This window comes from Amphiura filiformis, chromosome 14, assembly GCF_039555335.1.
Source record: "Amphiura filiformis chromosome 14, Afil_fr2py, whole genome shotgun sequence".
Taxonomy (NCBI): Eukaryota; Metazoa; Echinodermata; class Ophiuroidea; order Amphilepidida; family Amphiuridae; genus Amphiura; species Amphiura filiformis.
This window is the reverse complement of record NC_092641.1, coordinates 5,050,905-5,103,318: the sequence shown is the minus strand read 5'-3', so window position 1 is coordinate 5,103,318 and position 52,414 is coordinate 5,050,905. Positions and strand designations below refer to the sequence as shown.

Below are 52,414 nucleotides of genomic sequence, written 5' to 3'. Positions count from 1 at the left end.
AAGCAATAGACACAGAGGATGAATTTGAGTTGTTCTTTTATACATATGACAGGCCTATGTATAGCGACACTTTCCCATGCTTAAATCAATTTGGCCAATGTATGGACTTGGGTGGGTTTTGTATTCATATATTCAATTGCAAGTATGGCAAGAGAAGTCCTATCCTATATCCATTTTGCCCACAAGTTAATGACACTTAACACAATCCAAAGCTCATCGGTAAAGCCCATTCCCTAATCAAGTTCGTTATTTTGTAAGTAATCATTGTGGAATCCATAATATTCATCCATGGTACGTGTACTCCTTTTCAATCGTTGAATTGCCAAACCTCCTCCGTGGGCAAAGTGAAAAACGGGTACATTTCTTCAAAAGTTTTGAGCTGATTGTGAAATATTTCTTTTGGTTTATTAAAGCTAACAAATAAAGGTTTCTTTACATACCAAAATATATTTGATTAACTGTTCAAAAATAGGAGAAAAAGAGGTTGCCATGAGGGTTCTGTTTTTATTGGGACACCCTGTCTACGCACCTGACTCACGAGCACGACATATCAAGAGCAACAAGCGTGACCAAATCCTCACACCATTGAAAATGATAGTAAGTATTAAAGCCATATTATAACATTTGCTGAGGAGGACGCCCTGAATACTTTTCAAAATTCTGTTCTTTTACACGATTATATTGTACTTTATTAAATCAACATATCCTGAAATAAATCAAGCCCCTAGGTGCTGAAGTTTTATCCAAATCCGAGATGTTGAATAAAAGGCAGGAACCGTCGTTGTTACGATGGAAATATTAGTCTAACGCATACGCGATGTTCATAACACTGTTAGTGCATGGCGTGCGGGACGGTGATCTACACAACAAAAGATCGTACCGTAACATAACGGAAGGAGTGATACGTATTGGCGCCATTGGCGCTGGTAGTAAATTCATTTTTTTTGTTTTTTTGCTTTGCCTTAGTTGTTCGGTTCAAACTTAAAAGGTGATATATCTGACAGAAAAAGCAAACATTTTATGGCTAAGAAATACTAATCTATTTTGTATGAAAATGTTATAATTATGGCTTTAATTGAATAGTAAAATTATTACACATGGAGGAACAAATTGTGAAAGTATTTGACGACGGAACAAATATTTTTCGACGGAAACGTTAACAATATAATCACAAAGTTGAACAAAATATATAATTTTGTTGCACAATCTCGTGTTGTTTACCGCCTTTGCATTCAAATGTAAAATACCAGCCGCTGTGTCAATAGTCACTTCGAGACTTACTGTTTACAAGCTGTTAGGTGATCAAGTGCAAATGTGATCAAGTACGTATTTATATATTATAGTCGAAGCATACTGTTCACGGAATATGTTATATCGTAACATGATAACATAAAACGGCTGCTCTAACCGGAAGCAGCCGTCAAGGTGCAGGAATTGGTCCGTCAATTTGAGAAAGTCTTAGCACACAACTGTCATTGAGGTATGTAACATCAACCAAAAATATTATATTTGTTCACAAGAATCTTTCAATTATCCATTTATAGTTATATTACGCTTTAGTAACATGTCAAAATTACTTTTATAATATAAAATTTAGATGACATTATACAGTCAATATAATGATCTATTGATTTAAAAGGAAGATAATCATAATATCAACAAGTATCAACAAAGCGAATGATTTTACAACTTTTCGTTATCAAGAGCTTTTTCAGTCGCCTCGTACAACGATTCTTCTGGAGCCTGCATCGCTGCGTGCATCTGTAAAAAGACAAGAATGATTGTTTAAGATATATTTATATTCTTTTTATTTTTCAAATGCATGAAAACGGAAGCAGATACGGGACACACATAACGGGTGCAAATGCTGCTAATTACAGACAGCTGTGCTTTGAATAGACTCCTCGGGACAATGAACAGCGATAAAGAAACGAGGAGGAGAGTGGGAGGTTTAAGCAAAATACGGAGAAAGAGGACCGAGATTATCGAGTGTATAACGAGAAAAAAAGGCGAAACACGAGTCAGAGTATTGTCAGATCTTGTTATGTGAGATTTACTTATAGAAAGTCTCCGGTAATCACAACATTATGCCTTATATGTTACAAAAATAATAATCTTTCTAACGTAATTTGATAATTATGTTTTCTTACATATAAGACATAATGTTGTGATTGTCGGACACTATTCATTCAACTTAATACAGAGGTGTAGCAAGTAAGTGGATAGGGTAGACAAAGTGCAGGGCCCCCAGGGTTCAGCCGCGTTCAGGCCCAAGCAAAAGCGAATATTAAATGGACAAGGGTTATGGTTGATAAAGAAAATTAAAAGGGCCCTGCACTGCACTGCTCCTTGTCCATGGATCCCCGAAGCTCTTGCATTGACTTCGCATTTTGTTTATAAGGCTACGGATGACTGTTAATGCTTGACAGTATCTTACCGATTCCATTTCTAGAAGATCATGCAACATGTTAACGATGCTTGTGAAGGATGGTCTTTCACTTGGATCAGCTTTCCAACAAGACTCCATGATAGTGTATCTGTTTCGCAATATTAATATAAAATACACATTATATACAATTGCGTAAGCTCAAACGTACAGTTAACAAACAATAAATAGAAAGATTTAAGCTGCCAGGAGAGAATTTCAGAGGCTCCTATTGGCTCCCTCCTCAGGGGGTAGTGGTGTGTGAGATACTGAGATCAGTGTTTCTACTCGAATTGCCATTTGATTGATTTGATTTGAGCAAACTGTTATGTAATATCTCCATATAATAGTTATATTCTTCTGTCGCACATACATAATATAACAGAGTGACGTCACTTGTATTTACATACTGCATTTACATTTGGCAGTGTCTATACGGTATTTACATAACTATTTGGTGTTAAATGTCATTAAGGGGCTATTTCTACTTGATAGCAGCTGGCCGTGTTCATGCTCTGTGAGCACAAAGTTCCTTCTAGTTACAATAAGTATTAATATAATAATGAGCATTGCGGTCATTAAAATAAGGTGAAGTAAAACTCGCCCCGAACAGTGTCTACATGCCGAATTATTACCCTTCTCCTTTTTTCATTGCCGTTTGGGCCTGCATTCACTTGTTACATACATACATACATACATACATTTAATTCTTATAAGGCGCAATATCCAGTATGATCAAGGCGCCATACAAAATACAACAAATAATACCACATGAAATATAATACAAAGCAAAAATACAAATTCAGATTAAAACAAATGAGTTTTCAGGAGTTTTTTGAAAACTGCAATTGAACCGGCATTTCTTACATGCTGCGGAAGTGAGTTCCAAAGTGATGGGCCTGCAACAGAGAAGGCTTGTTCACCTATACATTTCTTACTATACGGTATTGCAAGAAGAGTCTTGTCTGTTGCAGACCGTGTAACCGGAGCCGTTGAAGGACGAATTATGTGAGCAAGTAAGTTGGCAAGATATTCAGGACCACAGTCATTGAGACATTTGTAAACATGAAGACATATCTTAAATTGAATACGTTTTGTGACCGGTAACCACGATATCTATTATAGATATTGGTGGATAGAGACAGAAGACGTTAAGAGAACCACTGGGGTTTGAACCCACGAGCTAGAGCAAGAGTACAGCGTATTAGATGTGTTTTACTACTCACATTTCTAGTGGGCAATGCGTCGGACACGGCATACGCATTCCAAGTTTTAACCCACTTACAACGTCCTTGGTATCTGTACCTGGATATGGTCTTGCACCTGTTTAAAAACATAATGATTATATTGGTATAAAACAGTACACATACATTATACGTAAGTATAACAATAATTATATAAGAAAAAACAATTATATAAGTTTAGTAAATGTATTATACTAACACGAATGTATTAAAATGAAATCTAGGGTAACTTTGATTTTTCATTTCTTACGTAATGGACAATTAATATGCCTATCAGCATGCATCTCGGTGAAATTAGAGTATCAATCAACATTATCTTAAACATTCAAATCTAAAAAAAATCCCGAATACTTTATGGCTGCGCTGATTTTTCGTTGATCCGACTAATACCCGAGAAATGAGAAATAACGGATAATCGAAGACGGATAATCGAAGTCGCCCGACCTGGATGACGAAACTGTCTAAACAGTGAGTAGAAATTTGATTTGTCTTCATAAATGTTGAACTTTATGACTTTTTACACTCCTGATGAATCTGTTCACAGAAGTATTTGACTATAGCAAGAAAAATCAACATACAAATAACACCTTCCTACGTATTTCGGTGGCCTCATGCCAGAATTTGTTAAAGAAAGTCTCAGCAATCACAAAATTATGCCTTTAAATGTTAGAACAAATAATTACCAAGCGCGAATCAAACTCATATTACCATAAAAAGGAATAAATATAGCTGTCTCTCAACACGCGATATTCAAAATTCCCTGGCATCGAAATTGTCTGGTGCAATGACGTCACAGTAATGGCGACAAATGAGCACAAATGACGTCATTGCCCTAGACAATTTCGCCGCGGGAATTTTGAATATCGCGTGTTGTGAGCCGGCTGGTGTTATTCGTTTTTATGGTGAAAATGAGTTTGTTGTAAATAAAACTATGTGATTCGTATTATGATAATTATTTTTCCAACATATAAGGCATAATGTAGTGATTGCCGGAGTCTTCCTATAAATATATTTTAGAAATCTGAATATGTGACGTGTCATGTCAAAAGGAGACACTTTGGGCAGGTTATCAATTTTGAGGTTTTTACATAATCTTAAATATATAGAGATATTTTACTCTACAACGCCGTTTTCCCCAATGAAATCGGAAATTCCCAAGTGAAGATATTGGGTTCGTAAGTTATGTTATTATAAAATTGGAAATTGAGATATCGGCCTTTAAAAATATTATTGACAATGTTGAGAGTAGGAATTACCTTGAAAAATGTCTCAAAAAATACAAGATGCCAGTTATATTCCGGTGTGAAACTATCAGACTATATTTTTAACATTAATAACATCACAAATTCGCAACAAATCCAAATTGTGAACAAATCACCCAGGGCAGATTTGTGGCTATTTCTCCATTTACGATCCTGTCCAAAAGTATCTCCTTTTGACATGACACGTCACATATGTTCATTTGTCAGCATACCTAAAGTGATAATCTCCCATAGAAGTATACCAAACGACCATACGTCACTTTCTGTTGTGAATGCACTCTCAACTAAAGATTCCAAAGCCATCCAACGAATGGGAAGTCGTAACTAACAAGGAACACACAGACAAACAAACAAACAAACAAACAAACAAACAAACAAACAAAAATCAAGTGTAATTAGTTATTGGAACACATAATTGTGATCATGTTTGTTTTTATGAATGTGAAGACACTAAAAGTCTAAAATAAATATATATCATTGAACCATAACTATAATCCTGTCCAGTCATTGAAGAATTAAATAACAAAATTAAACTACAGTGTGTATATTAAATATTAAGATTTTTTGAACACTATACCCAGCAAACATTACTTAACTGGGCCAATATTGGGCCTCGTAATTGGGCCAATAAATGTGGGCACAACGGCATTGAACTCTTTTGACTCTCACGTTCTTACCCACACACTGGCATTTTCAGCCAGAATATAAAATTGTCTAGCTTAGCACCAGTACTGGCCCAGTTTTGGACTTTATTGGCCCATACTGGCCAGTACTGCAATGTTTGCTGTAAATTACCTCTTCACGTTGGCGCTGGTAAACCCTTACATTGATGACGTCACGAGCTAACCCAAAATCAGAGACTTTACAAACAAGCTCATCATTGACGAGTACGTTACGAGCGGCCAGGTCACGATGTATACACTGCAAGAAACAATATCAAAATATGTGTACTTCAACCAATGAACACCATCACTATCGTTATCATCATCATCATCATCATCATCATCATCATCATCATCATCATCATCATCATCATCATCATCATCATCATCGTTATCATCATCATCATCATCATCATCATCATCATCAGCATCATCATCATCATCATCATAATCATCATCATCATTATCATCATCAATATCATCATCATCATCATCATCACCATCACCATCATCATCATCATCATCATCATCATCATCATCATCATCATCACAATCATCATCATCAATATCATCAGCATCATCAGCATCATCAAAGAATACATCATAGTCATCATTATCATTATTATCTCACAGGTAATTACAGACCTTACCTTTTGTGAGCTAAGGTACTCCATTCCCGTTGCAGTTTGCCTTGCAAAGGTGATCAACTGCATCAACGATAAAGATGCGCTAATGCTGTGAAGATTGTCATATATATTATCTTTCTTCGTACTTCGACTTTGTCTCAAGAATGTCTTCAAGTCACCGTTGCCCATATATTCGACTATGACATAAATAGGGTCTGTAATGAATGACAGAGATAAAAAGAATTTATCGCGTCTGATGTCACTGTAGTCAATTACGATCCTTGATTGGTTTACACAGGTTAATAGCGTGTAAAAGGAAGACCGATTTATATGGTGCCAATCGGAGAAAAGGAATAGCAGAGAATGGTGAAAAAATCACGTACATTTACAAGGCAAAAAGCAAATTTTCTAGGCATTGTTGACATGGTGCCTTCGCGAGAAAAACTTTCCTACTATAAAGACCGAACTTTTGAGATGGTTTGTATGTTTGAAGGTGCAACATTAACAATACGCCCCCGGTTATACCGCCGCGATCATAAATTCGTTTTAGAACAATTAGAGCAATTTGTGGTTGCCCGTTTGATAGGTGAACATGATGAAACAAACACGCATATTCAACACAGATGTTTTTTATAAAATAAAAAAAAAGACACCCTCTATAATCAAATGACTGAACAAATTTGGAAAGTCTTCTTAGTCCTCGGTGTGTTGTCTGTGAACAACTCTTCTAATATTCCAATAACTACTGCATTGTTGCAGGCTTTCGTGTCTTTTTACTATTTGCCCTAGTGGGTGTATAATTTGCCACTGGGTTAATTTCAAATTCCAATTACCAGTATTATAATGCACATTTTTTGCTATTTGCCCTAGGGTCAAGTTTTTCATTCAAATCAATACATACCTTTTTCTGTGCAGTATCCTAAGAGGCGAACGACATTAGGGTGTGGTTCTAGAATTTTCATCAGATCGACCTCTTGAAGCAATTCTTCCCGATCAGAAGATGACGCATCTTCTACAGAGGAAATTTAAGATTGACTGTAGGGTACGAAGTTACCATGACAGAGTACAATCCTCTCCTCCATGTGGTCTCCATGGGGAATTTCACATAATAATAGAATAAGACTTGTGGTAGGAATGAATGGTTGAGAATCGATTCAGAGACCTGTCCCTTTAGCATTTGAGAATTATCCTCCAACGTGGCTGTCATTTCAATTGTTATACCTTTCCAGTTGGTTTATAGATCGTCTAAGATAGCAGGTCCTTCACAACCATTCATACGTATCACCTGTTTATAGTATTATCATGCGAATCCGTGGAGGACTCCTGGTGGACCGAATTTTATTTAAATGAGGATGAGAGACGTCGTATTAGATAGGGTCTATTGCATAGGGTCTAGACTACGGTTGTTTGATGGTATCTAGGACTGTTTTCATTTTTAAACAAAGTTGAACACTGATGGCGCTATTTATCTTAAATATTACATCTTTACAAGGGTAGACACTTGTATAATGACAATAAAACATCAGAATAATGGGAAACAATTACCAAAGAAATTTTCTAAAAAAATATCTATCATGAAATTAAAGGAATAATTCTTATTATTGGGCTACATAGAATTTAAAATATAGGTAAATAGCGCCCTCAATTTGCACACAAAAACACAATTTATAGAATAAGAATTACCACAAAAAGGCAGAAAAAGATGAAAATTTTGATAAAGAAACAGAAAAAATCTATGTTAAAAAAAGCTACAAAATATATACTAAGCCAAATAGCCAAAATTACACACACGATTGCTTCAATACTCTACTCTAAATACATGTCAGTAACCAAGCAGTTGTGCAACTGACACAACAGCAAAATACACTGACATTGAACAGCTTCCTGGACAACATCCGCAAGGTTACAAAAAACAAATATTGCTCCAAAACAATAGTTATCAAGCTTAATCTATAATACACTTAATAACAACAGATGGCGCTATCAATGCAATAAAATGATTTGATCATTTTAAGACCAGTTGTAGAATTATTCATATGATCATTTTAGTGAGGTGACTAGGTTGTGACAACGTACCTTTTAATGTTTTCACAGCCACGTCCGTTTCTCCATTAATTCCCATGATTCCTTTGGCTTTTGCTAGTAGCACCTTTCCAAATGCTCCATGCCCAAGTTCTCTCATTATTTCTAGTTTACTTCTTGGAAAAGCAAGACTAGCTGTAACATTTGCGTAAGTTGTTGAGTCGTCATACGTCTTTTGCACTTGTTCAGATTTGACCATACCTTTAAGGATACATGCAATAATAATAATATACATTCTGTTTTATTTACCATATAATAAGTTCCTTTTATTACTAATGAATATACTTTTTATATGTTTAAAAACCTTCGTGGAAAGCAAAACAGCTCATGCAGTACATTTTGTACCATAAAGCTGTATGCATATGTGTACTTCCTCAAGACTGAGGACATGCAGTAAAGTTAAAGGGATCAGTCGGTCGTGTTATGTTTTGTCCTATTATCATTGTTTATGAACAATAAACATAACTAGTTCGTTTAAAGTACAAAAAAATCTCCTTTATAAAGATTAAAATATCTTTAATTTTCCTGGTATCGGGGGGGGGGGCAATCATTTTCGATCATTTCTTGACGTCACTAAAGCTCAAGTATCGATACAGCCGAGTGGGCAATGCTAGTTTTCCGTATGGAGGTTATCCACTTCACTCATGTGTGACTTCTAACAAAAGGAGCTGATTCCCGTAGTATTCCTCATTCAAAACAATTCAATGCATGACCTCGAATCTACCTGCATGACATTGGCGGGCTATTTTGAAACAGTCATGGCTGTTTTCAATTTTCTTGTTCCGTTTCGCGCTGATTTCCGTGTGTGCAATGTGACATCACTACAGCCTAAGTATCGAAACATAGCGACCTCCACTGATGACTTTAATTAAAAAATTACACTTATTAGCAAAAGTGTTTGATTCTAACAATACCGTCAATGTAACTAGAAAGGCAAGTCCTTTCTAAAAAATCGTCCGGCTGTTTTCTTAAATCCTGGTGGTGTTGATAATTACAGCCCGAACACAAACATGATCATCAAATTTTAAGCAATCATGTTAACCGAATTTTAAATATAATTTGTATACTATCCTGCCTTATTTTTACCTGAATGCCTCGAGGGAATATTGTCGTTGGAATTCGTTACTCTATCATTTGATGTGTGCCTGTCATCTAGCTCTGTAACGACGCTGTAATAACAAGGTTAGAAAAAATTCTACCAATTTTAAATTTCTGATCAAATATTTCAATACGAATGTATCAAAGTTGAACGTCTTACCAGCCTATCTATAATAAACGTCAAGCAGCATTTGAAGCTCATGAAACCTCAAAATGGCGCCAGTTGCGTAATGAGGTGAAGAGAGAAATTGAGAAAGCTAAAGTGAATTATAATGCAAACAGAGTGAGAAAGTTGCAAAAGACTGAACCTCGTAAATGGTATCAACAAATCAAGTGTATGCTTAATTCCAGCAATTCTGATCTTGACATGCACATCCCAGGAGTGGATAGGGCTAACCACAAGGCAATGGCTAATGCCATTAATTCCAAGTTTGTGAGCGTGTCCTCCCATGTTAATCCCTTGGATCATTCTGAGCTTCCAACCTTCTTGCCCGCTGTGAAACCTGCCCCGTTCTTTATCCATGGGATGTGTATAGCGAGCTTAAGAGAGTTAAAACTTCTAAATCAAGTGGCCCGGATGGAATTCCTCCCAAAATCATAAAGGAATTTGCTTATGAACTGAGTGGCCCTTTAACAGATGTGTTGAATTGTTCTTTTGAGGAGGGAATTGTGCCACACCAGTGGAAATCTGCCATTGTTGTCCCCATTCCAAAGCAACACCCGCCCAGCATTGATAAAATGAGGCCTATATCACTTACTGATATTTTTGCCAAGGTTGCCGAAGGGTTTGTGGCAAAATGGATTGTGTATGATATTGAACCATACATAGATATTAATCAATTTGGGAATGTCAGTGGTATATCAACATCCCATTACCTGATCAATCTTGTGCACACACTTTTCCAAGGTTCAGACAAACGCAACAATGTAGGAACGGTAGTCCTCACGGATTTCTCCAAGGCATTTGACCTGGTAAACCACAATATAGCTGTTGAAAAGTTGATTGCTTTGGGGGTCCGGGGGGCTATCGTTCCTTGGGTTTGCAGTTTCCTCAATAATCGTACTCAGTGTGTGAGATATAACCAAACCTTATCTGAGTATGCCCCCTTGTGTGCTGGTGTCCCGCAAGGTACCAAACTTGGTCCCATCATTTTCCAGGCTGTCATCAACGACGCTGCTGAAGGTTGCAGTTCTCACTACTGGAAATATGTCGACGATCTCACATTCGTTGAGAACCGTGCGTGTAGTGAGAAAGGCAACCTTCAGTCTGATCTTGATGACTTCCTGGACTGGTCTGTAAGTAACCACCTGAAACTCAACCCTGACAAATGTCAAGCCATTCAAATCTGTTTCATGAGAAACCCACCTTCTCATCCCATTCTGAAGATAGGCCATTCATTGCTTTCTTTTGTTTCATCTGCCAAAGTCCTGGGCATCTTCATACAGCAAGATCTTAAATGGGATGCCCAGGTGGATCACATGTGCAAGTGTGCTAACAAACGCCTCTTCATGCTCCGTTCTCTGAAACGTTTTGGTTTCAACGTTTCGGAGCTGACCACAGTTTACGTTGGTTACATACGTCCCCTGTTGGAATACTCTGATGCCATTTGGCATTCATCGCTCACTGTGAAACAATCAAATACACTTGAGCGGGTCCAAAAAAGGGCATGTAGAATCATTTTGGGTGTTAATTATATTTCGTATGATAATGCAGTTAGTGTTTGTAAGCTAGACTCTCTCTCTGCCAGGAGGGAACAACACTCGCTTAAGTTCGTGCAATCGCTTGCTAAATCAGAGCGTACCAACATGTTGCTCCCTCCAAGTAGAAGTGAAGTCCATGGAAGACAGCTGAGAAATGCAGCCCATATCTCCAAATTGCGTGCACGCACAAGCAGATTTGCTGAAAGCCCCATTCCCTACTACATTAATCTGTTGAATAAGCAGTAGTAGCTTGTGTGCTGGTGGCTTCCCATTGTGCCCTTTTGCATCTCTCTGCTGTTTTTCCATGCCAAGTTGCTTTTTTTTGCTTTATAATTATGTGTATTTGATTTCTTTCATAATATTTGTTTATTGTCTCTTGTATAATGCAATTCGGCCGTTTGGCCGCGATGTTGTGCAGGTTAATAAAATCATATCATATCATATCATAATACAACTCATTTAATTAACCATACCTCATGTAGTGAGAGTGCCAACATCTGTACGAAAGTCACTTGTTATGGAAATAATTTACATATAATGCGCACAATTATTATCTTTAATGTCAATCATTGACTCAACTGCGTCATTGAATATCTCTGATTATAACGACAATCATGCATGCGTGGTCACAGACAGATATAGGGATATGTGATGTGAAAATGCAACTGCAATTTAGGCAGATGTAGGGTAATTTGCCGTAGAAGTGACGTAATAATCGGATGAACTACCATAGCAATAGATGAATACAATTTTTGAGTAGATCGACCTGTACTAGAAGCAGATTGCACTAAGCACCTGTGTATGTCAACAAACATAGATTGAATACAATACCGCTCTTTTCAATGATGCTAATCTTACTTATTATGAATAATTGTCATACAGTCTTTCTTTTCCAACCGCCATCAGCTAATTATTTCTTTAGTATTACGTTATTTTATTTACCTATTACGTATATCTTCACACAGCGGAGAAATTCCTGAAATGGAAACAATAACAATATCAGTCCTAATTTAGGAATGAATAGTTATGTAATGCTACCGTATATGAAATATTATTAACAAAACTATGAGGATTATATTACGGCACAACATCTTTTTGGTCCTATAGCGCTATCGGTGCCCGAAGCGGTACCGATGGCACTTTTTATCGTACCCTGAATATTTGTACAGTGCATTTGTTTTTTATTTAAATGAAAAACAATAACATTATGCAACTGTTAACTATTATGCTTGATACAATTACTATATTTCCACGGAGTGATGTTAAGAGTCATCGGTACCTAACCGGGCACCGATAGTTCTATTGGACCAAATTGGACGTGGTGCCTAAAGGTAAACGTAGTAATGTTGGTCGAAGCAGCCAAAATATCGATTTTCATTATCTAAATCAATAAGTTATTGAAAATTACACGTTGATGTTACAGTGTTGTTGTTTCACCCCTCTTAACAACATAACTCAAGAACCACAGGACCAACAAAAGAATAACTGAATTCTTCTACACACTTGCTATGAACTGAGCAATGCAATATTTGCCAAACCTCATCACCATTCGCAAGATGCTGCGAACTACCAAATCGCAATAATTTAAAATAAAAAAAGCGCAGTGATTTATAGTGCGCTACGCACAGGCACAACGCCTAGACGTTGATCCACAAGCCTCAGCACACTTTACAACTAAATAGTTGCTATCCTCAATACACATTTTGTTTTACTTTTTGGCCCGTGTATGGTTGTGTACAGATGATTCAATCGTGCACTTTTTTTCGTTTATTTGTATTATTTTGATTAAATGTTAATTATATCTAAATTATAATATGATACATACCTACTTGGTACATACCACTCGGGTAATATTGTCCATGCCACCTTTTCACGAAGATGATTGCAACAATTACCAATACAATAACTACTACTAAAATTAAGACAGCTACTAACGCTTTAAGTCCTCCAGATAAACCACCTCGTTCCCTCGAAGGCACTAAGGTGAGAATAAAAAGTAAAAAATACCATTTTGTTTCAGTTGATAGAAAATTGGCTTAGCATAGGTTTTACATTTAATCACTCAACATTTCATGAATAACATTTGTTCGTAAAAAGTAATTTTATTATATATGGAAATACGGTATTGCAAACTTGGAAGACAATGTCATGTGAACGTTATAATTTCCTTGAACAAAGTTAAATACACAAGATACACTCTTAAAACAGCGTGGTTCAATTAAGCCCGTAAGTAGTCAACTATATGCACCTTACCGCTTGATTTTAGTCAAATTTTAACCACAATAAGTTGAAATTTGACCACACTTTAAGGGTAAGGTGCATAGTTGACTACTAACGGGGTCAATTGAACCACGCTGTTTTAACAGTGTATACGATTACTTTGGGTGCCGTCCATCTAACGTCATGTAAATACTTCAGGTACTCTTTGCTAGTATTATTGTTGTTGTTGGGTGTTTTTTTTTTTTTTAGCAAGAACTCTTTTCTTATATAGCTTTACCTCTGTCAACTTTCAAAGACATTACTGTTTACATCGTATCTTACCAGTGGAGGACTGTGTAGTATAAATGGTCGTCTCGGCGAACGGGGTTCCCGTCTGGGTGACAGACGTTTGGACCGTAGAAGCAGTAGCAGTTTCGTTACGGCTAGATGAGTTTGAAGTTGATTGCAATGTCGAAGGTAATGAAGATGTAACCATCAACCTGCCAGATGTTGTCGTGTGTATTTCTGTAAGAAAGAAAGAGTATTTAAAGTGGTACACATTGGGAGCTATTGGGCGGAGACAGTTCGTCAAGGACGGATTCTGTGACGAAGACTCTGTAAACAGTTTGAAACTCTAAACTTTTGATTATATGGATTATATGCTAAATACAGTTTTGGAATAGTTTGTCGTTTCTCGAATAAACTGTCCACTGTTTACAACATATTGAAAATAAGATGGTAGAATATCTATTGCACTATGCTGATGGAAAACAATAATAATCTGGAAGGTTGCGGGTCGATTCCAAAAATAATCAATAAATGAACACTAATTCTTACCCTATCCATAACTTTAAACTTCGTTGTAACCCCAACCTATTATGATTATTATTAGAACACATTTATAAAGACCATAAACATAAAAAAGATCTCAATGCGCTAAAAAACATATTAAAAAAGCAGCAATAAAGAGTACTCGTTACAATGCAAGATCAAGTAAATAATGTGGAAAGAAAACATGGCAAAAGTTTCACAAGGAATGCAATTCAGTACAGGTGTGTTTTAGCTGCGATTTGAATTGAGTAAAAGTGGGTAATTTGCGGATCTGTTCCGGAAGTGAGTTCCACAGTATTGGGGCGGCAACAACATAGGTCTTTGTTCGGGAACGGACAATTTGGAGATGATCATTGTTACCTGCCCTAAGACCACGAGGTGGAATATAAGGACTAATCAGTTGAGACAGGTATAAAGGAGCATGCCGTGGAACGCCATGTACTTGAGGAGGGGCATTTTGAAGTAAATTCTTTCCTCAATTGAAAACATATGAAAACATTTGCACTTTGGGGGTTAAAATGACCAAATATGAGGTTAATTTGGTCAGAAATCCACATATAGCCGTCAACATTGGGAGAAGGATTGTATGGACCATCCCCGCTGGCAAAATATTGGGGGGGGGGGGGTATCATCCCTCCCCCCGGATCTACGCCTATGGACTACTGGGGTCTCTGGAACAATATTCCAATACCCGTACATTAATATAATAACACGGTTATTATTTACTTCTTCGTTATCCATGTTTATTTATATTGATATTAAGCAATAACGAAGGAAAGCAAAATCAAGTTAATGGAAATGTCGTCATTTTAGTCTAACTATCTCTGTTCGTCTTGTTTGTCTGTCTCTTTTTCTGTCTGTCTGTCTCTAGCTAACTATCTAGATCTGAGGTATCGTACATGGATTAACGAATTACGAAACATCAGATGTGTCTAATGTAGGGCATATTTCCTTTACATGCGGTTTTGATAATGGTCAGCGAAATAAATATGTATATAGTTATTTCATAATAACGACATCTATGTGACCTGTCACTATGGACCACAATGGCTTCATCTCAATGGTATAGTTCAGTAACCTCAATTAAACAATAATAGGGCAAAGTTTCGCCTCAAGTTGCAGAGTATGAGTTTTTGTACCCAAATTTTCAAAGGCATTCAATGTATTGGGGTTAAAGAACTATGCCCTGATAGATGAACATGTTGTGGATCCTAGTGTGTCTTTCTATATAGGTTATTCACCTTGGCTTTCGGAAAACAGTGCAAGAAGTAGAAGGCATACCAGTAGCCGGAGTATGTTAGGCATATCCATGTTGATGTGATGAAAGAGTTTGCTTTCGTATTTATAAAAGTGGCTTCCTGTTATCTGTAACGAATATGAACAAGAATATGTTTATTCGCAAATGGTAGATTATGTTGTGTAATGTACATTAATTCCAAGTTTTGACAAAACATCCTATTTTGAAATTCTGTACAGTTAGTAACCGTTCAGCTCAAAGTTGTGTGCAAACAGTTATGACGCAGATATTCTTGTTGCGCCCTGTTCTTACTTCGACTAAATAGTCGATATCTATCGATTATTTATAATGTTACAAAGCAATCCTTGTATGGAATAAAGGATTTGTTACGTTTGAGTGATCTTACACTATTCTCTCTTTGGCGGCAGTTTTGAAAACAAATATTGCGGTGTGTGAGTTTCATCATTTGAAATGCCGGCAGATATTTATTTGTCATGTTGAAGTATAGAGTATTTGAAAAAGTATTTGCAAGCCATATCCTCTTTAATATATTCATTTTGGGGTAACAAATGTTGTAAAAGTCACATTCAGCGTTTCAGTTCTAAATCCTAGCCTAATTTTTGCATTTCGTATGAACGAATATATGAATTCTCTTCTCCAATATATTGCGGCTGGACGATAGTTATAATTATAAGGCCTTTGCGCTGTGAACTACACATGCCCAGTTACGTCCATTTTCAATACTATCGCGCCAAAAGAATCAACTATTTTAATGAAAATGACATAGTACGTAGGTGACATTGTATTTAATGTATTGAAAACGTTTCAGGTACACTGTTGATTTTATATTTTAATGCCGTCGTCCAGTGCATCGAACAAAATAAAACTATCCTTAGCGTATCAACATCAAAAGTAGTAGTATCGTAAATGGACTACAACAATCTAAATCACAAAATTGAATCAAAATATTTGAATACACAGCCCTTATACATTGTGTCCAAGTTGGTATTGTAATATTGAATCTTGAATATTAAACACGGTGAGCGTGTGTATAGTGAGCCAGATTATTTAGGATATAAGTACTGCAAAAACAATTAATCTTTCCATATACAGCCACTATGCTACCAACGAGTGTCACTTGTTCTAAAATGCATCGGTCTCGTTTTAATAAAAGATGAATAAAGGAGATTGCACATAATAATGACTTTTATTCAACATGCAAATAAATTTCAAAACCTACATATTTCTCGCTCATTTTGTGATTTAAAAAAATGTATATGATATATCAAAGAGGCTATCTTACCTTTCTTTTCGATGATCACTACATCAACATCATTCAGTTGTTCCCACTGTGGTGTAATTGTACAGATATGACTGTGACTTTACTACAAAATACAACGGCTGCTGTATGTACTTGCAAGCATTTCCACCTTTAGCATGATGTTAGTGTGCGAATAATATAGTATAAATCAAGATTTCAGACAATTGCGGAACCACTTTTGTAAATAATTTCCGGGGAAATGCCCTGCGTTCCATTTGTTATGTCAAGGGTTTTTTGTTTGTTTTTTCAACATTTACAGTAAAAAGGATCTAAACAGCGATTCAAATTATAGAATAAACTATTGGATTTTTTTTTCAAGTACGGTGGGTCGGTCGGACGGGTTTTTTTCTGGGTGATAAAATTGCCACTAAAAATCACTAAAATCTGAAAGAAATCAGGAGATTTTATTTAATTTTTTTTATTTACTTTTATTTATTTATTTATTATTTTTTTTTTTTGCATACATATTTCCTAAAAATGTTCAAAAAAAACCCCAAAACGGCTGGTCTTACATTAAGCAAAATTTGAAAATAAAACATCTGCAAAATACAAAATTTTGGGACGGTCGGGCTCGTAAAACATGGTATGTTTTTCGTCGTTTTGACGAAAAGTAGAAAATCGTTTATTCGCATTCTTATTTATTTATGAATTAGTGTGAACATGTGCGGTGGAATTGTGTGAATATGATATTTTACAATCGACATTTTTTTTACTATCCTATAAGAAACGGAAATTTTAATATTTCCGAATTCCGACTGATTTTGCTTGATCGCATCACACATACTTTATAAAACTGACATACTCTGCAAAAATCAAGACTTTAGATGCTGTAGTTTTGTTAATAATGCATAGGAACCAAAATTTAATTTTAACGATTAAATATTAGTCAAACGCTTATGGGATGTTCATAACACAGTACGTAAATGGCGTGTAAGACTGTCATGCACACATCAAAGGACCGTGCCGTAGTAAATTCAAATAATACGAACTCTGTTTTTCGGCTCAGAAATAAAATCTGACAGTAAAAGCTAAAATTTTATGGGAAACCGTAATGTTACAATATGGCTTTAAGAACCCCACATTCACCACCCGCATACACATAATCATTGCACTGCCTTTAAACTAATGATAAAGTCAGCATTGGCTAAATACCTAAAAATATACACGTGTGGCACTGCTCTCACGAATACAAAGAGGAAACGGATTTGGGAAGTAGTCCAAACCACAATATAAGGAAAGGAGTAATAGGATACATATATCAGTCTGAAGTCTGTAGGTCATTTTGGTGAACCACTTTGCCAATCCCGGGGATGTTTGTACTTGTTGTAATTCCACGACTTATTGTTAAAATGCGGAATGCTGAAGTTTGTTGAAATTATTGATTTTTTTTTTGGTCATCTATAAGGACCGTTTGCAAGTGACACCATTTGAAAGTAAAAATGCTGACTGAAATATAACAATTAAACCACGCTACATCACTGGTTAACTATCAATTGCTTATCGCTTACCGACGGAAATTTCGAGATTAAACTCATATTGCCCGGTCATAATAGGAAATACAAACTCTATACAGCATAACGGTTTATCGAAACCAATGCGTCATGTAAAATAATACAACCTACGTGCATAATAAGTATTATAGCTCCTGTGTGTATTGTAACTCACATCCAATTAATAATGTCACCACCGGACGAGTTTGAGAGAAGACTATGTAATAAGCACAATCTGGGTGTCGGGGGGGGGGGCTAATGTGTGTGACAGGTGTGTGACAAAATGTGTGACAGAATTTTGTGGATGTTTCCTCTTCAACCCCTGGCCTATTGAAATTAAAATTGGATCACAAGTAAAGTATGTATTCAAGGATTTATTTGGAATGTCAAAAGTCACGTGCATGAAGATGAACCCTCAAAAGTTGAACTTCGGTGCGAAATTGTTTTCAAAATATTTTGTCAACAAATTTTGCCTTACCACCGAGCCACTCCTCGTAAGGCCAACAAAATATGTTTGGTTGCCCTCAGCGACCGACCGAAAAAAATAGAAATCCTGGCTCGGTTTTTTTTCCTAGCGACTCTCCATTCTTTTTTTCTTGGAAGGGCAACCAAACAATTTATTTTTTGGCCTAATTTAAAAAACGAAAAAGGAGGTGCATAGCAAGAGCTTCGGTGGCCCATGGGCAAGGAGCAATGCGAGGCCCACTTAACATATCTTTAATCCGCCGTGTCCCAATTAGACAATAATAACTGCGCACCATGTATTTTACCGAGGCCCAAAACAAATCCCGACAATTTCACACAATGACCTCAAAATAGATGGTGCAAAGTTATTATTGTCATTCATTACCGTCGTATCTAATATTTTGAACAAATCAAAATGGCATTTTATGTTATTTTATGCCAAAAAACGCTGTTAAATATAACCAGTTTTAATCATTGTTGTAACCCAGCAAACACAAAACGTTTTCGACATCATTCGCAAAAGGTTATAAAAGGTTGTCAGAAAACGTTTAAATGTCGGGTTATATAAAGGGTACATTAATGGTATAAAACGTTTTCATAACATTAAATAACATTTGTTGGTAATTTACTGCACAGCAAACACAAATGGTTTACAGAAAACATTTAAATGTCGGGTTTTATAAAGGGTATAAAAACGTTTTAAGAACATTCCAAAAACATTTTTGAAAACTTGGTACAAATCATTCTAAACAGAATGTTATTTTGGGGTTGAAAAAATATTTAGCAAAAAATGTTTGCCCAAAATATTTACAATAACGTTTTTAAAATGTTTTCACGACCTTTATATAACCCGATATTTAAATGTTATTAAAACGTTTTGTAAAAAACATTTTAAGAACATTTCTGTGTTTGGTGGGTGTAAATATTTTAACATAATGTTATTAAAGTGTCGACAAAATATTTGGCCAAAAATGTTTGCAAAAATAGTTTACAATGACATTTCGAAAACATTTTAAAAATATTGTTGTAGTGTGTTTTCAAACAAAACGTTTTAAAACGATTTCATGACCTTTATATAACCCGACATTTTAATGTTATTAAAACATTTTTACCTAAACCAAAACCCAATATATAACTTATTTAAAACGTTTTAAAAACGTTTTTGTGTTTGCTGGGAGCCTACCCTACAAAAAAAATCAACCAGGCGAATATAACATTCGCGCCGACAACAAGAGCTACCAATCACTGAAGCGCGACGGCATCACTCTTTTGAGTAATACTAATGTTTTCTATATCATGTTGAGTAATGACCATGATGATTGGTACCTTAAGGGATCTGAAATGAGCGTTTTTAGCGTTTCGACAGTATTTGTTGTAGGACATGAGAGCACATCAGACATATCGAATTGCATTCTGAATACGAAGAATGTCTTTTGGTATCAAATAATTTTCATTTTTTGAAATTTACGATATAATACAAATTTTAAGACAAATTATTAAAATTTGATATTTTTCACATTTTTGATATATAACAGTCCTCGAAGTAAATTTTATAAATCCAATGATGATATATTCTTAAAGTGTATGTAGCTGGGAGGAAAATCCGACGATCAATTAAAACAATTTGACCTTTCATATTGAAGATATGTTTTTTATTACCAAAAAGACCTAATGTTTTTGGTGTTTTGGGAAAAAAATCCATATCTCCAATACGAAAGGTCAACATTTACAATTGATCGTCGGCTTTTCATCCCACCTACATACACTGTAAGTATAAATCATCAGATTTATAAACTTTACTTCGAGTACTGTTAATATCAAAAATATCAATTTTAATCATTTGCCATAAAATGTGTATTACATTCCGAATTTCAAAAATCAAAATTATTTGATATCAGAAGGACATTCTTTGTTTTCAGAATGCAATTCGACATGTCTGATGTGCTGTAATGTCCCACAATAAATACTGTCCTAACGTTCATACCCCATCCCTTAATGTTACCAGTAATGTTACCAGTAATATTTTACTCAATCTTCATCCCCTGCCCCCTTTGCCATGTTTGCGGGGCTAAATTATAACCTTGATCGCTATTGGAAACCGTAGTTTAACTTTGACGAGGTGCCCTCAATTTGTGGGCTTTATGCGACACCTGGACGTGACAATACAAACAAGTTGGTATGATTCTAAAGCAGTTTTCAATATATGCATTTGTATGTACCACCCAAAGAGCCGGCGATAATCAGTAAGAGACGGCTTTGACCAGCGGTTGATTGGGGTTGAACCTCGTTCCATTATTTAGAACAACAGAACCAACAGGAGGGAACCGGTAGGCAACAGGTGATTGAGTTTTGAAGGCATCCCTGAAGTAGAAGTGATAATAACATCCGGTGTATAATAACTACCGGCGTATTTACTATAATGCACATATCAAATGCAACCCCGGCCCCTGGGGACCCGGGGATGGCCGGGTCGTGGGCCGTGGATTTTTGGTTTAAAAGTTCAAGTCCCGGGTAAACACCTGACCAGTCCGGACCCACCTGGGCAAAACTCTCAGCCACTCCCCGGCCCTCCGGGGCGAATAACCGTTGCAAACCGATGCAAACCCGGGTATTCCTCGGCCCAAGTTCCCGGCCCTGAGCATAGGATATAGACCTGTTGATCTTAATATGGTTTTAATATCGCGGCAATCTTGTCATGCGTGCTCAAAATTCGCGGCAGGTATGTCTTCAATGGACTGCCGAGCTCTGGACATCCCGGCTGGACATGCTGGGTGAATTTGATACCCGGATTTGATATGCCCGTGGCCAGGAGGGCGCAGGGAGTGTGACGTGACATGGCGGGGGGATCTTCCTGGTTGAAGGTGTACGGGGACGTGCCACAGTTTTGGGGTGATTTTGGCACACTGTCGAAGGAATTTTACGTTGCATATATCAATGTCGGACCCCAGTCACCCGACTTTCCCACTTAGTCACTTCGCGTATTTTTCATGCTTTATAGAGGTAGGGGGAACGGGACAAGAGGGAGATACCTGTGTGCCATCACTATATAATTATAATATGCATGCTTGTTTTAAATATTACGAGGCGTGAATGGCGGGTCGGAAAATACCGGGAATAAACCAGGAATATCGTATTGATGTATGCCTATATATGATTAAAACATCAAAGATATGAAGAAACAGATTACTACATTTACATCTGTCCAGGATACGGGAGTGGCGAATGTTCGATCTTTGCATAAACATTTTAAGCACATAGTATTATAGGCCTATACGATTTTTTTATGTCAATCCAAAATGCAACTTCAATTATAATGATGCTATTCTGTATAAGGCCCATACCCCATCCAAACATGCCTACCTTGAATCTTGTCTAAAATCAAATGACCATCTATCAAACTTTTGGCGCACAAGTTATTAATATTTTGTTTCACGAGGTTGCCATTTTGCATATTATTTAAACATCCTTTCAACGATTTGTGATCAAAAAATCTCGGCGGGTCGTTAAAACTTAAAACTAACGTAAAAATAAAACCAATACATTCAACATAAATAAGCGTATAGCATGCCCTCGTCTGCACATGCATAAGAAGCCAGTGTGGTCTGGTTAAACATGCTAACTTTAGAGCCCCGTTAACGTTTAAATACCAGATACATCATGTACATGGCCTACTGCAAAATTTGGAAACAACAGCCATGATTTTGTGGATTATTAATATACATCCACGGCTCAAGTACGGCCAAGTGATAGGATTCCCCGGCCCATAAACGCGGACATCCTTACTAGTAAACCACGGCCATGTTCACGACCCATTTTACTGGTTGGAAAACCCCGGGTAAGTTACGACATAATCCCGGGTCTTGCCCGGGTAAAGTCCCAGCCCAATTTCACGGGGTTTTGGCCGACGTCAATTCTTATACCAGTCCCGGGTAAGACCCGGTTCCCCCCGGGACACAGGCTGAGTCAAATCCCGGGTCACATGATGTCAAGTCCCGGACCATCCCCGGGTCCCCAGGGGCCGGGGATGCATTTGATATGTGCATAACATGGACAGAAATAGACTTCTGTAAAACAACTACCAACCTAGCCTAACTTCAAGCTATAAGAAAAAAGAATAATAAGAATATTTTATACACATTCACAATGATTACAGTAAGCAAAAGAATTAAGGTAGCAGTTGTGTTCACCCCTGTATATTCTAAATAAAGACGTATGTGTCAAATGCCGATGCCTCTACTTTTTAGCTCTGATTTAAGACCTTATTTGTTGGAATTGGTTGAGAATTAAAGAAACGATAGTCCAACACCTGATGAAGATACGAAATAAAAAGTTGCACTTGTGTGTTCTAATCAATGAAAGTACGATGCTAGTTTTTCGTGCTAATCAATGAAAGCACAGCGCTAGTTATTTTGTTCGCGTACGTTTTGTGTACAAATCAATAGGGTATGTAATGTGCAAACTGCAACTTTTATATTTGTATCTTCCTTGGGTTTTTGGATCGTCGTGTCTTTATTTCTTGGACAATGTCAACGAATGAGGTCTTAAATTCGAGCTGAAAGATGCAGCTATTGGCTGTTAGTTCCAATTATGACATGTTTGCTTTTGTTTAGGATATACAGGGGGTGACCGCAACCGGTACCTTAATTTTTTGGCTTACTGTATTTTAATACCGTATCTTTTCCTTGAACGAAACCATTAGACTCTACATATTGAATTGAAACACTACCCATACTGTACAGAAGAATTGCAACACTTTGAAGAAATATTGTATTGACATTTGTGATGTGATCAAGCAAAATCAGTCGGAACTCGGAAATATTGATTTTGAGATATAGCCAAGCAAAGGAAACATTTCCCTTTGTTTCCTATTGTTTAAGAAACTCTTTAATTGCTCATATATTTGGAACTGATTGTTCAATTTCAATGGGCTTTTGTGCAAAATGCAGCTTTGTATTTGTTTATTACTATCATATAAGAAACTGAACATTTAATATTTCCGAGTTCCGACTGATTTTGCTTGATCGCATCACATTTGAGCTTTAGTAGCCTCTCACGAATACATTTCTTTCTTTATTATCTAACAGCAATTTACACACAGCGATCTATATCACGTCTCACGGTTGTTTGATGTGATCATTTATTAGTTTTTCAAACAAGACATCATGTACAACACAATTTTAGGCTTAAACAGCTTAAAGCCGTATCATACTAATGTATACAGATGCTTTTGAGTCATTTTCAACTTTAATTTCCCCTTATTTACAACATTATTCACTTTCACAGCATTTTTAAAGCTTTTTCAGATATAAAATGTATCTATTTATGACAAGATTGGTGGCGCTATTTAGATACTGGAAATTACTCTTTCAGGCTTTTAATAAAAATAATTCCTTTTATTTTTTGATGAAATATGTTTATAAAATTTCTTTGTTGCTTGTTTCACCTATTCCATCTGTTTAAATGGCAGTATTTATTACCTATACCTTAAAAATTAAGAAATATGATTTATGATAAATAGCGACCATCTATAGTTTGCATTTTCTTAATAATGAAGCCAATTCTATACAAATCAAACAACCGTGGTCTATTACTCCCAACTTCCTTGATTTCTTCAGATAAGGGATTCCTTTGCTAATGCTTTCGTGGCGATGTTACGTTTTTCCAAAGTCGTCTCAAATAAAATGATGATATCTCTGACAAGCAAGAGGTTATTGTCATGCTTATGGTCTCATTTATTTGCTAAATAAAATGCACTTTTAACCCTGTGAAAGAAATTCGTTAGCCTTTTTTTAATACTGACACTGTGCTTCATAGAAATCAGAATGGGCAGGGTGGCGGAGATGGGGGATTTGGAGGTGGGGGATGTGGTACACACAAACTCTATGGGATTGATATTTTTAGTGCATAATCTGCTTCTTTAAAGGCTGTAAATTGGATTTTAACTCTATTTTGCATCTAAAACACTCAAGACCTTACAGCTAAACATTTTTTTTAAATCATTTATGATTGGTTTAGTCTAGAAAAAAAACTTTTCCACACAAAAATACCCGTATTCATATTAAACAGTAATGCGGATGTCTTAAAAATCTAAAAGTTACTGTAAAATTATAATTACTTATCATATCATAGTCAAAGTATAGATTTTCTGAAGGGAAATTTGATGCGGAATCTAAATATGGGCAAAATGTTTCAGTTCAAATGATGTTGAATTGTAAAAAAGTCTAACATAATTTTAGACACCCTGTATTCCGGGATTACCAAACAGCTCTGATTTTGGTTCTTCTTAAGTCAGTAGGCTCCCCCTGTCCTCTAACCAAAAGAATGTTGTTTACTTCCAGTTTATTACTGCAAGTTGGTAATAAGCAATGCAATAAGTAACCCATTTTTTTATCCGAATCTTTTTCATTCCACCCTGTATAACTTAAAGGTCACCCTGTATATTACGTTTAAATGTATATATTTGAATTGCTTATGCCTTCAACTTTGTTAAAATGTATACTTTTGCTAGTTTATGGTTAATAATTGTGGAGATAACCTAATTAGAAACTCGATTTGTGTAAAAAAAAATCATAATATTTGTGATGTAACGCTAAGGGTGGTGAGTTGTGGAGCACGTGTGGCTGAGTAGATAAGGCGCCCGACTCATAATCCAGGTTGCGAGTTCGAGCCCCGCTCGTGCCAACGTGTTGTGTCCTTGGGCAAGGCACTTTATCCTCATTGCCTACTGGGGGTTGAGTGGGGTTGGATTGGATGTTTGTATAGTTGTTTGTTTCAATGTTGCAATATTGGCGCTGATTTAGCTGCTGCCTGCAAATTGCATTGTGTCTGTTTAGGTGTGTTTAATGTACAATTCTAGCAATTTGACCTGCGGGTCACCATTAGAGTTTGAAATAAAACCTTCCTTTTTTCTTTTCTTTTTCAGGACACACGGCCATGTAAGATGTTGACCACATTTTGATGTGTATTGAGTGCTGAATAACAGGGAGGAGTGTTCGGACAACGGTGATAACAACGCGGTCCCAAGAATAGCCTGAAAAAATAGACAAATACCAACTTTCGGCATAGAGAAGTAATATTTTGCTATGGTTAGTTCCGCGCTTTGATATTATTGATAAAACGTAAGGTATTCATATATCGTTATATTATGTGGGACTATTATATTTAACAAACAGACAGTAATTCTAGACTTTTAATTACGCTAAGCAAAACATTCTATTCAACTTAAAAGTACTTTAGCCTCTGTCCCTATTTCCCAGCTCTTGTTCTTGTTGATAATGACGTCACACAGTCAAAATATTATCAAATTGACATTTCAATCAAAATAACGGAGGCGTGCGGCCTCTTCACCTCTTGCTTTGACACAAAGTCGTGGCCCATGACAACTAACATATCGTAAACGGAATCGATGTAAAATAAAACCCTGAACACGATGTTTAAGAACATGTTAAATGCCCATTTAGTGATTGTTTTCAGAAAATTGTAAAAGACATTAAAATTCAATTTTTGCACTTTTGTTAGTAATGGATTGTGTGTCGGCTATATCATTATAAATAAGTGTGTATTAGACTTTTAAATACTATTGCCTTTACGATCAAATGTCAACTTTGTCGCTCGCTCGCGGACGATGTGACAACAAGTTCATGGTTTGTTCCGTATTCATGATATCAGTTATATTCTATACCTCAAAACACTATACAGTGTAACCTTCACAAACAGGCGTTACAATGTATGCTATGCCAAACCCAAAAGTCCTCGCCACACTTCTAATGTGTAGGGTTAGGATTTCGCACGATTACACACAACAAGACTATCGTATCTACAACACCATTACTCCCCCAGTGAAATAAATGCAATAAATGGATATATAGAGCACGGCTAATCAAATGGTCATTAAATTTATTTGCCTCATCTCGGCATCTGCATTGTTATATTATTGCGCTATTAGTCGACTAACTTATGATTGTTGAATGAATAGATGAATGCTGCAGCTGATTTAATTTACCAAGCACACTTTTGAACGATTTCTAGCTGCAATTTTCCAGAAGCGTTGTTGTCTGGAAGCAGTTATTGTCTGGTAAGTGACAGTATTAGGTGTATCTGAAATCAAAACTCGACTGACAGTTGACCACCTGTTCCGCCCGGTTTACATTGTTTAGAACAATAGAAAACGGACAGAACCGTCGGTCGAGTTTTGATTTCATCCTTTACACATTTCAATCTTTTTTTTTTTCATTCGTGGTATAAAGCATATGATCTCAGCCAATTCAAGACTTTTGTCTGTGGGATTTAAAGCGTTTGTTTTAATTTAAACAGTCAATGGGCATGCCCTAATTTTCCTGGTCCGATTTCTGAGCAAAAAGAGATCTTGATCACACTATGAAAGAGTACAATACGTAAAACTGGACCAACTAGAATTCTCTCTACTTAATGTAAATTACCATATCGTTTAAATATATGGTACACGATGTATTGTTGGTCGAAGCAGCCGAAAATATCGACTTTCATTATCAAAATCAATATATTATTAAAAAATAACACTTTGATATTTTGCAAAAGATCATTCTACAAATCATATACTTTGAAAACTTGCTTGATTTATTGTTGTTATTGAGTTATGTAAGTTTTACAAAAGTGTTGTTGTTTCAGCCCTCTTTACAACATAGCTCAAGAACCACAGGACCTACAAAAGTATATATGTGATATTTGAATTCTTCTTCACCCTCGCTATGACATGATCAATGCAAATTTTGCCAAAGCTCACTACCATTTACAAGATGCTGTGAACTACCAAATCGTAACAGTTTAAAATAGTTGCTAACCTTAAATGGAATAGAAAGAGCCATCGTGTTGAGTAATTAGAGAATAAACGATAGGAATTTTTATTTTGCCTATCCTCTACCTATGATAGACGACAGGCAGGTCCAATATTTTTTCGTAGTAGTGGATGCCGGCGCAGCCAGTATCCACTACGATAAAAATATTGGACCTGCCTATCGTCTATCAATGAAAGATAAACAAAAAAAATAAAATTCTATCGTTATTCTCATTCTTAATCAGTTAAATATTATTTTAATAACTGTAAACAATTTTTTTAAAGCAAAAACTAAGTTACCGTCATAAAAACTCCCCTCATTATAAAATGAACGAAACTTTTTACAACTTCACGTATTCTGTTGCGAGTACTGCTAGCGCGTCGCGTATTCCGCACTAGTCTACGCATTACAGCGCAATACATACGCGCACCTCTACAAGCGTGTAAGGCATTATCAAGACGCATGATGACGTGGGGTCGTCTACGGCCTGATAAACGGCACCCGAAATCTTGCGATTGTCCAATCAAAAATGTGTCTACGAACTAGACCACTCCCACTGACTAAGAATTAATCATAAAAGACGAGTGAAATTGTAAAGTAAGTCAAATTATTAACTCTATTTGGCTTATGCAGTCATGAATTGCACCTTGTTATTTCAAACTAAAGGATGACTTTGGTATTTTATAGGAAACGATGAATGGATTAATTGAGGCCTGGTGTTTTCCTTTATTGTCCATAAAAGTTAGGAAGTCATGATTAAAAAATTCCTGTTAGATGTTGCCTATCGTGAAAGATAAATATCATTATACACGCTTTATTTGATAACTCTCGTCAATTTAATTCTTTGAGTAAAGCTCTGAGACACACACACACACACACACACCACCACCCCATCCCAAATAATAATATACTATAATGTATAAAGTGTACCTATTTGTTTCTTCTCTATCTAATTTTATTATGTTTGACAAGCTTTTTGATTTGAAAATCCTTAAACTACAAATGCTGTAGGTATGATTGATTTGTCGTTTTGCTTCATAATGTGTAATGAAAATCTGCGTTTTCTAATTTCCGAAGTGCTTGTTTATTCCACAATCTTTTAAATCATACAAGCTGAACTCTATAGATTTTAAACTGATGCCAAAGTGAACAATAACGTAGATGCAAATAATTGCATTGGGCTTATCCATAAAAATGTTGTCCATCTTTTATAGAGGATATGAAAACTTGATCCAATGAAAATTCAGACTTCTCACAAGCTGAGGGGCGTATATTTTCTGGAATAGCACATTTCCCCGCGTAGAGGTTCGATACCAAAAGCCAAACCCTCAAAAAGTCAATAATTTAAACATTTGGTTGTTACGTACGCACAAGTATAGGCCATAACAAAAATATATTCTAAGAATTCATCATTTCACTTTTACAACATCTCCCAGGGAACATCATCTGCTCAGAATGGACTCAATCCCACTGTGTCTCGCATTGCTGGTGATTGCTATATCAGCAAGTTTAGGATCAGCACAGGATACTGGAATAGGATCAGAATGCATTAATAACGTATGCCAAAACGGAGCACGTTGTGTAACGAAGGAAAGCGGTGCTGCCTTCTGTGAATGTATTGTTGGTTTCCATGGCCAATTATGTGAAGAGAACCTGGGTGGTAAGTTTAGTTATAAGGTTAAAATTATAGATATATTTGTTGATTTAGGTCAAAAGGGCGCACAACTACATCCGTATAATCAATCAACTATCACAAAATAATGTTCTGTTTGTGTTCTTAATTTGGTAAGTTGTAATGTTGGCGGTTGCAAAATTGGTGGTATTTTAATTAGAATACATACGTGTTAATGAATTAGTAATATAGTTTTATTTGGTAAAATGTATACTTTTGTTTGTTTTCTTAGGAAATTCACAAAGATGCAATCCAACAGGTCAATCATCATTTCTATTCCAATTCGGACAGAAAACAGGGGAGTTGGTTTCGCCAAATTTCCCTGAACTCTATGATGATAGGCTCGATTGTAACTACTTCATTGGTACTGCTGACGCCAAAATGATAAGACTTACTTACAACGTTGTTCAATTGGAGCCCAGAAAAGACGTCATTTCAATAGGCTTGGGCGATACGTATGACTTAGCGAACGCGAATGTGACATATGATGTCAACACTATTAATGATATACCGGAAAACGAGAGAATAGTTACATATGAAACAGACAAGTTATGGCTAAATTTATTCACCGATAGAAATATTAAAAGGCAAGGATTTAGTATTACATATGAGATAGGTAAGTAATGAATTTCTAATTTGCCTTTTAGAATGATTAAATGAATACCGATAATAGGCATTATGTGCCTATATTAACGAGTTGCTCGCACAAAAACGAATTTTTAGGGTAGTTTGTGATACTTTTTAATTTTGTTTCTTTTAATTTATTAATATAACACTGATATTTATAAATTAAATCCAACTACCCTAAAAATTAGTTCTAGTCCGAGCAACTCATTAATAGGCACATAATGCTTATTATCAATTTTTTACACTATATATATAATTTGTCCTAAATTCATGTATTACACTAGCCTGAAGTAGTAAATTGAAACACATGATGTTTAGGTACAACAGTAAATGCTGTTAAAGCTTTATACTGGGCCAAAACAATCATATTTGGGTATTTTTTTAATAGATGCACTCTGTAAACCTGCACATTATGTTATCCCATTGAATCCAATGTAATCTCAAGAAGTAAAGTTACAAGCATTTGATTAGATGAAAGATTCCAAAAAGGGCAACAAAGAGACAATACGGTTTCGTCAGTCAATCTTTATTTAAAGCATTAATTTTATATTTCAATGTTTTTCTTATCTGTTTTAATCTGATTTAATGGGGTATCATAATGTGCAAGATTAGATTTACCCAAATATTGTTTAGTTAAAAAAAAAATCAAAGTGTAAAGATACTTTTTTCACGTATTATACATTATTGCGGACATAGGTGATAAATGGTATGAGTACTCTATTAAGATCCCAAGGCTTAATATAAAGGGTATCGTTTGTGCCCCATGTGCATATATTATTGGCCTGAACTCAAGAATCTTCACGACCATATACTTGTTTTTGGAGATATTGAGTTTTTTTAAACTCTAAATGTAATGATAGAGAGGTATATAAAAGTATACTTTTTAGAAAGGAAATCATGCAAGTAATTTAACTAGCCTAGCATAACAGATTCCTACAAAAATGAGCAGTTTTCAGAAAGTTTCAAAATATCATTGACTGACTTGTGGCAGGCATACGGACTATAACCAAAAATTAAAGAAGGCTCTGCTTTGTTATCTATTTAAGAAATAAAGGGTAATGCTTTATCCTTTACACCCAAATAATGTGTCCGATGCAGTAACACCGTCAATAATGGGTGAGGCGCACATTATTTACGTATAAAGGATAATACTGCACCCTTTATTTCTATACTATTACCAGAAAATAATGCGATTTAAAGAGAAAGCATCATTTTAGGCACAAATATTTTAGTTCAAGGTGGAGCGCGTACGTGTAAGTGACAGCGCGTTTCGCGAAAATATTGCCCGCGTAACCAAACGTAATGCTGTGCGTAGAATGTGTTACGGCGCTTGACACATTATTGCAGAATAATGGGCTCTCACGTGACGTGTTTTAACATGTCACAGTGCGCGATTTTTACATATAACGTTAGTAAGATAGATTAAAGATTATATTTGATCAATAATCATGAAGCTAATAATGTTTTGTTTAAATTCCCAGATGGTGATGAATGCGAACCCAACCTTTGCGAAGCTAGTGAACAGTGCAGAGACTTGGAATTTGACTACATGTGTGAAGGTGAGTTTTGGTCTTTCATATTAAACTCATTCTTGAACAGGTTTAGCCAAAGCAAACAAAGACAAAGACAATTAAAAATTATATAGACATAGGTAGAAGCTTATTTTCTTCTTCAACAGTATGATTACTGATTGGTTTAAAATGTGTTTGACTGGCGCTATGAAAATGAGATACATGTAGAACCAAATTGAGGTACCTATGAATACGACCTTCATGCACATTTTACACTGTAACTCAGAAAAATAATGTGCCGACTTTAGGGGTCATTCGTGGTGTACCTTTCACAGTGTCGACGTCTGTAAGAGACGTCCTATACGATAAATATAAATTTAATACTCCGTTGGTGAGCGACGGGCGAGTGGTATTTCACCGAACGCAAGAAAAGGAGTTCTATCTTATTGGCTAGCAATCGATCGCTTATGTCACTTAGTAGTCAAAACTGAGCAATGTGTTCAATTCGATTGAAATCGATATTCTATTATTGCCGTAGATAAAGAGAGTGATAGTGTGTCAATAATGTACATTGTATTGCAGCTGGATTTTACATGCATTCCTTTATATTATTATTTTCTCAAAGTGTTGAATATGATCACAATTTTTACCCAGGATTTCAAATTTTTTACCTGCAAATTGCAGTTAAACATATCCACAGCAAAATACCGGTCCTCACTAATTAGTGTATTTAATTTCCTGTTAGTGTATTTAAGATAAAACCTGACAACAAATAAAATGTTCTTGCAATAGAAATATCATATGGGATACTGATATGGTAGGCCGCAACCGCCACAACGTGGAGCTGCTACGCGTAGCTGACTTTTTGCTCCGTGGAGCCAAATTGACCAATCATGATCATGTTAGAGTTTTTCATTACTCGGAGATAAAACTGACCAATTAAGTACGACTTACTCATTACGTGAAGCGAATTTATTCATTAAGAATTTGCCACACGAGCGTCACGTAGTTGCAAGATATCCTCGGTCACGAAAGTTATGATTCAAAAAGTAGTTTATGAAAAGTACGAACTGACTTATTATTAAGATGGACATGCACTCATAAGAAACTCATGCAGTATTGTACATAACTATATAGCTAGGCAGAGTGGTGGTAAACTATGCACACAGTTCTGCGATCTGCAGTGTATCGCCGGGAGCTAATTTGTATAACTTGCGCGGTGTCCCTGCGGAATTCGACCTTCAACAAACTGCAAACCAGTTCGGATTTACTTTATATACTAGTAGTAGGCCATACATACTGTAGTTACTGTCCGTTTTCCTATACACAATACTCAATGCGCTCACCATTGACGCGTGACCTCTACAAATAGTGTATGTTAGAAGTATAGGCCATTGCCTAGTTGACGTCACTGTGTAAAAAATAACCGGCCAATATTTAAAGTATTCTCTGAAATTCTAGAAAATATAGTTTTGTAACATGTCCTAAATTTTTAGCTAATTTAGGTGTTTGGAAATATTGGTACTTTAGTGTTTTAGGAAGGATATGTAAACGACAGATAACACCAAAAAATATGAAGAAAATATTTCTAAACCGTGTTAAGTCATTAAGCTTCTCATTTTCAAGAACGCTGGTTAACAATAAGCAGACTATTGTCTCATTTCGTAAACAAAAGCCCACAGTATTGTTACCTTGCGTTCGCTTTATAATCGTTCACCCAACTGAAACTCTAATACCAGCTCATTGCACATTGCACAGGTAAAACAGACACAAGTGCAGTGTGTATTTAACCAGAGAAGATCTGATGTAACATAGTTGAGCTGTTTTCATTGAGTGTTATCTTGGTTTAATAGCTTTTAATGGGGTTTAAGTCCTTCAAAGGTCGTGGTGAGTTCTACTGTAGACATGACTGCATCATGATTATTTTAAAGTCAACAACATTCAACAATATGATCACCGTGATAGTATTACAGTATCAGTACCGTGGGTGTCAGTGATCCTGGCCTGACACAGTAGACAAACAAACAAACAAACACGCTACACACATGACACATGCATGCAAGGTAACATTGACTATACACTAATCAAACAATGGTATTGATCCTGTACAACTGGTCGTGGTTTTTTTACAATCGATTCATATAAAATCCCCATAGTAAACATTAATTTTGGCAAGAGTTTTCTCTCTCTGGAACGAGGATGCATCCACTGGCTCCGCGTAATGAAAAGATCTAACATGATTGGTCAATTTAGCTCCGCGAAGCGAAAAGTAAGCTACGCGTAGCAGCTCCACGTTGTCATTGGTTGTGGCGGTTACGGCCAGCCATATACTGATCATGCGAAAATCGTAAAAACATAGAATAGAAACAGTGTGGCAGGCTCTCAAAATCTCAAATTGTATGCTTAGCCTAAGTCGCTCGGCCTATCTCGAATAAAATCACCATGCGTAGCTGTTGAAAAACGTGAGGATTCATCGTACTATCACGGCAATTTTTGACACGAAGATATAGGGACGATGACGGTGTGCGCTTACCTAATAATAGTGTAACACGTGTCCTAATGGCAGGAATGGGCTTTCTCTCCTTTTTCTTGTTGTTTTCTTTATAAATAGAAATAACTTCTTTATATTTCTAAATGTGTCCTTTTCATTAGATATAAATGAATGTTCAAGTGAACCATGTCAGAATGGCGCTGTCTGCATTGATGGAATAGGAATCTATGAGTGTATTTGTTTTTCGGGTTTTGCTGGAGTGAATTGTGAGATCGGTGAGTATGTAGTCAGGCCTGCTTGACTAACGTGCTTGACTTACTTTGAAGCCTGCTTGACTAGCTTAGGTTAGTCGCTCGACTAGTAAATTACTAACTTTTAGTCAGTCCAGATGGTGTCCACTTTGACTAACCTAACGTTAGACAATCAATTCTAAGCTAGTCAGGCAGCTACTTGACTAGCTTGCTTGACTAGCGTGCTGCAAACCACGTTACTGGTAAATAATGTGGAAAATGAAAATATGGAAGTTTATTTTGACTAGTGGAATTTATTCTCATAGTTTTGTGTCTTACCTGATTATCATGATGACAACATATTTATGACCACTTACCTTCTTTGAGAATTGAACACGGACCTGGATATTACACACGTTTTACACTCTCCACTAGACCATGGAGGCTTTACAAATTGTGAAACCTATTATCAGTACTTATCATGTGCAGTATGCTTACCTTAGATTTTTTTTAAATATAAACAGTAATGTTGTTAACAATGATGATAGTGCCAGGTTGTCATTTCGGTTGTGCAATTTAGTATTGCGAAATGGAAGTTACGAAAGTCATTGACTAACTTAAAACTAGTCAAGCCGGCTTGACTAACCTAAAGCTAGTCAAGCCAGTAACCTAAAGCTACTCCAGCCAAGCCCGCCTTGACAAACTTAAACCAAAACTCTAAACCCAGATGTCTAGTCCGTGGAGTTTTGAATAGGCCAGTTTGTCACTTTTAAAACTGGATCTTCGTCTAATCAAACGATTGTAACTTTGCTTCTTGAAGTCACATTGGATTCCATGCGGTGTCATAATGTGCCGGATAAGATAGTACATCTATTTAAAAAAATTTAAAAGTTACCCAAATATGGTTCAGTTTTGAAATTGCGATTAGTTTTCCAAGTGTAAGGATACCTGGAGCAGTATATACCTATCGGGACAATCACTAGTCTTAACACGCGTATACGTGTGCACGGTGACCGCGTTATTATATGAATAAGGAGGCAATTTATTAGTCTGAGGGTTCATTAGTCTGAAAAGGGTAAATTTTGTGGCAAGGACAATTCAAGTTAAGATTAGGGATAAGGTTAGGGTTAGATGTATTGTTAGTGCTATCAGAGACATTGTTAAATGAAAAGTTTAAAAATAATGCAAAATAACTTAAGCAAATGTAAAGGAAAATGTCATTTCTCCTGGTACTAAATTCCACTTAGACCAGGTCTGACTTTAGACCCGGTCTAACTCTTTTGTGCATACGGACCTTAGAGTTTATAACTTATATGTTATTGGGTTTCTGAATAACAATCCTTTATACAATTGACTTTTTTTTTCTTTTTCTTTTTTTTCTTCTTCTTCTATCTCGTTTCATTACACATAGATATCGAATCTCCAGTATTTCTTGATATACCCGACAACATTCGACAGAACACTGACATGGGCGTATCGTGGGCTACAGTATCTTGGATGCAGGTGTCAGCATCTGATAATGCTGGATTTGTTAATATAACATCAAGTCATTCATCCGGTGATCAATTCCCTATTGGTGCTACAACAGTGACTTATACTGCAGTAGATTCTTCATCAAATACGGTCATTAGGTCCTTTATTGTTACAGTACAAGGTATGCACTGTGACAATATAATTGATAACTGTAACCTTCTATAACTGTAACATATCAATGTATATAATTCAAATGCACTTGACAAGGTGCCTCAAGATGATTGATAGCCACAATGAGGTAGAACCAATGAGTACCGACTCCATCATGGTTGCGTGTCGTCATGGAGGGCAGAAATTGTACTTCCGCCAAACTTCGATTCAAACTGTCTTGCTGTTTGCGATAAGCGTGTAACGCGTTGGGCCAAAAATTCGCTCTAAGCGCCTAACTCGATCACTTGAAAAATGACAGAGGTACACTGTTTTCCCTCCATTAAAGACAAACCAAATCAATGGATTTTTGTTTTTGAAATATAAAACAAAGCTTAATTGTTTCTTTCCAATGCAACATTCGAAATTCTAGAAATGACCAGAAGTCTAAGTGTTAAGACCTTTTCTAATGTCAATTACTTTGATATACCTAGCTTATAATACTTACTGTTGATATATATGAATATTTAATCGTCCCTAAACACTCATTTGTTTACAAGGCATTTTGACATATAGTTTACCGAATCGTTATTTAAGCTTTTTATCTGTATAATTTTATACATGTTATTTTTTATAAATGCTGATTATTATTATTATTATTATTATTATTATTTAGTATTATTATTATTATATTATTATTATTATTATTATTATTAGTGTTATTATTATTATTATTATTATTATTACTTTTATTATTACTTTTATTATTATTATTACTTTTAGACAAACTGTTGTAGTTTAACAAACACTTTATCATTGTTGCATACCAGATGTACATTTACATTAAAATCAAAACAATAACGTAAACATAATGGAAAAAGCTATTTTCTTAAATACAGATGCAGAAGATCCAGTTATCATTGGAAATCCAGGAAATAGATACCAAACTACGGACCCTGGTTCGTCAACTGCTGCCGTTTTCTGGACGGTACCCATTGCAAGTGACAATTCTGGATCAGTTACATTGACATCAAGTCATCAGCCTGGTGATTTTTTCCTTATTGGTGATACGCTAGTGACATATACAGCAGTGGATCTATATGGCAATGAAGTTATTGAATCATTTACTGTTACCGTTGAGGGTAAGAAAGTCTAGGTGATATTCCAAATGAATCATGTCAGGCTTCTAATCACAAGAAATAAATCCCCCTTTCAATATTTGGGCATGACATTGAAAGTTTTATTTGTGTAAAACATTACCTTACGATGTTATGACGAAATGTTGAGAGGGGCTTGTTTCTTGTGATGTGCTTATAATAAGACCATAAAACGTGGTTGTAAAATTTTCTTAATGAGATCCATTACATTTTGCAAAGTAATATTCGTACACGGCCCTTTTTGGAAATCTGAAGGCTGCAAACCACTAAAGCAGTGATAACGACTGGAGTTTTACTGTAACATAGCTTGTTTCTTCCAAATGCAACATTCTTGTAATGACCAGCGACTATAAACGGGAATGAACCCATAACTACTGACAATTCTGTAATTCTGTAATTCTGGGTCAGTTACAGTGACACAAAGTCATTATCCCGGAGATGAGTTCTCTATTGGTGATACGACAGTGACTTGGATGGCAATGGGAATACGGTTACCGAATCATTTGTTGTAACCGTAATTGGTAGGTTATGAAGTGGCATGCGATTTACAATTCGAATGAAATCCTTAATAAGAACCACTGTATACAAGTTTTAAGACAGTGTTTTTGTATTTTTTTCGACTTGCACAAAAATTCAACTAGAAAAACCAGGGAGTCTAAACTATTTTAATTATTTTGATGCCGCTTGATGGCGTCTTCAAACCGTTTATTATTACGTAAACAAAACTAAGTATACTAGCTGATCATCTCAACATTTAGTCATCTCAACATTGTTATATAAATACCCATCGGATATAACAATGATTCGAGAACGAATGAAAATAGAATGTTAAAATATCTTCAAATCGTGCACAACTGGAAGAAACAATCCAGCAGTAGTAAGTCTGAAACACATTTTCAATGTTTTCATGATATTTTTAATTCTTGTCCACTATCGTTTTGCAGATACCGAGGCTCCAGTGATAACCGGCATTCCCGATGACATAGATCGAAGTATAGACACTGGATCAAATACAGCGACTATAATCTGGAATGAACCCATAACTACTGATAATTCTGGATCAGTTACTGTGACACAAAGTCATCATTCTGGAGATGCCTTCCCTATTGGTGATACGACAGTGACATACACAGCTGAGGATATCAATGGCAATAGGGTTATCGAATCATTTGTTGTTACCGTATCAGGTAGGTTACGAAGTGGCATTCGAATGATAAGCAATATCTAATTGAGATTTTTGCTTACCAAAAATTCTACTAGGAAAGATTCGAATCTTTTTTTTTTTTTTTGGAAATAATGTCATCAAACCGTTTATTGTAACTGTATGAGGTGGCTGATAATAACTATAAAAATAAAACAAGTATGCATACTAGTTGATCATGTTGATATTAGAAATAGCATTAGAAATTAGAAATCCATCTTTAGGGTATGACATTTGATGCAAGCAATAATATCCCAGTTTCGGGTGTAAAAACAGGCACGTATTACTTGTTTAGGGTATCGTTTTAGCCCAGGGTTAAAACCTTGTTTAGGGTGCTTTTCAAAAGTTGATTATCACGGATGGTGAACAGGTCACAATATGATCCCCCCGTGTGTTATACCAACATCCATTGCATATGGTAATATACCACTAATTCTCTATAACACAAATTTGAATGGAAATGTAGATCATATCAAGCACGAGTTTCTCATTCATAAAACTCTCACAACGAAAAGACATTATCATCAATTAAGAGTAGAATCCCCAAATTACCAAATTTCATCATATGAAGACCTGAGATTTTGTTTTAAACCACTGAAGTGTAAAGACCACAATTTTACAGAACATCCTCTTTTTGGCGACCTGATAGGAACACACCGGTATTAAGGTGGACAAATCGATATCCAGCAGATGAATGTGGGTGTTTTTTTTCATCAAAATTGTTCAATAATAGTTTTACATTTGCACATGTAAAACTACTTGACATGCTCATGTCAGAACTGAGTTAGCCATCTCACCATTATTATACCAACATATATCGCATAATAACAATTATCCAAGAACGAATGGACAAAAACCTGTTAAACAAAAATGAACACATACAACTGTAAGAAAACAGCCCGGCGGTAGTAGATCTAAAAAAAAAAAGTTTTCAAAATATCTTCATTTTTTGTTTTCTTAGATAACGATGCCCCAATCATATCCGGTATCCCTGATAACATAGTGCAAGATGTAGACACTGGATCAGACACAGCAATTATTTCCTGGACTGAACCTTCAGCCACTGACAATTCTGGATCAGTTACAGTGACATCAACTCATGAACCTGGTGATGCCTTCCTATTGGTACTACGACAGTGACATACACAGCTGTTGATATCAATGGCAATAGGGTTATTGAGTCGTTTACTGTAACCGTAAATGGTAGGTTATGAAGTCTGTTTGCTCTTGATATCACTCCATTCACTAGTCACCATCTATGAATTGAGAAACATGTATTTATGTGGTGACTGGGACGGACTTTTCTATCGTATTTTCTCACTTATTCTTATGCATTAATAGAATGAACAACTTTTTATTGATGAATTTGTAATTTTCTTTAGATATAAATGAATGTTCAAGTGGACCATGTCAGAATGGAGGTGTCTGCACTGACTTAATACGACGCTATGTATGTACTTGTCCTTTTGGTTTCGCTGGAGTCAATTGTGAGATCAGTAAGTATCTATGTTGATGCATTGGTAATTAATGTTGCGACTGCAGATTATTTAATGTAGGGTCTACTGAACACAGCTGCTGGACATCAAATTTAATATCGAGAAACAGAACAAACGTCCACACACATTTAATGTAAAGCAACCATTTGCCAATAACCACACGTTTGTTGACAGATCTTTAAATGACAACGTGTTATAATATAAAATGAAGACGATTCTGAATGAATTTTCAGTTATCAACGCATGTGATAGTTCACCATATTAATTTTTAAGCGAAGTAACTACTTTTTATTGATAAATTTATCATGTTTTTTTAGATATAAATGAATGTTCAAGTGGACCTTGTCAAAATGGAGGCGACTGCATTGATAGAATAGGGCGCTATGAATGTAGTTGTCCTTTTGGTTTCACTGGAGTCCATTGTGAGATCAGTAAGTATCTATGTTAAATCATTGGAAATTAATGTTATGACTGCAGATCGGTTAATTTAGGGCCACCTGAACACATATCACATGCTGCAAAATCAACTTTAATATCAAAGCACAGAACATATTTACACGCACAGGTAATGTTAAATTAATGTGGGTTTGGGTTTATTTACTTATCTTGTCTTTGTTTCTTTGCTACTCTTAATATAAACGCATCAATGCAAGCTTGTGCGAGTTCGTGACAAGCTTGTATTGTTAATCAAATAGCTCATTGGTCACTTTTTACTATTCATTAATGTAGAAGCATGTAATATATTTGTGTCACATCGCACCTGTCCTGATGACCGGGATACACTTTTCTTCTCTTAATTTTGTTCCTTAATGTTTCTTATTACTTGTTTTAATCGAAGTAACTCCTTTCATTTGATGAATTTGTCCTTTTCGTTAGATATAAATGAATGTTTAAGTAGACCATGTCAGAATGGAGGTGTCTGCACTGATGGAATTGGGCGCTATACATGTTCTTGTCCTTTGGGTTTCTCCGGAGTCAATTGTGAGATCAGTAAGTATCTATGTTGATTCATTGAAAATTAATGTTGTGACTGCAGATCATTTAATGTTGGGCCACCTGAACACACATCATGTGCTGGAAAATCAACTCTAATATCGAGGGACAGAATAAATGTCCACACACAGTTAATATTAAATTAAGTTTTGTACTTATCTTGACTTTGTTTCTCTTAATATGAATGCCTCAGTGCAAGCGTGTTTGAGTTCGCGACAAGCTTGTATTATTAATCAATCACTCCTCACTCTTCATGAATGGAGAATTATGTAATATAACTGTATCACATCGCACCGGTCTTGACGACAGGATGGACATTTTTTTCTCAATTTTGCTCCTTACCTTTTCTTATTAATCATTTTTATTCAAAGTAACTCCTTTTTATTTATGAATTTGTCCTTTTTATTAGATATAAATGAATGTTCAAGTGAACCGTGTCAGAATAGAGGTGTCTGCACTGATGGAAGAGGGCGCTATACATGTACTTGTGTTTTGGGTTTCGCTGGGGTCAATTGTGAGATCAGTAAGTATCTATGTAGATTCATCATTTTGACTGCCGATCATTTAATGTAGGGTCACCTGGACACAATAAACAACAAACGGAATTTATATAGTGTCTTAGCATAACTATGAACAGAACACATATCATGTGCTGGAAAATCAACTCTAATATCAAGGCACAGGACAAATTTTCACACACAGTTAATGTTAAATTATTATTTTTACTTATTTTGTCATTGTTTCTCTTAATATGAATGCATCAATGCAAGTTTATGTGAGTTTGTGACAAGCTTGTATTATAAATCAATCAGCGCATTGCTCACTCCTCACTATTCATGAATGGAGAAGCATGTAATATAATTGTGTCACATCGCACCTGTCCTGATGACCGGGATGAACTTTTTTCTCTTAATTTAGTTCCTTATTTTTTCTTATTAATTATCTTTAATGGAAGAATCTCCTTTTTATTGATGAATTTGTCCTTATTTTAATCTATTAAAATAGATATAAATGAATGTTCAAGTGGACCATGTCAGAATGGAGGTGCCTGCACAGATGGAATAGGGCGTTATTTATGTACCTGTCCGTTGGGTTTCACTGGAGTCAATTGTGAGATAAGTAAGTATCTTTGTATATACTTCTAGTGCACGTTTCTAGTCATCGTTATGTATTTTTTTATCCTGTGCATTATATTCGCGAACTACCCTTTATAGACCATATTATATAAACCTGCACGCTAAAAAAAACCTTCTAGATAATACTTGCACGCTCAAATATACTGCGCCAATAAAGTATCCTTACAGTTGGAAAATTAATCACAATTTCCGAACTGAACAATATTGGTGTAAATTTGTTTTTTAAATAGATGCACTAGCTAATCCTGCACATTATGACACCACATTGAATCCAATGTGACGTCAAGAAACAAAGTTACAAGCATTTGATTTGACGAAGGTCCAGTTTTAAAAGTGACAAACTAGCCTATTCAAAACTCCACAGACTAGACATCTGGTTTGAGAGTGGTGAATGGCTAATTTATGCGTTTGGCCTTAATTTAAAACAAAAGGAACAAAAGAAACTTGAAACAAAAGAACTGACAAATAAAAAAAGGCTTTGAAAAGTACAGAGAAGTAAAAACTGAAATAAAAACTGCTTTAAATAACGTTTCATTGAAGAAACTGTGTTGTCTCTTTGTTTCGCTTGTTGGAATCTTTTTGCGCCTTGTATAGGCCAGTTTGTCACTTTTAAAACGGGACCTTCGTCTATTCAAATGCTTGTAACTTTACTTCTTGAGGTAACATTGGATTTAATGTGGTGTCATAATGTGCAGGATTAGCTAGTGCATCTATTTAAAATAACAAATTTACCCCAATATTGTTCAGTTTTAAAATTGTGATTATTTTTCCAACTGTAAGGATACTTTATTGGCGCAGTATACTAGAAATACTACTTTCACATAACTAATTACTTGTCTGTTATATATATATACCATCAAAAAAGTACGAATATACATTCTGTGGTGTTAAAATATTTATAGGGTACAGTTTATGGTATTTTTTCATGCGCACGATGTAAATCATAGGTTACAAACTGTGTTCTATTTTGCAACTATCATTGCCATAAATTATGATTAATGAACCCAAATAAATCAAACATCAAAGAAGAATAATCGAGCTTCTATTAATTAAAAAGGACTAAAAACAGGGGGACCATATACAAGATGACACCATTACAAAATATTCAACATTTTACAAATGAAATACATGTAGGCCTATATCTAAATACCATATAAACGCCCGGGAAACACACACAAGCGCATAATATCATGCTTTATACTGTACAAATTGTAAAATTCCACTGTCGTGTGTTTTAATATAAGTAGATGTTAAAGTTCAAATTACAGAACTATAAAGTCCCGTTGATATTTGTTATATAAGTTTATTCTCACATCTCCATTCGCCGTCGTACTAGTGGGACGTAAAAATCGATCGTTTCCAGGTCAACTGGTTCATGCTCTCTGTGCTCGGAACCACGATAAAATGATCACAACATAAAGTCAATTGGTTACAAACCATGCGTGAATAAGTTACTAAAGTATGACGTATGGCGCAATCGATACCATTGATAGCTAATTTATAAAGTGATTGATTTTCTTGACCAGTTAAATGCTACCTGGTCAGTAGTCTGACGGTGTTTTTAAAATGTAAGATATTTTTCCTAATATTCAAACTATAATGAATGCAGCAATTAATATTGCCTATCATTTTAATACACTCAAAGTATATGACGCATAATGAACTGAGTGCAATGCATTAGTCAAGATAATCGCACGCGGTATGGAGTTATTGCTTTTAGCTCTCGAGCCTATCGGCTCTCGAGCGAAATGCAATAACTCCAAGGCGCGTGCGATTATCTTGACTAATGCATTGCACTCAGTTCATTATCCTTATCAGATTCATCAGTAATTAATGTTGTGACTCCAGGTTATTTAATGTTGGACCACCTGATCGTATATCGTATGCTGCAAAATCAACTTTAATAAGAACAAATTTACACATACGTACAGTTTACAGTTTCTCTTAATATGAATGCATCAATACAAGCTTGTGTGAGTTCGTGAAAAGCTTGTATTATAAATCAATCAGCGCATTGATCACTCCTCACTCTTCATGAATGGAGAAGCATGTAATATAATTGTGTCACATCGCACCTGTCCTGATGACCGAGATGAACTTTTTTTATCTTAATTTAGTTCCTTATTTTTTCTTATTAATTACTTTAATCGAAGTATCTCCTTTTTATTGATGACTTTGTCCTTTTCATTAGATGCAAATGAATGTTCAAGTCGACCATGTCAGAATGGAGGTGTCTGCACTGATGGAAGAGGGCGCTATACATGTTCTTGTCCTTTGGGTTTCGCTGGGGTAAATTGTGAAATCAGTAAGTATATATGCAGATTCATCGGTAATTGTTGTGATTGCAGATTATTTAATTTTGGGCCACCTAAACACATATCATGTGCTGGAAAATCAAATTTCCACACAAAGTTAATGTTAAGTTAAGTGGTTTTTTTAAAACTTATCCTGACTTATTATCTCTAAATATGAATGCATCAATGTAAGCTTGTGTGAGTTCGTTTATGAAAACATTTTTTAAGTGTGTGATCATGCATTGTGTACCCGCGGGTACCGAGTGTCCGCAAACGTGGACCCCACTAACTCGGACCCAAAAAAACTCAGAAACCCCAAATTTAGGGTGGTAACTTTGTATCCCTTTTCCTTGTTTTATGGGCCCACGTTTTTTAAGATTTGCACTATAGGGTAATCTCGAAAAAGGTGCCCCAAACGGACATACTGTATGTATAGTTGCTTTGAGCCCTTTAGGTTATCTCGAAAATGTATGTTTAATATATTAATTATTTCATTGTTAGCGTTTCCCTTAATTTCATCCATAAATAATCACAGTGTATTATCTGTTTACAAAATAAGCAGTTTTTTAATTGTTTTCAGATGCAATTAGCATGCAATTCATTATCAGCACTACCTGTTAAGCAAATAAACCAGGACCTTGCTCGTGTTTACATTGTTATAGTCAAAAACAGATAATATGCATTGATAGTATAATCCGTTTCTGAGTATACCAGAGATGGATGTGGTATAACTGGTATTTTGAAACTTGTCCTACTAGGAATTTTATTGCCATTCGATTGATATTGATATGACAAAAACAATTGAACAAGTATTAAATCAAAAGAAAATATTCTATTTACGTCCACTCTTAATCGATTTCAATGTGTTTAGGTGACAATTTGGACTGAAACTGAGTCATTCACCAGATATAGTTGATTACAGTCATTTTCATCCATGAACAAAAAATCAATACAGCACATTTCATCCATGTCCCTGTTTTCAGATATTAATGACTGCGATTCCAACCCATGTCTGAATGGTGCTCCCTGTATTGATGGTATCAACGAGTATACGTGTGAATGTATAGTGGGTTGGACAGGTACCAACTGCCAAATCAGTAAGTTAACTACTTATCTTATTTTCGTCAAATTTTAACCGATTCGAATATGTTAGGTGTCAATTTGGACTGAAAATGAGTCATTCGCCAGATATTGTTGATTACAGTAATTTTCATCCATGAACAAAAAACCTATACAGCACATTTCATATCTGCTTAAACTCTTCAACAACCTCGTCTCTTTTTCTGTAAAAGACACATCTTGAAGCTCAACACAAGAAAGTCATGCATATGCAAAATGAAGGAAATTCTTATTGCTAACTTGGTAAACTGCATACTCGTAGCCAAATCTCGTACATCATAGCACTCAGTTTTGGTTTGTGGTTTCAAAATATTGCAATTAAACATTGGTTCTTTCAAAATGAGATGCAAAAACCCAAATCTATATAGAACAAACAATCATTATATTTATAAAGATATAGCAAACTTTCCATGATAGAGATTAGACCCAAGCCAAATTCACCTAAATTAAGTGTAAATTCAGAATGAACCCGCTCATGGCGGAATAAACTGGTATAATGTAATATGAACAGTTGGTGCATTCGTGTTAAATTATGCATTCAGTCAAGGGAAACAGAACAGATGGATGTCATCTTAACCTATGATTTGAGTTATTAATTATTCATGTCCATGTTTTTAGATATTAATGACTGCGATCCCAACCCATGTCTGAATGGTGCTCCATGTATTGATGGTATCAACGAGTATACGTGTCAATGTATAGTGGGTTGGACAGGTACCAACTGCCAAATCAGTAAGTTAACTACTTGACATTTTCACTTATGTTATCGAGTAGCACATTGACAGCACACAGCAGGACCATGTTATTTTCTTCGAATTTCTTTTAGCTTCTTTATCATTGGTCTGTATTCTTCTGCGCTTCACTTTCGTACTTGTGTCCTGTTCTTTTCATTTTATTTATTCCCATCCTTCTTCTTTAATATCTTTATCTTCTTTTGCAATGTCTTTCATAATAGCCTGTGCTATTATTAGAAAGTTTTATAATGAATTATGGTTTTTTTTTTAATATTATTCAACTCCCAGATTTCGACGAGTGTGCTTCTAACCCCTGTCTTAACGGTGCTACCTGCATAGATGGTATCAACCAGTATACGTGTCGATGTGTACTGGGTTGGGGAGGAATCAACTGCCAAGCCAGTAAGTTAAATACTTAAAGAATATTTCTAGTTATTAGTGGTGATCGAGTTATTATATGCATGCTGTAGAAAATAGGAAGAGGTAAATCTAAAATATGTTTCTTCCCGGTAACAAATTGTTGAAATGATGTTTTTTTTATCACTGAAGTCGTGAAAGGTGAAGCACATTTGGTCTAATCAGTTTTGGTTTGTGGTTTCAAACTATTGCAATTAAACATTGGTTCTTTCAACATGAGATACAAAATCCAAATCTTATACAAACAATCATTATATTTATAAAGATATAGCAATCTTTCCATGCTAGAGATTGGACCCAAGACAGAGTTCACCTAAATTAAGTGTAAATTCAGAATTAACCCGCCCATGTCGGAATAAACTGGTATAATGTAATATGAATAGTTGGTGCATTCGTGTAAAATTATGCATTCAGTCAAGGGAAATAGAACAGATGGACATCATCATAACCTGTGATTTGTTAATTATTCATGTCCGTGTTTTCAGATATTAATGACTGCGATTCCAACCCATGTCTAAATGGTGCTCCATGTATTGATGGTATCAACGAATATACGTGTCAATGTATAGTGGGTTGGACAGGTACCAACTGCCAAATCAGTAAGTTAACTACTTGACATTGTTTTACTGATGTTATCGAGTAGCACACCGACAGCACACAGCATGACCCATGTACTATATAAAATTGGGCATAGGTAAATCTAAACTCCTCGAAAAAAAGTTTGGAAACTTTCAAAAACGGCTGTATATAGATATGTGACCATCCAGCACAACTGAGCCCTGAAGTCGCCAATCATCATTTTTTAGATATTCAACCAATATATTCTGCTTGAAATTACTTTAAAATGATGTATATCATGTCTATAGTACTTGACATTTAAGCAGTGAAAAATCAATAAAACAGTCAATAAATCCTTTTTTTCCTATTGCCTATTGTTAAGTTCAATGGAGCATATCTCAATAGTGGCACTGGCGACATCCGGGCTCAGTTGTGGTGGATGGTCACATATAGATATTTTTGAAATCTACCTCCATATTGTTTCATATCAGTGAAAACATCAGTGATAACTTATTCCACGGCTGAGTAACTTTCTTTGAAAGACAGAGAGGTCTCACAGAAATTATGCTAAACTGACCATCGTCTGCTCTCATCCCATTGCTTTGAATGAATGAATGAATGAATGAATGAATGAATGAATGAATGAATGAATGAATGAATGAATGAATGAATGAATGAATGAGTGGGTTAATGATTAGAATGAATGAAAAGTTGCAGTATATAATTTTGAATGTATAGTGCTAGTATGGCATCGAAATGGATCAACGCAAGTCAATCTCACTTGCTGGTCACTTCTTCATTGGTCATTTGCAAAGAATGTTCTAATCAACCATGGTTCGATTATCAGATCTGGATAAGGCTCGAGCAATTGGTCAACTTGAGGCTGATCAAGTTGCGGCAACTTTTAGCGTTTCCCGCAGTATGATCTCCAAGCTAAAAGCCAAGTTTCGTCAAACCGGAGATGTCAAAGATAGACCCAGACCCAAGAAACAAAAACGGCTGCAGAAGACCGGTATATCAGGCTGGCAGCACTTCGAAACCGTAGACTATGAAATAGTGTGTTTACTGATGCAAATGGCGCAGACAATGGCGGATTTGGCACATTTTGTTTAAGACCTCTCTGTCTTTCAAAGACAGTTACTCAACCGTGGAATAAGTTATGGTCAAAACATTTTGACAGGAAATAACAATGTTTGTATTAATATAAAAAAATATGGAAATAAATGTCAAATATTTCTGATATATAGCCGTTTTGGAAATTTTCCAAACTTTTTTTGAGGAGTTTATAATATGTTTCAGTGTATCAACCAACACACATGTCGATGTATCGCTGGTTATACTGGTGGCAGGTGCAAAATAAGTAAGTTGTTGCGTCTGCAACACCAGACGTTAGGTTTCCTTTACATTTTACATGTCCTTCTCATTCTCTTGATTTCCCCGCAGTTTACTTTCTTTATCACTCCTATCATGAATGGAGAAGCATATAATATAACTGTATCACATAGCACCTGTTCTGATAACATGGATGAAGTTTTGTTGCTTAATTTTGTTCCTTCCTTTACTTTCCTTGTTTTCTTACTAATTATTTTTAATCGAGTAACTCCTTTTCATTTATGAATTTGTCCTTGTCACTAGATATAAATGAATGTTCAAGTAGACCATGTCAGAATGGAGGTGTCTGCACTGATGGAAGAGGGCGCTATACATGTACTTGTCCTTTTGGTTTCACCGGACAGAATTGTGAGATTAGTAAGTATCGTAGCCCAATCTCGTACATCATAGCACTCAGTTTTGGTTTGTGATTTCAAAATATTACAATTAAACATTGGTTCTTTCAAAATGAGATGTAAAAACCCAAATCTAGTACAAACGATTATTATAAAGATTTTGCTGTAGTTTACTCTCTTATTTTCTCATGTTTTCTTGTTTTTTACGTTATTTTCTACGAATTTCTTTTAGCTTCTTTTTCATTGTTCTGCATTCTTCTGAGCTTCATTTTCGTACTTTTTTCCTGTTCTTTTCATGTTACTTATTCCCATCCTTCTTCTTAGGGAACAAACCAGAAAATTAATGACGTCCTATAAACGAAACTAGTTTCGTTTAGGGGTGTAAAAATACTCGATTACGTTTGTAAAAAAACATCGGTCTGATGAAGAATATGTCAATATATGTTTGTTAGTTTTTCCACATCAAAATGTTGATTTTTATTTCAAAAACAAACATTGCAAACCGTTTCCAATATACTAATGAAAATATTGCAAGAATCAACAATTTCATATCATTTGTCTCAGTTGATTTACATTTATGGGAACATTTTAAAAGTTTGTGATCATGCATGGTGTCCGCAAACGTGGACCACACCAACTCGGACCAAAAAAACCCCACAAACACCAAATTAAAAGTGGTAGTTTTGGGTCCTTTTTTTCTTTTTTTATGGGCCCCGTTTTTTAAGATTTACACTATAGGGTAATCTCGAAAACTGTGTCCCAAAAGGACATGCTGTATAGTGAATGCTTATTTTGGGGTCCCAAGTCGCTTTGAGCTCTTTGTGTAATCTCGAAAACGGGAACCCAAATGCAACTATCCCATACATGCATGTATTTTGAATCCCCGTTTTGAGACATCATCATGATCATGGTTATACCTAAACGATGGCGAATGAAGAACTTTATTGTTGTAGTACAGTTTATAGTCTTTTTTATATTTTAATGTTTCTGTTCAGTGATGTTATATAAGTTATCAACTTTAAGAAAAAGCTAGAAAATGAGTAGGCGCACTTTTATTTACCCATCCACAGCGACAGTAGGGTAGCCCTATGATTATTTACCCCATGTAGTACCATACCTTTAAATACACGACTCAAAATTTTCCACATTTCAAGATTACGTTTCTGGCAGAGAGGGAGGGGGTCGGTCTGGAAAAGAAACCAGTTACGTTTAAAGGACGCATCGATCTTTTGGTTTGTTCCATAACAAGCTTGTATATTAATCAATCGGCTCATTTACCACTCGTCACTATCATGAATGGAGAAGTATGTAATATAAACGTGTCACATCACACCTGTCCTGATAACCTTGATGAACTTTCGCTTAATTTTGTTCCTTACTTTTTCTTATTAATTATTTTTATTCGAAGTAACTCCTTTTTATTGATGAATTTGTCCTTTTTATTAGATATAAATGAATGTGCCAGTAGACCATGTCAGAATGGAGGTGTCTGCACTGATGGAAGAGGGCGCTATACATGTGCTTGTCCTTTGGGTTTCACCGGACAGAATTGTGAGATCAGTAAGTATCGTAGCACGATCTCGTACATCATAGCACTCAGTTTTGGTTTGTGATTTCAAAATATTGCAATTAAACATAGGTTCTTTCAAAATGAGATGCAAATACCCAAATCTAGTACAATTAATCATTATAAAGATATAGCAAATTGTCCATGCTAGAGATTGGACCCAAGACAAAATTCACCTGAATTAAGTGTTAATTCAGAATTCCCCCACCCATGGCGGAATAAACTAGTATAATGTAATATGAACAGTTGGTGCATTCGTGTAAAATTATGCATTCAGTCAAGGGAAATAGCAAAGATGGATGTCATCTTAACCTGTGATTTGAGTTATTAATTATTCATGTCCATGTTTTTAGATATTAATGACTGCGATCCCAACCCATGCCTGAATGGTGCTCCATGTATTGATGGTATCAACGAGTATACATGTCAATGTATAGTGGGTTGGACAGGTACCAACTGCCAAATTAGTAAGTTAACTACATATGTTATTTTCGTCAAGTTGTAACCGATTTCCATCTATGAACAAAAAACGTATACAGCACATTTCATATCTGCTTAAACTCTACAACAACCTCTTCCCTTTTTCTGAAAAAGGCACATCTTGAAGGTCAACACAAGAAATTCATGCATATACAAAATGAAGGAAATTCTTATTGCCAACTTGGTAAAATGCATACTCGTAGCCCAATCTCGTACATCATAGCACTCAGTTTTGGTTTGTGATTTCAAAATATTGCAATTAAACATTAGTTCTTTCAAAATGAGATGCAAAAACCCAAATCTAGTACAAACAATCATTATATTTATAAAGATATAGCAAACTTTCCATGGTAGAGATTGGACCCAAACAAAATTCACCTAAATTAAGTGTAAATTCAGACTGGTATAATGTAATATGAATAATTGGTGCATTCGTGCAAAATTATGCATTCAGTCAAGTTTATCCATGTCCGTGTTTCCAGATATAAATGACTGCGATTCCAACCCATGTCTGAATGGTGCTCCATGTATTGATGGTATCAACGAGTATACGTGTGAATGTATAGTGGGTTGGACAGGTACCAACTGCCAAATCAGTAAGTTAACTAGACTCAACCAATAAAGTATCGAAACGATTCATCCTTGCTGTTCAATAACTTGATAATTTTGGATTATTCTGAAATATACATTTTGTTAATTGGACTTTTCTTTCTCATTTGACACCCTGTTCGTGAACATTGAGCAAGAATTGACCAAGATATGCGCCCCAAACTCTCAAACCCCAAAATGAAAAGTTGCAATTTTAACGATTCAATTGTGCCTGTTACACTGTGTGCTTTATTGATTGGCCCGTGGTGCTTGTGTGCAATACAACGATGCGTTCCCATTGAAAATCGTTGAAAATGCAACTTTTGATTTTGGGGTTTGATGCTTTGGAGGCGCATATCTTGGTCAATTCTTGTTCGTTTTTCTTGAACAGGGTGTCAAATGAGAAAGCAAAGTCCAATTAACAAAATGTATATTTCAGAATAATCCAAAATTATCAAGTTATTGAACAGCAAGGATGAATATAACTGACGAGTTTCTTTTTGTGCCTGGTGTATATAAAGCGCAGCAAAAAACCCAAATCTAGTACAAATAATCATTATATTTATAAAGATATAGCTAACTTCACGTGCTAGTGATTGGATCCAAGACAAAATTCACCTAAATTAAGTGTCAATTCAGAATTAACCCGCCCATGGCGGAATAAACTGGTATAATGTTATATGAACAGTTAGTGCATTCGTGTAAAATTATGCATTCAGTCAAGGGAAATAGAACAGATAGATGTCATCTTCACATGTGATTTGAGTTTTTAATTATTCATGTCCATGTTTCCAGATATTAATGACTGCGATCCCAACCCATGCCTGAATGGTGCTCCATGTATTGATGGTATCAACGAGTATACGTGTCAATGTATAGTGGGTTGGACAGGTACCAACTGCCAAATCAGTAAGTTAACTACTTATCTTATTTTCGTCAAATTTTAACCGATTTGAATGTGTTAGGTGTCAATTTGGATTAAAAATGAGTCATTTACCAGATGTTAATTTTCATCCATGAACAAAAAATTTTGTTCCTTACATTTTCTTATTAATTATTTTTATTCGAAGTAACTCATTTTTATTGATGAATTTTAGATATAAATGACTGTTCAAGTAGACCATGTCAGAATGGAGGTGTCTGCACTGACGGAAGAGGGCGCTATACATGTACTTGTCCTTTGGGTTTCACCGGACAGAATTGTGAGATCAGTAAGTATCGTAGTCCAATATCGTGCATCATAGCACTCAGTTTTGGTTTGTGATTTCAAAATATTGCAATTAAACATTGGTTCTTTCAAAATGAGATGCAAAAACCTAAATCTAATACAAACAATCATT

General features: G+C 35.6%; 2 protein-coding genes and 1 long non-coding RNA gene across 3 annotated transcripts in view; 1 reads left to right on the top strand and 2 right to left on the bottom strand.

Annotated features, from left to right (window-relative positions):
* Positions 1 to 1,156: 1,156 nt before the first annotated feature.
* LOC140169623 (tyrosine kinase receptor Cad96Ca-like) lies at positions 1,157 to 13,069 on the bottom strand. The gene is made up of 11 exons (XM_072192905.1): positions 12,926 to 13,069; positions 12,043 to 12,076; positions 9,388 to 9,470; positions 8,296 to 8,502; positions 7,121 to 7,231; positions 6,244 to 6,434; positions 5,727 to 5,852; positions 5,144 to 5,255; positions 3,652 to 3,748; positions 2,438 to 2,537; positions 1,157 to 1,761 (listed from the first exon to the last, which is right to left on the bottom strand). The coding sequence occupies exons 1-11, from the start codon at positions 12,936 to 12,938 to the stop codon at positions 1,684 to 1,686; spliced, it is 1,152 nt and encodes a 383-aa protein (XP_072049006.1). The 5' UTR covers positions 12,939 to 13,069; the 3' UTR covers positions 1,157 to 1,683.
* Positions 13,070 to 13,647: 578 nt separating this feature from the next.
* On the bottom strand, positions 13,648 to 16,797 carry LOC140168897 (uncharacterized). Its single transcript, XR_011861270.1, has 3 exons — positions 16,671 to 16,797; positions 15,372 to 15,495; positions 13,648 to 13,824 (listed from the first exon to the last, which is right to left on the bottom strand). It is a non-coding gene; the product is annotated as an uncharacterized lncRNA (long non-coding RNA).
* Positions 16,798 to 50,952: 34,155 nt separating this feature from the next.
* The window catches only part of LOC140169128 (uncharacterized), a 3,333-nt gene continuing 1,871 nt past the window's right edge, over positions 50,953 to 52,414 (top strand). Inside the window, exons 1-3 of the mRNA XM_072192387.1 lie at positions 50,953 to 51,082; positions 51,870 to 51,983; positions 52,172 to 52,285. Of these exons, the coding sequence (XP_072048488.1) occupies positions 50,953 to 51,082; positions 51,870 to 51,983; positions 52,172 to 52,285 (358 nt within the window). The remainder of the gene's footprint in view (positions 51,083 to 51,869; positions 51,984 to 52,171; positions 52,286 to 52,414) is intronic.

What these genes read in the sequence shown, in the direction of transcription:
- LOC140169623 (XM_072192905.1), bottom strand. An exon ending in ACCAGCGCCAACGTGAAGAG is followed by an intron (nt 5,256 to 5,726) that starts GTAATTTACAGC and finishes GTTCCTTGTTAG; the next exon opens with TTACGACTTCCCATTCGTTG. An exon ending in ATGGGAGATTATCACTTTAG is followed by an intron (nt 3,749 to 5,143) that starts GTATGCTGACAA and finishes GTTTTTAAACAG; the next exon opens with GTGCAAGACCATATCCAGGT.